This window comes from Pelobates fuscus, chromosome 5, assembly GCF_036172605.1.
Source record: "Pelobates fuscus isolate aPelFus1 chromosome 5, aPelFus1.pri, whole genome shotgun sequence".
Classification (NCBI taxonomy): Eukaryota; Metazoa; Chordata; class Amphibia; order Anura; family Pelobatidae; genus Pelobates; species Pelobates fuscus.
The window spans coordinates 384,400,968-384,473,056 of NC_086321.1; positions in this window are offsets into that span (position 1 = coordinate 384,400,968).

A 72,089-nucleotide genomic window follows, 5' to 3' on the forward strand; every position below is an offset into this window, starting at 1 on the left:
GAGTGCCTAGGGGGGTGCCCAATGAGTTTAAAGCAAGGGATGAAGTTGCCGCAGGATTTGAATAAATTTTTACCATAGTTACCGCAAACAAGAATTTAAATTGGATAAATTACATTTATTATAATCAACAGCGTTTTGTTAATTACACCAGAGACGCCCTCCAGGGGTTGGCCGAACAGCTGCAGGCCACATCCCAAATGGCTTTCCAGAATAGAATGGCCCTAGATATGATCTTAGCCGAAAAAGGAGGGGTTTGTAAAATTTTGCCCGACACCATGACATGTTGTACATATATCCCAGAAAACACAGGCCCTAATGGTAAAGTTACATTAGCCATAGAAAAACTAAATGACCTGTCTGAAGAGTTAAAAAGGAATTCTGGGATAAAAGATCCCTGGGAAAGTTGGTTTGGTTGGATGACAGGATGGCAAAAGGCTTTAATGCAGATTGGTATGGCTATACTAATTTTTCTTTTTATCTTTGCTCTTCTCTTTTGTTGTATCCTCCCATGTCTGAGAAAATCCCTCATGAAGACTGTTGACCAAGCGGCACCCACTTTCACCCATCTCGAAGTTGATGACCAAGAATCCCAAGACATCAATTCACCCTGTCTGCCGCTGCAAACATTCCCCTTTGTTGATAAAGTGCAGGAATTCTAGGAAGGGACTAGCTTAGGGACAGCATCTGTCAGTGAATGGTAAAGGCCCCGTGTTGGAGAAGTGGTGGATTAGCTGCCATGGGATACCCATGGGTGTGAAGTGTTCGAGAGCCATACTGACGGATGAGTTAGCCTATCAGGGTCAGATCTAGGGACAGACTTGCACTTTGCATTAACACCTAGCTAGCGGCCATGGGGTTTCTGTGCCTTTGGGTTAACACGTCTTCTGATACTAACATAATAAAGTTTTTATCTCTTAGAATCTAACATTTCATAGGGGGGACTGATGTGGAATTATTAAAAATTACTATTGTACTTGTATTGAATTATTGTACTAACTCCATTTTAACCTTATACTGTGACTTCCTCCTCCATTTTGTCCCCCTAACCTGACTTCTTCAATCCTCCATTTTGTCCTCATGACTTAACTTGTTCATTTTAAAACTACATTACGTGACTGAACTTCTCAACCCAATTAGTACAGTAGACAAAGACTGTGTTTTCCTACAAGGACAAATACCAGGAGGTGCTGGTTACTCCTTAAGACTTGCCGGCTACTCCTTAGAATTTGTAAGATAGTATAGTTTGAAGGCCACAGAACACAGTAGTAATGAAATGTTCTATTCATAAGAGACCTTGCACCTGGACATGAAGCCTGATATCATTGACCGTGTAAAATGACGTTTAGGACCCCCTTATCCCCACCCGTGTCCAGAATAATCCCACCTCTGATGGGTGGGCACGGGACTAGCCTTTCTTATTTTTGAACCAATAGGTAAGACACTAACACCGACACTTAACAATTAATCCAATTGATGGTGTTTATTTGCTGATATTCTAATAATCAATGATGACGCAAAATGCCTCTTAAAAGGGCCTGCGCGCCCGCTTTTTCTGGACTTGCCAATAAACTTTCTCGAAGTTATTTTAACCTGAACCTCGTGTGTCAGACTTAATTACTTCAGCGTATATACGCAATTTAATTTTATTGATTTGGACAGGAACAGATAGACATTTGAACATTTCGGTTTACTTTCAAAAAGTACCATAACAGATCGCCTGGCACCCCGACTTGGTACCTCCGTTAATGGATGCTCCTAGTGCTTCCTGAGGACTCCAAGCACTCTGGCAGACACCACAATCACCGAATCCGAGAAACCTTTTAAATTCTCCCAAGCATATGAATGCTGTAGACCATTGAATAGGAACCATACGAATAGGCTTGTACTCCTAGCAGTCAACTGGAACAGCATGCAATAAATCCTTCCCCCCAATAATGAGACGACACATCACTTTGAGGGTAAAACAGGAACTCTGGACTGGCTCATCCAGCCTGGCTTTTATTTCCAACTCACACATACAGGCCACACCCAGGGGGAGGCATAAAAGAACCAATGACATAGATGTTACCTCCCACACATCCCCTCCCCTTAGTGTGACACATAATCCCATTATGCATACAGTGTAAAATATACTTTTACACAACTTTCATAACTTGAAAACCATACATCACATTCACATAAAAATACATATCCACAATCAATCCATTCAGGGGAACAACATATTAAAAAATGGCATGAATCCGACCAGGGGTTCAAAAGTTACTAAAAGTAATATTTTGTTCCTTTCTAGCTGGCAGAAAAACATCCCCACAATGCACCCTGGTTTCCTCCCTTCTGCCCTGGAGTTAATTGGAGAAGTAATCCAATTACCCAGGACTAAAGGCAGACTCCATTAACCACATGGTTGCAAAACAACATAAAACACTTTAAAATACATAAAGTCACATTTACACATAACACACAGACATTTCACCTATCCCCAGATAGCTGGGATCTGCACGCACAAAACTACCGAATAGCGCGCAGATCCTACTCACACAGTACAATTGCCATGGAGCTAAAGTCTTTCCCATAGTCTTTCATTATATGAATAGGCTCCATGGTATGGCTATCTGGGGTATCACATTCCCATAAAGTCTGGTCCATAGTCCAAAGGCAAGAGGCGGGCAATCAGCCCCCTCCAAGGACACGTGGCGAGGTCGGTTTCGCCACACTTCTCCCCTTTACCCCCCAGACTAACAGGGTATCTGACCTCCTGCCGGTCAGTGCCCTGGTTAGTCCAGCAACCCACCCATGAAGCACAAACAGCAGTACCTCCCATCCACAATAACTGGTTACTACACCTGGGTAGAGGAGAACTTTGTCCAGGTCCAGGTGCCTCACCACGGCTGTGTGGGGGACTGGTAGTCTGCCTTGGTGGGTTGCTGAGTGGGCAGAGACCAGCGGTACTCTGCCCTGGTGCCAGCGCTACCACTGAAGTAGCCTGATTGGAGCCTGGTTGTGGGAGGGGGAGACCAACCGTCTCCCCTCTGGGTACACAGCTCTGCTGCTGGAGACAGACTGTCTCCTCTTTGGCTAAACAGCCTTGTCGTGGGGGGGGCAGGACCGACCGTCCCTACCCCCTGTGCTGGAAGTGCAGAGACCACTGTCCCATCTGCACAGGTGTGGGGCTTACAGTCTCCCCCTGGTACATTAAGCTGCAGCTGGGGAGAGGTGGTAACCAGCTCCTCTCCCATTAGAACACTCTGCCGCTGGGGAATGGAGACTGGGCTCTCTATTCCCTGTACATTAATGATCCGCCGCTGGGGAGAGGTGGTAACAATATCCTCTCCCATACATACTTCCCGTCTCTGTGGAGGGAGACCGACTGTCTCTCCTCCCAGCACAGAGTCCTGCTGAGGGGGAAAGGGGGCTGGGCTCTCCATTCCCTGCTGGATACTCTGCCGCTGGGGAATGGAGACTGGGCTCCCAATTCCCAACAAATCACACTGCCGCTGGGGAGGGAGGACGGCCCCTTCAGCTCCCTGTAACTTGGGCGCAGAGACCACGGTCCCATCTGCGCTGGTGTGGGGCTTACTGTCTCCCCTTGGTGTGCTAAGCTGCCGCTGGGGAGAGGGGGTAACAAACTCCTCTCCCTTACACACTTTCAGCCGCTGGGGAGCAGGGCTGACCCTCTGTACTCCCTGTAGGCAGGGCGCAGAGACCACGGTCCCATCTGCGCTGGTGAGGGGCTTACTTTCTCCCCTTGGTGAGCTGTGCTGCCGCTGGGGAGAGGGAATAACAAACTCCTCTCCCTTACACACCTTCAACCGCTGGGGAGAGGGGATAACAGGCTCCTCTCCCTGCACCGTAGACTGCTGCTGAGGAGCAAGAACGGCACCTTCAGCTCCCTGTAACGCACACTGCCGCTGGGGATCTGGGCCGACTGCCCAGCATCCCTGTAGGGCCGGTAGAGAGACCGCAGTCCCATCTCCACCTGCCATCTGTGGGTCTTCCCAGGACCAATCCGTGAGGCCCCTCAACATTTGTGAGTAAGGGCCACCTGCTTCCCCACCTGGCAACTCTGGCTGCTGCTGGGGATCTGGGCCGGCTGCCCAGCATCCCGGTGGAGAGACCTTGGTCCCATCTCTACCTGCCTGTTGTGGTTCCTCACAGGACCAGTCTATGAGGACCCCCACTTCGGGTTCCTCCCGCCGCCTCAGGGAAAGACGGCTAACCTCCTCGGATGCAGCCTCTACTCGGCTGCTGTAACGCTCCTGCTGCTGAGCATACTTCCTCTCTTTCGCCAACCGGAATTCTCGGTCCAGCCTTGTGTTTCGCTCGGCCATGACCTGGTTCCAGATCACTCGGCGTGTCTCCATGGGTATATCATCCCCATACTCGGCCACTCGCTGCCTCACCTCGGCCAGCCAATCATCTCCAGAGCCAGAACCTTCCATACTAGTCTGCTCCCAGGGGCACTGCACGAGTGCTAGCGTTGCCCTCAATTTGTAAATCCAAACAGTGTCTCTGAGCTGCTTTACCTCGCACTAGGACGCCATCCCACCGCTGCCACCAATGTAACGGATCGCCTGGCACCCCGACTTAGTACCTCCGTTAATGGATGCTCCTAGTGCTTCCTGAGGACTCCAAGCACTCTGGCAGACACCACAATCACCGAATCCGAGAAACCTTTTAAATTCTCCCAAGCATATGAATGCTGTAGACCATTGAATAGGAACCATACGAATAGGCTTGTACTCCTAGCAGTCAACTGGAACAGCATGCAAGAAATCCTTCCCCCCAATAATGAGACGACACATCACTTTGAGGGTAAAACAGGAACTCTGGACTGGCTCATCCAGCCTGGCTTTTATTTCCAACTCACACATACAGGCCACACCCAGGGGGAGGCATAAAAGAACCAATGACATAGATGTTACCTCCCACACATCCCCTCCCCTTAGTGTGACACATAATCCCATTATGCATACAGTGTAAAATATACTTTTACACAACTTTCATAACTTGAAAACCATACATCACATTCACATAAAAATACATATCCACAATCAATCCATTCAGGGGAACAACATATTAAAAAATGGCATAAATCCGACCAGGGGTTCAAAAGTTACTAAAAGTAATATTTTGTTCCTTTCTAGCTGGCAGAAAAACATCCCCACAATGCACCCTGGTTTCCTCCCTTCTGCCCTGGAGTTAATTGGAGAAGTAATCCAATTACCCAGGACTAAAGGCAGACTCCATTAACCACATGGTTGCAAAACAACATAAAACACTTTAAAATACATAAAGTCACATTTACACATAACACACAGACATTTCACCTATCCCCAGATAGCTGGGATCTGCACGCACAAAACTACCGAATAGCGCGCAGATCCTACTCACACAGTACAATTGCCATGGAGCTAAAGTCTTTCCCATAGTCTTTCATTATATGAATAGGCTCCATGGTATGGCTATCTGGGGTATCACATTCCCATAAAGTCTGGTCCATAGTCCAAAGGCAAGAGGCGGGCAATCAGCCCCCTCCAAGGACACGTGGCGAGGTCGGTTTCGCCACAATCTTCTTTTATATCTCTCAATGTGTGATCCTATAGTGAGATCTTTTATTATACCTCTCAATGTGTGACTCTATAGTGAGATCTTCCGTTATACCGCTCAATGTGTGATCCTATAGTGAGATCTTCCATTATATCTCTCAATATATGCAGGGCCGGACTGGCCCACCGGGATACCGGGAAATTTCCCGGTGGGCCGTCGGCACCTGGGGCCGGGGAGACATGTGAATGTCCTGCGGCCGCATGGAGAGCTTGGATGGTGGCCGCAGGGGAAGCTCTCCTTGCGGCCGCAGGGGAAGCTCTTCTTGTGGCCGCAGGGGAAGCTCTTCTGGCGGCCGCTGGGGGAGCAGGCTGTTCTGTCTCTGCTCCCCCTCCCTCGCGTGCTAGAAAGAGACCGGCGCCGGAATATGACGTCATATTCCGGCCCCGGTCTCATTAAGCTGCGCGCGAGGGAGGGGGAGCAGAGACAGAACAGCCTGCTCCCCCAGCGGCCGCCAGAAGAGCTTCCCCTGCGGCCGCAAGAAGAGCTTCAGGAAGGCTGGCTGGGCTGGAAGGTGAGCACAGGAGGGGAGGGGGTGGGGGGGGGAGTAACAAAGGTCACAGGAAGGGGAGGGTGGGGGTAACAAAGGGCACAGGAGGGGAGGGGGGGTAACAAAGGGCACAGGAGGGGAGGGGGGGTAACAAAGGGCACAGGAGGGGAGGGGGCTAAGAGGTCACAGGAAGGGGAGGGGGGTAACAAATGGCACAGGAGGGGAAGGGGCTAAGAGGTCACAGGAAGGGGAGGGGGGTAACAAAGGGCACAGGAGGGGAGGGGGCTAAGAGGTCACAGGAAGGGGAGGGGGGTAACAAAGGGCACAGGAGGGGAGGGGGGGTAACAAAGGGCACAGGAGGGGAGGGGGGGGTAACAAAGGGCACAGGAGGGGAGGGGGGTAACAAAGGGCACAGAAGGGGAGGGGCACCTATCAGTCTGCCCACCCACCCACACAGGTAGCAACAAGTATGTATGTCAGTGGGAGTGTGTCTTTCTGTGTCATGCTGTGTGTGTGTCTGTCTGTGTCACGCTGTGTGTCTGTCTGTGTCATGCTGTGTGTGTGTCTGTGTCATGCTGTGTGTGTGTCTGTGTCATGCTGTGTGTGTGTGTGTCATGCTGTGTGTGTGTGTCTGTCTGTGTCATGGTGTGGTGTGTGTGTGTGTCTGTGTCGTATGTGTGTCTCTGTGTCACTGTGTGTCTGTATCATGGTGTGTGTCTGTCTGTCTGTGTCATGGTGTGTGTATGTCTGTCATGGTGTGTGTGTGTCTGTCTGTCATGGTGTGTGTGTGTCTGTCATGGTGTGTGTGTGTCAGTCGTAGTGTCTGTGTGTGTTTGTAAAAATAGTGTTTTACTCACTTTTTTTTTTTCCAACGTCATGCTGGTCTCTGCCTCTATGACTGAGATCATCAAGCTTGATGATCTCAGCCAATCCGCACTGACACAGGAAGCGCCTCTAGTGACCGTCTGAGTGTCTGTCACTAGAGGTGTCACTAGGAAGCAATGTAAACACTGCCTTTTCTCTGAAAAGTCAGTGTTTACATTCAAAAGCCTGCAGGGACAGGCTATAGACACCAGAACCACTACATTAAGCTGTGTGTGTGTGTGCGCCTGCTAGTGAGTTTGCTTGCTTGCATGTGTGTGTGTGTCTGCTAGTGAGTGAGCTTGTGTTTTTATGTCAATGAGCTTATGTATATTAGTGAAATTGTTTGTCTATGAGGCTGTGTATCAATGAGCTTGTGTGTGTCAGTGAGATTGTCTGTGTCTGCATGTGAGTATGCTTACTGTATAATTAAATGTTTTACTCTGAAAGGACCAATATATTATATTAGAAAAAAGCAATATATATATATATACACACACACACACACACACATATATATATATATATATATATATATATATATATATATATATATATATAATTACTCAATCATCTGGGGTGGCAAGACATAGCCTTACATATTACATGCGACAATATATGGCGCAATGACTTATGGGGCTGGCATAGATTTTTTTCCCAGGGCTGCTTTGTATCCCCAGTCCGGCCCTGAATATATGACCCTACAGTGAGATCTTCCGTTATACCTCTCAATGTGTGATCCTATAGTGAGATCTTCCGTTATACCGCTCAATGTGTGATCCTATAGTGAGATCTTCCATTATACCTCTCAATGTGTGATCCTATAGTGAGATCTTCCGTTATATCTCTCAATGTGTGACCCTATAGTGAGATCTTCCATTATATTTCTCAATGTGTGACCCTATAGTGAGATCTTCCGTTATATCTCTCAATGTGTGACCCTATAGTGAGATCTTCTATTATACCTCTCAATGCCCTTCCTTATCTCAGCTGCTTGTGTAGGTCAGGACCCTTTGGTCTGTTGCCTTTTACGAGGTATCAAGTTATCCAGACCACCATTTCCAAAGTACTTTCGTCTCTGGGAAGTAGATTTAGCTTTCCGCTAGCTTTTTTCTCTGGCCGGTCTGGACTCTTGTTTTGGTGCTCACTCAGTCCGGGACACAACCGCTTTGCTGGCATTTTTGGCAGGAGCTTCTCTTACCGACATCCTACGTTCTGCGGATTGGACTTGGGGGGATACTATCTGAGTCTTTTCTTTCCACCAAACTTCTCATTCCTCTTTATATACTTGGTTTTAGAAGTAGTTTGTTTCCTATCTGTCAGTTCTATGGTTTTGCTTAATTTAATTAGTTAAATCTGTTATATATTTTATATATATATTGTGACGGTAGTCACCATCACCTGGACCTTCAGACAGACTATTTATGTAGGTTGCTGGACTTTTCTTATGTTTTAGTCACCCTGTACCCATTATAGGAGCAGGGTGTGTGTAATGTAATTGTTTATAATGTGTGAGTGTGTGTATACTGTTAAATGTTTTGCCTGCTCTCCTGTACTGCTGAGGATTGCTACCAACTAAGTGTATTTGGCGATGAAGCCTGTGTAGCTCCCTCTGTTGGTAGCAACAGCAATATGCACTACCTGAATTGCAAGACTGGTAATTTGCATATTCGGGTAGATTTTCATATTGCTAATTCTGCAGGCAGGAGAGATATTTTTTGTTAATTATTGTCTTCCCCACCTATTTATAAATATGTCATTGTGTTATATATGAGGTTGCTGTATGTTGTCTGCTATGATTTGACTGTTTGTATTTTTATCACGTTGTCACAGCAATCTTTATGTAATGTAATGTAACAACATGTCATTGCCACTGCCTATCATGTATTTTTATTTCTTTTCAATGTGATACGTCTTCGTTCCCTGTCAAGTTCGCCTGCAATTTTTTTTGTTGTTGTTTGTTATTAATTTTGTACATATGTTATGTTGTTTCGCATTAAAGAAAGAGGAGGAGCTAGAGATGCGAGGGCCTTATATGTCCTCTGTTTTCTATTGGCTGTTGCAGTCTGTTTTTCTATTGGTTGTTTTTTTCTGTTCTTATGATCTGTGCTGCTGGCTTTTATTAAAGAGAGTTTATTGCAGAATATTTACTCAAACTCCGATTATGGGTTCACTACGTTAGTATAATCTACGATTCTTTATTACATGCACAGAGACTTGCGAGCTCTATGATGAAGCAGCAATGAGTGGTTTTGGAAGGCAAGACGCCCTTATTTATGTGGATACAGAATGTATTTGCATAACAATATAAAGCGATACATGAGTGAGTGCTGTGTAATTAACTGGGAGGTTCTGCTGCTTTCTCCTTAATTGGAACTAATTAGTAAACAGCCGGTCACAGCGTTGCACGTGTCGTTTGGAAACATTTCTCATTCTCGGGGCGTGCAGCGCTTACTCAGGACTTGTTTTCATTTAAAGCAGATATTGCGGTTCATCAAAACGACTAACAATACCTTTTCTTTAAAGGACCACTCTAGGCACCCAGACCACTTCAGCTTAATAAAGTGGTTTGGGTGCCAGGTCCCTCTAGGATTAACCCTTTTTTTTTTTTTTTATAAACACAGCAGTTTCAGAGAAACTGCTATGTTTATATTAGGGTTAATCCAGCCTCCAAATCCTCTAGTGGCCGTCTCATTGACAGCCGCTAGAGGCGCTTGCGTGATTCTCACTGTGAAAATCACAGTGAGAGCACGCAAGCGTCCATAGGAAAGCATTGTAAATGCTTTCCTATGTGACCGGCTGAATGCGCGCGCAGCTCTTGCCGCGCATGCGCATTCAGCCGGAAGGGAGGATCGGAGGCGGAGAGCTCCCCGCCCGACGCTGGAATAAAGGTAAGTTTTAACCCTTTACTCTACCCAGAGCCCGGCGGGAGGGGGTCCCTGAGGGTGGGGGCACCCTCAGGGCACTATAGTGCCAGGAAAACGAGTACGAGTAAGGAAACAGGCAGTACCCTAGCTATAACCCGGCAGCTTCCTATCACTATGTTATATTGAAACCCAATTTCTAGGGCACCAAGGAAGCACACAGGGGTATATTCAATACATTATAAATAATAATAATGAATAAAAGATAAACTATGGTGAAACCAAATGGCAACATTTACACAGAAAAGACGAAATTCATGATAACTTGGCGATATTGCCCAAATGTTTCAGATCGTTTTGTTATTTCACAAGAATTCACTGTTTAGTGAAAAAAAAAAACATTGCTTGAATGATGAAAGAAAATATGCAAAGTGTCACTTGTTTCAGTGTCCTGGTGTTTTCACCCAGGGACATTTACATGTATCTGCTTCTATTTGGATAAACAAATGTCATTGAGAAAGTCAGCCCTTTTCCCATGCGGGCACCTGTCTGCCCGATAGACTTCTGGTCCACATTACAGAATGGAACGGAGCTATTATCCATACAGTAACACGGCAGAGCACCCCAAAACCCACGTATAAATCATGGACCGTGGGGGGCAATGTTTATTGGGTCAGAGCTCTGACTTCATGTATAGGACCGGACAAAGACAACAACGAGAAAGATTTCTTAAAGTTTCAAGAGTTGGGTTCTTCATCCGTTATGTCTTTTGCCCTTGACCACCATTTTACAACATTTTTTGAACCTACACTTTTTGGGGGGCAACCCAGTGGATTTATCCATCTTTCTATTACGTCTTTCACTAGGAAAGTGTTCTGTTTCAATTCTCTATTTTCTGCCACTCAAAATTTGACAGCCGTCTCTAAAATGAACATTTCTGTAAACATGGAATGCAGTTAGAATAACGCCAACAGGTTTTAGATTATTTTAGACAGCACACTTTTTGGAAGAATGCTTTGATAAATCTCTTCCATAGTATCTTGGAAATTCAATTAAACAAAATCTATATTGATTATTTTTTAAATAAATCCAAATGGTGTTTTTTTTTAAAGTTTTTATTGTTTTTCAGATAATATTACAATAATTAGTAATACGAGTATATTCTTATAGGAGTTACAGAAAGGCATGAATTATACGGACTCAGTGCTGGTAAAGTGGTACAATAAGCTATTTCGCAAGTATTAAGGCAATTTGCCTGGATTTGTGGGAGGTGCTGGTTTGCTACCCCTAGCCTACTTAAGGCACTCCCCTTACCTTGCTCCTTACCGTTCGAGGTCAGCGTTGAATGAGGATCCACTTCCGGGTTCTCTCAGACGCCATCTTGGTTTTCTTATCCACGAGTTTCTCCGCGGCAAGCTGTGTCCAGGAATCCTCTTACAGGCCTTTTCCGTCCGTCCAGCTTCTTACCCGGGTCTTCGTCGTAGATCGCGTCCCCGGGACTCCTAAACCGTAAGTCAGACCTACCTGTCACGCCAGGATGGGTTCCCACGGCGCACGGTACAGCACGGGTCCTCGCTTTACGGTTTTCTCTGCACAGTTGCATTACATAGCCTTTCTCGCGGCTTCATTTCTTACAAATTGTTCGGCTAAATGATGCGTATTAGAGAAGCGATCAATTCGCACAAACTGTTTTTCCCTTGCTTCATTTAAACGATTGTCATTTCGGTTTGTGTTTTCCGTTCGGCACTTATTCATGTTATATTCATGCACGATTGCTGTTCGCATTAAAATGCATTCGGTTAAGCTATTCATGCTAACTTCTGTTTCCCTTCATACTAAGATTCGGTTATTCTGCTATATATTCACATAGATCTTTTTCGTGAGTTACATTTCATCGTTTCATGTATTTACATTTGGTTAAGAAGTTGCTTGGTTAAATAGACAGACCATTTTCATGCTATTTTTAAGGTATCACTTATTACATCAAGGGTATGAAACCAGCTAACATTTCTGTATAGACCATTGGACTCCCACGCTTACTGGAGTTTGTTTTGTTTTTTTTATATAAATTATCCATTTCATTACAATTAAATCAGCCTACGTTACAGGCCTCATTTCTTTGTTGTTAACCATGTCACAAGGATTTAATTCCTTTTCATGCATACTCGGGTTGAATCACACGTGCTGATCCAACCAATCATACATTTCCTGCACAGTAATATACATATATATATAACTTACATTTTATGTTTCCCTTACACACCATTATTATATAACACATATGTTGTTGGTACATAGGCCACGGCCTCCCTCAGATATTAAAGCCATGCCAACATTTCTGAGTAACACATATCTATTCCCATGGTATCAACATTTTATTTGCAATCATACGCCAGCAAACCTTAAAACATTGCTGCTACAGGCTATAAGTCTGTTTTTCTTTCCAACAATCCACACTCATCATACTACTTCTTTTACCCATTTCAGGCTGTCAAGCTTATATATATTGGCTCCACACGTGTTTTTCCTGTGAATTTGTCATACTACCAGGTACGTACACCTGCTCATATGGTATTTCTACCATACATTTAATTTCATCCCCCTAGGTTAGAGTGCTGGCAATAGGGTCACAGACATCCCAATAGGTATTTACCCCTTCTTGGCAATCGCCATCAGTTAGTGGTCCCACGAGGCCAACACCCCGCCTCAAAGTTTCAGAGGCAAACATCCATCGGGCCACACGTTAGCTAGCCGCCTCGCATGTGGCATAGAGAGAGCCTCACCTACCACTCCCTTCCCCTGTATTTCTGTCTTACAGTCACCAAGAGGCCTAAATCTCCTGCCACTACGACGAGTGGCCTCAATAACCCCTCGCGTCAACGCATAGATAGAGCCTCTCAAGCCGCTTGGCAATTAGTAGGGCCTCATCTGTCACCAAACAAGTATAATGTTTTCGCCATCCGGCATAGCTAGCCTGCCAGTACAATTTGGTGGTTTCCTATACTTATTAATTGTTTTGTTTATAGTATGTCTCAGGAAGGGGTAGAGGATTTCTCCCTGCCTAGCACCCCGGCTAGAGCTGTCACTCCCACACAAGGAGGAGAGCTAGCCAGTCCAGCATCGATCAGATCCTGGACGATCCCACTTATAACCACGGAATTGAGGAGACGACAAATCCCCTACCCCGCTACAGCAAGGAAAGCAGAACTTTTCAAACTGCTACGCACATCTACAAATAACATGGATGCCGGGGAAGGACCTAGCCAGTCCAACCCAGGAGATATACATGCCATATTATCCTCACTCATGGCGTCCATGAGCAAGGTCAACTCCAGGCTGGAGAAACTTGAGTCGGTCACCACGGCCCTTACTCTAGCAGGGCCACCCGCTGCTGCTTCACAAGCACCAGCTGACTTGCCATTAGTTGCTCCAGCCATCACCCTGGATGACCAGGAAGTTAGCCCGGCTCATATGATACCTGAGCATATAAAAAGGGATATCCTGGAAGGTAAAGACGTCAACCTGGCTTCCCTGTTGATTGCCTCCCAGGATATTATGATGATGTATCTGTTGTTGTCAGGTCTAGGGATGCCCACCTAAACAGGAAACTGACTATTCCTGAATTTGTACTAGCTTTTGGTATTTACAGGGATGCCATCTGTGCGGTCTATCCCAACAGAAGAGAGGAGTTTGATCTCTATATGCACAAGCTGGTAGACCTGGGCAACAAATATGGTGGTTCAGCCTTCTATGACTACCATAGGTCTTTTTCTGCAAAAGTGTCTGGAGCCTTCTCCCACTGGGGGAAGGATTGATACCGTCATTTTTTGCAGACACTTTGCAGGTCTAAGAACTACCGGCTTGTGCATACTGCTCCTCCACAGCCCATACTAAAAACGTTTGTCCCAACACGGCGGACGAACATGCCTCCACGCAAGGAGCTAGTTCCTCTGGGGTTCCAGAGAAGTTGTCACGAGACAAACTGGGACGCCCAATCAAGTTTCTGGGCAAGTCCCAGATATGTAATAATTTTAATGTTGGGTCTTGTAATTACAGTGGATGTAGACTATTGCATGTCTGTTCAAAATGTTTTAGGGCACATGCAAAGACCATGTGTCCAAATAAAATATATATTCCAAGCCTTACCTAACGTCCATTAATATGCCAGTATTCACTGCATTTATGTCTCAGCACCCATCTAGACACCTAATAGACTTTCTTATCTCTGGTTTAACAGAAGGCTTCCATACAGGTATCCTACACTTACCAGTCGGAACTCTGGAATGCCCTAATCTACAATCTGCCCAACACAACCCCACAGCAGTTGACACCCTCATAGCTCAAGAAGTGGCTGAAGGCTTCATATTGGGGCCTTTCAAAAGTCCCCCATTCACAGAATGGCGCACTAACCCCATTGGTATTGTCACAGGGAAATCTTCCCAAAAACAGAGACTCATCATTGACTTATCGGCACCCCACTCATCGGCCAACCCCAGTCTTAATTCCCTCATCCCCTCTGAGGAATTCTCCCTGCGATACACCACCATAGATCACGCCATTACCGCTATCATACAAGCAGGGGTTGGAGCCTAGCTCAGTAAGACCGACATTACCAACGCCTTTAAATTACTACCAATCCACCCCACACTGTGGCACCTGCATGGCATCAAGTGGTCTGGGAACTACATTTTTTTCTCCCGGTTAACTTTTGGGTCCAAAAGTAGCCCAGCTATTTTTGACACATTTGCCGAAGCATTATGCTGGTTACTATTGAACATAGCCAGATGCCCTACGGTATTACATTACCTGGACGATTTCCTACTGGTCGAGGAGAATACTTCCCCTCCTACTATTCTCAAAGCTACCACTAAGCTATTTGAGCAACTAGGTGTACCTATCTCCCCTAAGAAAACAGAGGGGCCAGACACGGTTATCACTTTTCTGGGTATCCAATTAGACTCCGCCACAATGCAAGCGAGCCTACCACACGATAAGATAGAGAATATTCTCACTTACATAAACAGCTACCTTCAGCTCGGTACTTGCAACCGCAAAGAGCTACAGTCCCTGCTGGGATCACTAAATTTTGCCATGCGTATCATACCTCAAGGCCGCTCCTTTATATCACGACTATTGCATCTTTTTCCACTTTTCCTACATGACACGCACAGGTTGTCCTTAGATACCCAAGCTACGGCAGATCTAAACATGTGGAAGATATTTTTATCCACTTGGAATGGTAAAAGTATGTTCCTCCCTCAATTGACTGACTCATTTCCCACCATTTGGTTAGATGCGGCATCTACCACTGGTTTTGCAGCAATTTTTGGGAACGAATGGCTTTGGGGCAGCTGGCCTTCAGCAGTTCAGGATTTGGAAGGTTTTTCCACTACCTCAGCTCTTTTTGAGATCTATCCCATCGTGGCGGCTGCCGTAGCATGGGGTCATTTATGGGCAAACATGCCAGTTCGTTGCTACTCAGATGACCAGGCAACCTGTCACATCATCAACAAAGGTCGTTCCAAATCCCTTACGATCATGAGATTTCTGAGGAAACTCACTTGGTTGTCAGCTTGTCATAATTGTTTCCTATGTTGTTTCCATGTTCCAGGTGTATGTAACACAGCTGCTGACAATTTGTCTCGCTTTAAATTTCAGGCATTTCATCAAGCAATCCCGTCAGCGGCGCCCACAGCCACCATCACTCCAACATTTCAACAACTCATACTGGACTAGAAACCATCATGCAGCATAGCAGGACATTGTCCCAATTGGCACTTTCAAACAATACACACAAAAAATACAACAGAGCTTTCACACTATTCAAAAGATTCCTTCTGGAACATAACATCATGCAACCATTTGTTATGACATATTTTTTGGGGTTTGGTTCCTTTTGCCACCTTAAACTTAAAATGTCATATAACACCATCAAACTCTATCTCACTGGCATTCAACACCACATGCTAATCTTACACCCAAATAACAACAGTTTCATGGCCTCTCACCAAATTAAGACCATACTCAGAGGTATTCAGAAATCAGAACCCACACATACAGCCCAGAGGCTACCCATAGATAACCATATCTTTAAAGCATTATCTAACCTGCTTGACTTAAAACCGTTTGACACCAATACAAATTCTATCATCAAAACAGCAATATACATAGCTTTCTATGGATTTCTAAGACCGAGATAATTTCCTCCTCTATTCCCACTTGACAAAACATATGGATCATTACATCTTGACTTTACCTCACTCCAAAACCTGTCAGCACATACCCGTAAACATTCCGTACTATCCCACGCACAACAGATGGTGTCCAGTCAGGGTTCTTGATGCCTAAATACAGCATCATAACTTACTACCCTCACAACCATTACTACAGCTGCACTCACCACTACAACCTTCATGACCTGCGTCAGGTCTTTGCTCACACAACTGGGCCTCAACGCAGCCAACTACTCAGGGCACTCCTTTCGTATAGGAGCCGCGTCCACAGCCTCCAGTGTAAACATCCCAACTCATGTTATCAAAACACTGGGGCGCTGGAAGTCATCCGTTTACTCACGATACATACCTAACCCAGTACAAGAATTAAGGGATGCTTTCAAAAACATGTCTGGTTGATAAAATGTATATGTATTGGTTGTCTGTAAATGAATTTGTTTATTTCAATTTTGCCCTCTTCTTTCTCCGGCCTACCTCATCGTCGGTTCCGGCACACCACAACCGACTTGCTCTTTTATTATCCTACATTTATCTATGGTATTTCACACTGTACTATCATAAGCACCTAACACAAGTATTAAGGCAATTTGCCTGGATTTGTGGGAGGGGCTGGTTTGCCACGTCTAGCCTACTTAAGGCACTCCCCTTACCTTGCTCCTTACCATTCGAGGTCAGAGTTGAATGACCCTCTCACCACACCACATTTTAACATTTATTTCCTTTCTATTTCTTTTCCTGGGTAGGCCCTCTTCTTTCTCAAGCCTACCTCATCGTCGGTTCCGGCACACCACAACCAACTTGCTCTTTTTATTATCCTACATTTATCTATGGTATTTCACACTGTACTATCATAAGCACCTAACACAACTGCATGTTACAGAGTGTGGGTTAGATTCACAATAACATTGATATGTGTTGGGGAAAATATTATATATATCTGTTTAATATGTGCTTGATTAAGTCTGTGTGTATGGGAGGTCAGGAATTATCTTCAAAGGGAGTTTCTGTTTAGATAGTTGGAAAGATACAGCACCTGAAAGGCACCGATCACATTTACATATCAACTGGTCTTCAAAGGAGTCTCTATCTAGGAAATCACACCTTAGGTTATAGGCAAAGGGATGGCTGGGAGAGTTAACACTTAAATAAAATAACAGGATAGACAACACTTTGGGCCTTGGGAAAGTAAATCACATTTACATATCAATTGAGCTGAGGAGTTTGCTATTTACAACATGGGAACCAATTCCTTTAAAAATAGAAGATACTGACATCACATTAGATTAGGTTTGGTAAGACACACGCTGCACACAACATCTCACAGCACATACACAATACAGTAGATATTATTAGATAGATGGAATGTGTGAGTGTTATGAATGTATTGTAACTCTGTAATACTATAACTCTGTAACATTCTTCTTCTGTAATATTTAATTGGGCAGATTCGAAGTAAATATTTCTCTCTGGTAAGAACTATGGTGTTGGCTGTTTATTTGTAATATCGGATAGAATACCTTAGTAGTGCTAGTCATATATTTATCTGGACAAGGGGATAAAGATATATGTTAGTTCTTGGAAGAGGTGACACGGGGATATTACATTCACTATTAATACACAACGCAGAGTGGATTTCTCTCGAAAGGATACCAATTGGAAGTATTGGTGGTGAGAGAAGGATTATACAACAATATGTAGCAAGTTTTGTTACAGAAGAGTACCGGTTATACATATTTGAACAGTAGACTGTGGATATTACATGGTTCAGTAAAACGCCTTTCGCTCTGGCTTAAGCGTGAGATTGCTAAATTTCTTTCCTTCCTTCTCGTCGTAGAGCTCGCATTTGTTACAGGTGTGGGTGTTGTGAAGTTTAACGTCATTTCAGGATTTGGTTTCTGTCACTATGGGAAAGCCATCTAGTGTTGTCGGTATTGGTCTTTGAGTCCCACTGCGCGCCCGGGCATCCGGGGCCACCCCGGACATCCATCCAGCCGCATAGTTCGAACACTGGTATTGTGTGGACTACAACTGGTTGTCAAGTGTGTCATGAGTGTAATGAAGGTGTTCCACGGTGCCCAAATCTTGGTGAATTTCAAGTAGTTCCCTAATTTGGCCTGTGTTATATCCTCCATTTGTTTTGTGTCTTCTACTCTCTGGATCCATTCCCAAATTGAGGGAGGTTTTGGCTGTTTCCAGTGTTTGGGAATTAATTGAGAGGCAGCCAGACTAAGTGGTTGAATAGGGCTGCGTCTATTTTCGAGAAGCCCTGGGGGTTAGGAGGAAAATGTATTGGTCTGGAGCCAAGGAGAATTTGGTCTGGAAGATATTTTGAATGATAGCCAAATTTTGGAGCAGAATTCACACTATCTGCGGGCATTGCCACCATATGTGTGCATGATGTGCTCCTGTTTGGTTGCACCTCCAGCAGAGGTCTGTGGTCATGTGTTATGTATTGTGTGGATTTTCGCTGGTGTAAAGTGCCACCGGGTTATACGTTTAAAATTACTCTCTTGTGCTGTTAACGAGGTGGTGGAGCTATGTGCCGTTTTAAGAATGATTTGCCATTGTTGACGAGAGAAGTCTAATTTGAGTTCATCTGCCCACTTAGTCGTATATCCCGGAAGGTTTGGTTCTTGTGATTCCCTAATCAGTGTGTACATGGTAGATAGGACTTTTATAGTGGATGGATGTGAGGAGCACAGATGCTCAAACTTAGTTAGGGGCCTGTCTCCTTTAGGTAATAAGTTATGGGTTTTGATAAAGTGTGTCAATTGGTGGTGATGCATTTGTTGGATTACCGTGTGGGTATGTGTTGGTATGATTTGAGGCAGGGTTTTAATTTTACCGTCTTGGACTACATCGCGTAGTTGTAGTGAGGTGCCTTTGTGATAGAAATCAAACGATTTTCCTGAGTCCCCTTTTTGAAAGTGGGGATTTTGTGTAAGTGGGTATATCGGGGATGGGAATGGTGATAGGTCTGTTTTTTGTTGGAGTTTGTGCCAAACTTTTAGAGTTGTGTCGATTGTTGGGTGGTTGTTGTATTTTCTCGTTTGAGGTTTTGTAGGATCGTGTTGGGACCAAGTGCTGATGTGTAGGGGTGATCCTGATAAGGTATTCTCAAGGTTTACCCATTGTTGAGCTTGTGTGTTTTTGGTCCATTCATAGATCCTCTGTAAGTGAATTGCCTGGTGGTATAGCTCAATGTCTGGGAGGTTTACTCCTCCTAGTTCCTTACTCCTGGTTAGAGTGGCGTGAGCTAAACGGGAGGTTGTATGTGCCCACATAAATTTCGTGAAAATAGATCTGATCGTGTTAAAGAATGTGCGTGGGATGGCAATGGGAAGAGTTTGAAGAAGATATAGTATTCGGGGCAGAAGATTCATTTTTATTATATTAATTCGGCATAGCCACCCAAAGCAAGGTTTATGCCACGTCTGGAGGTCCTTGGTGATGGTGGCTACCAGTGGGGGGAAGTTTAATGTATAGGTCGAATCTAGTTTGTTTGGGATGTGTACTTGATGGACCTGGGCGCCAAAGTGAAGTTAAAGTTGGTCTGTAGTAGCTTATCAAGGGTTTTTGTGGTATAGATTGGTAAAAGGTCACACTTAGTTAGGTTTGCCTGAAAGTTGGAAACTTTACTATATGCTTCCATTTCTGTTAGTATGAAGGATATCGTCAAGGACGGGTTTGAAATTGTGAATAAGAGGTCATCGGCAAAAGCTGTGACCTTATATTCTTGTTTGTCGATTTTGAAACCTTGGATGTTTTTATTGTCTCTAATCCCTTGGCGGAATGGTTCTAGGACCAGTATGAAAAGGATAGGAGAGAGAGGGCACCCCTGTCTTGTTCCATTTGTAATGGTTACTGGTTGTGATAGTTGGCCGTTGATTCTCAACCTGGCTGTCGGCAGTGAGTATGTGGCGTTCAACCATTCCTGCCAACGTGGGCCAAAGCCCAGTTGCTGTATTGTATGTTTTATCAGCACCCAGCTGACCCTATCAAAGGCTTTCTCTGCATCAATGGCCAATAGGGTGCTGTAGATTTTGTGTGTTTGTGCCCAGTGGATGAGGTTGATGATTTTTGTGGTGTTATTTTTGGCTTCCCTACATGGAATGAAACCTGCCTGGTCTTGCTGAATAAGGCCTGGCAGTTGAGGCTTCAGTCTAGTGGCCATGATTTTTGTGAGAATTTTCAGATCAGAATTTATCAGTGATATTGGTCTGTAGCTGCCACATGATGTAAGGTCTTTTCCTGGCTTAGGTATTAATGTGATGGTCGCCTCTAGTGCTGATCAGGGTATGCATGATGAGAGTTTTTGAGCGTTAAATGCATTAATAAAGGGTTGCGCTAAGGTTTGGGACAGTAATTTGTAGTATTCCCCTGTGAAACCATCTGGGCCCGGGCTTTTGCCCACGGGGATAGTCTTGACTACGTGATGGAATTCGTCAATCGTAATGGGTTTGTCAAGGAATTCCGTGTCGTTGGGTGGGAGGGTGCGTTTGATCCTGGGTGTCAAGAATTCCATTATGTCTTGTGAGGTGGGTTGGGCGGTCTTCAAGTTGTATAAGTGAGTGTAGAATTTATGCAATGCCTTGATTATGTCAGGCATGTTACAGGTTAAAGTGCTTTTTTCTGATTTAATTTCGGAAATAAAGCTGGATTGTCTTTCCTTCTGCAGGGATTGTGCTAGGGGTTTTCCCGCCTTGCTGCCGTGCGTGTAGTAAGTGCTTTTTGTGAGTGATATTTTGCGTTTGGCGTTCAGGGTCAGAATCGATGTTAGTTCAGTCCTTTTAGTAAGTAGTAGGTTGTAATCCTCTAAGGAGGAGGTGCCGGAGTTGTGGATTGTTATTGTAACGGACCGTTTCACTTACAAGAGGATAAAACCCAGTTTAGGCGATAATCCCCTTTCCAGATGCACAGGCAGCTACTGCAAACACCATTCTCCCGACTGGAACCACACGAACACTGGAACAGCTGAACAAGAAAAGCAGACATCGGCTTACACTCTTGGCAGTCAGCATACAATCCCATTCCCCCAAAGACCGAGACGACACATCGCTTTGAGGGTTAAGCAAGACTCTAGACTGGGAAACCCAGTCTGGCTTTTATTACCAACAAGTACATACAGGACACTCCCAGGGGGAGGATGAAATTAACCAATCACATGGATGTACCTCCCACACATTTCCTCCCCTTAGATTAACACTTAACACAATTATACTGTACACCTTTTTCCCCAATTCCTGGATGTACCCCAAATACCTATGCTACACCTCCAAAACAGGTATCCCCTGATAGCCCTTATTCAGGGGGACAACATATCCAAGAATCAGGTCATTCGGATGAATGGTTCGGGAGATATGAAGTTCCAAAGATTTGACCGACCGCATGGGTAAAGTATCCGAAAACAGTTCCATGCATTTTGGCCCTGCGGTCGGTCACAAACAAGGGAATGAAAACAGGCGAATTGCCTGTGTTATAGAGCCTGGAGAGGGTTTGAATGAATTCCCTTGTTTGTGGGGTTCTTTCTACCGAACGGCGGGTCATTCGGTAGTTTCCATACGAATTTCTGGAACTATGGAGGTCTCAGCGGTGTTTGCCTAGTCAAGTGTCCGATTTTAGTTCCAGACACTCGACGGCAAAACACCGCTGTTCGGTAGTTTAAGATGGCCGCCGCCACGTGGTTGTTTCCTGAATGGCGGCCACCCAGAGGACAAAGACCACACTGCACTGATTGCCAATTACCTGTTTGCAACATTGTTGCAAACGGTAATTGGAGGCACACTTAATCCTGGGTGGTCTGGTTGTTCGGTAGTTTCCTCAATACAAGGAATGGAGTGATTCTACCGAACAATCAGATGAAGGCTGCATATATATATATAACCCAGGTTAACTGCATACAAAAATACATACATGACATGAAAGTATTAAAGGCAGGATTACTGTACTACGCTCCACAGTCTTAAAGGTACAGTAGTCCCAAAAGTTCCAATATGTCCATCGCTGCTTTTAAAGGGCCAGCAGCAGCAATACAAATTATTACATGCCCAAATATAGTTTCTAAAGTGCAATATGTCCAGGGGCCATAGTCAGCGGGCAGGAGGCTAGCAGCCAGGCCTCTCCAGTTCACAGTGACGAAGCTGGTTTCGCCACAGTTATGGTGGACATGGCTACTGTTTAGGGGCGGTTGTGGCGACTAGATTACCCTTGATAGTGAATTTGTGATGTTTGATAAGTTATGAAGAGGCGGTCACCAGTGACCTTTAGTGAGCTGGAGTGGCTCGCAATTATTTCCTATGTGTATGGGGTCTTGGTGTATGGGCGTAAGTCAGGAGGAATGTATGTTACCTTGCCCCTAGACGTGTCCGGGGGGGTGGGGGGGGGAGAAAGGTCCTCCAGGTCAGCACCAGACGCCTGGTCGAGCAGCGGGCCCCGTTGTCAGATTGAAGTTTCAGTCCCGGTCGTGGTAACACAAGCAGTTTGATTATGCGTTTGGTTAAAGTTTCCTGGCAGTTACAATCTGAACCTTGATGCATATATAATACAACACAAAAACATAACAATATAAATAACAGTGAAAACGTTATAGCACAATGACAGAGAATCCTTAACACTCTACTACGGGTGAGGTGTCGGTACGTAGGCAATGGAGAGAACGTATCGTAGTTGTTTGTACCTTGTGTCTATGTGGCTTGCTTACTCGCTACTTCAGGTAAGTCGTAGGTTATGGTGTTTTTCTAAATACATCAATAGCACAGTTTAAATGGACACTCCGGGCACCAATCAAACTTTAATGCATTTCGTAGGTTTGACTTAATATGCTGTATTTATGTTTTCGTGCTCAAATCTTTGTAGTTTTTGCAGAATGCGGCACTCTAAGCCGGCCTTCTTAGTCAAGCCCCCTCATGCCAGGAAATACTTCCTTATCAGTGTATGTACATAGCTCGGCTTTTAATAAACAACCTGGCTGCAGACAGAGAACCTGCAAACAGGTAGTGACATCCTTACTATAATGCAGGTTGCTGTGTAGCTAAAGGCTCACTCTGAGCTTGATTTGGTGGTTATAACCAGAGAAGGGTTAACATCCCATATTAACAGGTTACTGGTTTGCCCTGTTCTACTTCATTCTTCACATAGGGATAGTGAATTGAGCCGAGCAAAGTCATGGTTCCAGGGCCTCTGATCAGGGCTGCCATCAGAAATTTTGGGGCCCCTGACAAAGCACAAGGTCTGCCCCCCCCCCCCCCCCCCCGACCCCTCCCTCCCGGGCCCGCCCACGCCCTACCTAGTCCGCTGACAATGATGCGGGACTGAATGTGGTGTGTATAGTGTAAGTGAATTAGAATGTGTGTAATGGATGTGTTTGTGTGTATTAGATACTGTTTGTGCAGTGAATGCAGAGTGTGTTAGTGTAGCAGATGCAGTGTGTATAGTGAACGCAGAGTGTGTTTGAGTACTGGATGTAGTGTGTGTACAGTGATGTAGTGTGTGTTTGTGTAGTGGATGTAGTGTTTGTATGTACTAGATGAAATGTGTTTAGTGGATGCAGTGTCTGTAGTTGATGTAGTGTGTGTATTAGACGCAGTGTCTGTGTATAGTGAATGCAGAGTGTTTCAATTTGTGGTGGATGTAGTGTGTGTACTGTGAATACAGGATGTTTGTGTAGTGGATGCTGTGTGTACAGTTAATGCAGAGTGTGTGTCGTATAGTGAATCCAGAGTGTGTGCATAGTTTAGTGAATGCAGAGTGTATGCATAGTTTAGTGAATGCAGAGTGTGTGTTAGTGTGTAATGAATGCAGAGTGTGTGTTAGTGTGTAGTGAATGCAGAGTGTGTCAGTGTAATGAATGTAGTGTGTGTGTTAGTGCAGCGAATGCAGAGTGTTTGTAAATGTGTAGTGAATGCAGAGTGTGTGTTAATGTGTAGTGAATGCAGAGGGTGTGTTAGTGTGTAGCGGATGCAGAGTGTGTGTTAGTGTAGTGAATGCAGAGTGTTAATGTGTAGTGAATGCAGAGAGTGTTTGAGTAGTGGATGTAGTGTGTGTACAGTGATGTAGTGTGTGTTTGTGTAGTGGATGTAGTGTTTGTATGTACTAGATGAAATGTGTTTAGTGGATGCAGTGTCTGTAGTGGATGTAGTGTGTGTATTAGACACAGTGTCTGTGTATAGTGAATGCAGAATGTTTCAATTTGTGGTGGATGTAGTGTGTGTACTGTGAATACAGGATGTTTGTGTAGTGGATGCTGTGTGTACAGGTGATGCAGAGTGTATGTTAGTGTAGTGAATGCAGAGTGTGTGTCAGTATAGTGAATCCAGAGTGTGTGCATAGTTTAGTGAATGCAGAGTGTGTGTTAGTGTGTAATAAATGCAGAGTGTGTGTTAGGGTGTAGTGAATGCAGAGTGTGTCAGTGTAATGAATGTAGTGTGTGTGTAAATTTGTAGTGAATGCAGAGTGTGTGTTAATGTGTAGTGAATGCAGAGAGTGTCTTAGTGTAGTGAATGCAGAGAGTGTGTTAGTGTAGTGAATGCAGAGAGTGTGTTAGTGTAGTGAATGCAGAGAGTGTGTTAATGTGTAGTGAATGCAGAGTGTGTGTTAATGTGTAGTGAATGCAGAGGGTGTGTTAGTGTGTAGCGGATGCAGAGTGTGTGTTAGTGTAGTGAATGCAGAGTGTTAATGTGTAGTGAATGCAGAGAGTGTGTTAGTGTGTAGCGGATGCAGAGTCTGTGTTAGTGTAGTGAATGCAGAGAGTGTGTTAGTGTGTAGCGGATGCACAGTGTGTGTTAGTGTAGTGAATGCAGAGTGTGTTAGTGTGTAGCGGATGCAGAGTGTGTGTTAGTGTAGTGAATGCAGAGTGTGGTAATGTGTAGCGAATGCAGAGTGTGTGTCAGTATAGTGGATGCAGTGAGTGTGTTAGTGTGTAGTGTATGCAGAGTGTGTATTGTATTAGTGAATGCAGTGTGTGTATTGTATTAGTGTATGCACTGTGTGTGTTAGTGTATGCAGTGTGTGTTGTATTAGTGTATGCAGTGTGTGTGTTTGTGTATGCAGTGTGTGTTGTGTTAGTGTATGCAGAGTGTGTTGTGTTAGTGTATGCAGTGTGTGTTGTGTTAGTGTATGCAGTGTGTTGTGTTAGTGTATGCAGTGTGTTGTGTCAGTGTATGCTGTGTGTTGTGTCAGTGTATGCAGTGTGTGTGTTGTGTCAGTGTATGCGGTGTGTGTGTTGTGTTAGTGTATGCGGTGTGTGTGTTGTGTCAGTGTATGCGGTGTGTGTGTTGTGTCAGTGTATGCGGTGTGTGTTGTGTCAGTGTATGCGGTGTGTGTTGTGTTAGTGTATGCGGTGTGTGTGTTGTGTCAGTGTATGCAGAGTGTGTGTTGTGTTAGTGTATGCGGTGTGTGTGTTGTGTCAGTGTATGCGGTGTGTGTTGTGTCAGTGTATGCGGTGTGTGTTGTGTTAGTGTATGCGGTGTGTGTGTTGTGTCAGTGTATGCAGAGTGTGTGTTGTGTTAGTGTATGCGGTGAGTGTGTTGTGTCAATGTATGCAAAGTGTGGGTTGTGTAAGTGTATGCAGTGTGTGTTGTGTCAGTGTATGCAGAGTGTGTGTTGTGTTGGTATATGCAGTGTGTGTGTTGTGTCAGTGTATGTAGTGTGTGTTGTGTTAGTGTATGTAGTGTGTGTGTGTGTGTTGTGTCAGTGTATGCGGTGTGTGTGTTGTGTTAGTGTATGCGGTGTGTGTGTTGTGTCAGTGTATGCGGTGTGTGTTGTGTTAGTGTATGCGGTGTGTGTGTTGTGTCAGTGTATGCAGAGTGTGTGTTGTGTTAGTGTATGCGGTGAGTGTGTTGTGTCAATGTATGCAAAGTGTGGGTTGTGTAAGTGTATGCAGAGTGTGTGTTGTGTCAGTGTATGCAGAGTGTGTGTTGTGTTGGTATATGCAGTGTGTGTGTTGTGTCAGTGTATGTAGTGTGTGTTGTGTTAGTGTATGTAGTGTGTGTGTGTGTGTGTGTTGTGTCAGTGTATGTAGTGTGTGTGTTGTGTCAGTGTATGCAGTGTGTGTGTTTTGTCAGTGTATGTAGTGTGTGTGTGTGTGTGTTGTGTCAGTGTATGCAGTGTGTGTGTTTTGTCAGTGTATGTAGTGTGTGTGTGTGTGTGTTATGTCAGTGTATGTAGTGTGTGTGTGTGTTATGTCAGTGTATGTAGTGTGTGTGTGTGTTGTGTCAGTGTATGTAGTGTGTGTGTGTAAATTTGTAATGAGGAGGGGGTGGGGGGGTCATTTTAACATTATTAAAAAAAAAAAAAAAAAATAATTAATTAAATTGTTTCTCCCCCTCCCTGCTTACCTGTGTCTAGGGAGGGGGGAGATTCCATCCCCGGTGGTCCGGTGGCATGGTGGGGCCCCCCGGCTCCCTGTTACCGCAGAGGGGGCCCAGGCCTCCAGCTTCTCCTCTTCTCTCCTGCAATAACTCTCGCGAGACCCGCGGAGCGTTGCCATGGCAACCGGGTCTCGCGAGAGTTATTAGCAGGTAGGAGAAGAGAAGAGGCTGGAGGCCTGGGCCCCCTCTGCGGTAACAGGGAGCCGGGGGCCCGCGGCTGCACACATAGATCGCGATATTCGCTTTCTATGTGTGCAGAGAGGGAAAGTGGGGCCCAGGACTGCCAGAGCAGTCCGGGCCCCCCAGGGCCGCCGGGCCCGTGACAACTGTCACGGTTGTCACCCCCTGATGGCGGCCCTGCCTCTGATTACCGACTGGGCTGTACGTGGCTGCCTAGGGTCACTTTAGAGTTAATCCTGCTCTTATTATGATGCCACGAGGCTCTGTGGTGGTTTAGTGATGTGTGTGGCTGGACCGCTGCCTGTCTGTGAATTACCCTTCTTTATATTAGGTGTGTTCTCCCCATCCTTTCATATATTATGCCCTCTCCACGTTCGGTAGTGCCTCCACGAAGGGAATTAATTTGCCTTCTGAACGGGGACCCCCCCTATACCCCCATTTAGAATGTTAGTTTAGAACCGTCACACCTCGCAACATAAGTAACAAACCATAAGGGAAACAATTAATGAGTGCTTCTCTGGGCGGCCAGCCAGGAGGAGCGTTCGTGGATTGTTTGCTGACTCGTTCATTTCCCAAACGAGGACCTCCCTAGTGCCCCATTAGAATGTTCGCACCAATGTATTAGAACGTTCTCACTTGCAACCAGAGTGTGCAACCGCAAGGGAAGTAATTATTGAGTGCTCCCCTGGTTAGCCGCCATTTCGTATATGGCTACGCCATCCAGGGGGAGCATTCGTACCCCGAAAGGAGACGCTTCCTATGTTTGGGTTTCACACCAGGACCTCGCGAACAGAGATGAGCAGGTTGAGGGACAAAGGCGAGGATCCCTGAGATTGGTGTGGGCACTTCTGGGGCACTGGGGAGTTTTTGCGGGCTCTCATGAGCCTGAAGGACAAAGAGACCAGCATTTTTCCTGCGGGCGGGCTTTTCTGTGCCTGGGAGGCAGTCCCTTTTTCCCGTGCCTAGACTCCCAGGCACAGAGGCTCTTGGGGAGAAGACCCCTGGCGGTTGGTGTGGGGAACCCCAGAGATTTAGTGGCGGGCTCTGGGGACAAAGATAACGGATTCCCTTCCCACGCTGGGACCTCAGGGAGGGGGAGCATTATGGGATGGGTCTTTCTATGTGTGTGTATCCACCCCTTGCACGGGGTATGCATAAAAGCCATGTGTGGCCAATAAAATTGTGTTGTACCTCCAGAACTAGGTCTTGTCAAGATACTGGGGGGAAATGGGTCTCGTTGCAGTTTAAGTGGTTCCTGACCGGCTGAAGGAATGGAATCATCGTGAGTGACCGGTCGGGTTACCCGGAGGCCTCTGCAATGTTCAGCTCTGCAGAAGATGGAAGGTGATGCTCTCGCTTTTCATTGGCTGATAGGGTCAGCTGTCTTCTCTCAGCCAATTAATTTTTTTTTTTTTTAATTCTTGATGAGACCAAAACAAATAGAAACAAAGAGCCCAGCTAGTCTGCCCAATTTTCTAAATACTTTCATTAGTCCCTGGCCTTATCTTATAGTTAGGATAGCCTTATGCCTATCCCATGCATGCTTAAACTCCTTCACTGTGTTAACATCTACCACTTCAGCTGGAAGGCTATTCCATGCATCCACTACCCTCTCAGTAAAGTAATACTTCCTGATATTATTTTTAAACCTTTGTCCCTCTAATTTAAGACTATGTCCTCTTGTTGTGGTAGTTTTTCTTCCTTTAAATATAGTCTCCTCCTTTACTGTGTTGATTCCCTTTATGTATTTAAATGTTTCTATCATATGCCCCCTGTCTCGTCTTTCCTCCAAGCTATACATGTTAAGATCCTTTAACCTTTCCTGGTAAGTTTTATCCTGCAATCCATGAACCAGTTTAGTAGCCCTTCTCTGAACTCTCTCTAAAGTATCAATATCCTTCTGGAGATACGGTCTCCAGTACAGCGTACAAATGCATTGAAGGACCACTATAGGCACCCAGACCACTTCAGCTTAATGAAGTGGTCTGGGTGCCAGGTCCATCTAGGGTTAACACCGCCTGCTGTAAACATAGCAGTTTCAGAGAAACTGTTATGTTTATAAATGGGTTAATCCAGCCTCTAGTGGCTGTCTCATTGACAGCCACTAGAGGCGCTTCCGCGCTTCTCACTGTGATTTTCACAGTGAGAAGATGCCAGCGCCCATAGGAAAACATTGAGAATGCTTTCCTATGGACTGGCTGAATGCGCGCGGCTCTTGCCGCGCATGCGCATTCAGCTGGTGACGTCAGAAGAGGGAGGAGAGTCCCCAGCGCCGAGGGAGCCCGGCACTGGAAAAACGTGAGTGTTTAACCCCCTTCCTCCCCCTTCAGTGCTATGGGTGGGGGCACCCTCAGGGAACTATAGTGCCAGGAAAACAAATTTGTTTTACTGGCACTATAGTGGTCCTTTAAGATTGTATTGGGGGTGGAGTGTCTCTTTAATTCTGCCATACTAAATCTTGTATATTTTCTTAAAGGGACTTTGCAGGAACCTAACGTGCGACAATTCACCTGGTAGGACATCATACAAATATACCCCAAAAAAGGAAAAACTGTAAGGTGCCATAATAAAGAGGTTTTAGTTTTATGTACAATATGTGTGCGGTCTGGTATGGCTGTGATATCTCAGCTATATTCCACTCTCTGTCACAGCAGAAGAATGAGGTCTCGGGAGTTTGGTGTAAATGGCGCACATTTCACGCTGAGCAGGGCCAGATTAGGAGCCCAGTGGGCCTGGTGCTGACAATTATGATGGGCCTAATTACAGAATCGTATCGACCAAAAACACTAAAACAGTCCTACTGTGATGTAATTCCAGTAAAATACAAGTTTAGCAGGCTAAGATTGCCACAAGGCATATGTATGTATATGTGTTTGTAGTATCAGTTAGTTAATTACACGTAGCTAAGATACTGTTATCACTGTACTGACCAGGTGCAGGAATGTAAGAACTGGAATTACGCGTCCCTCTCCTTTGTATCAGATGAGCCACGTGGTTAGACCGGATGGATGAGTTTAGACTCTATTTATTAAATAGGTTAAGGGTATGTGTGGGTGTAGTTAATTGTGGGAGGAGCTACAGTGCTATATAAGGAATGTACTCTATGTATTCAGTACTCAGACTTTGCTGTATTTTGGTGACGCTAGTCCCTCTGAGTCCCGATCGGTGATCCAATAAAGAATCTCTTCCTTCCTGAAGAAACCTGTGTCCATCTCTCTGTGCTTGGCTTCCGTCAGTTTCTCCGGTATCATTTGGTGCATTGGCCGGGAAGCTCATCGTTCAACGGTAGCTGAGAGGCAGAGGCGTGAGACGGTCTATCTTTGCCCACGTTCTCTACGGCTGCACCCCTGAACTTCTGCGTGGACCTCCCTTCGTCTCGGCGCCACTGGTCTGTTGTCCAGGAGATCATCGGCCTCTACGTGAGAAGTGCTGGGGTGTCCCCGTCGATGAGTGTGAACTCAGGTTCAGGAACGAGGAGGTAAGACAACTGCTGTTTTAGACGGCAGGACCCACTAGGGGTATACCGATTGTGCGGTAGGCCCAAAGGGGTTTTGAATCTGTGTATCTGCCCCCTCTGTCGGAGGGAAGGAGCGAAGGCGCACCGCTCGATCGAACGCTCTTTAGTCAGACCGTTTGATTTGGTTAGTCAGGCGGGGTCCTGGTGTAAATAGCCCTAGCCGGACACCGGTGTCTTGTCTAGACTAGCATTCTAGGGTGTATATTACGTTCGCTAGGTCGGAGGGACCGGGAGACTAAGCGGCGCCTGTGTAAATTCGGTTCGCTAGTTCTCATCCTATCTGGGCTAAGTGGGAAGGCGTGTAAATTTGGAACCCACTAGACTTTTGATAGTGCGACTAAGAGGCGCCTGTGTAAATTCGGTTCTCTAGCTCGCTATATATGTGGTGATTGGGCAGTGTGGCTAACCAAAACGGGTGTATATAGTTTTAGGTAGTCCATTCAAGGTACTGGCCAATAGTTTAGTTGGGAATTGTAAATGTGTTAACGATTGTTTTAGTAAAGTGTATATCTTGTTAGATAGCGCGAGCTCAGCCGTCTAGCGAGAGTGTTAATAGTGTGTTGCTGTATTATAGTGCACGGTACCATAACCCTGTATATTTACTGACATTATATAATAAGTACTAATCATTGTCGTCCATTGCATGTTTAACACCATAACCACTAATAATTGTATTGTGACCTTAACTTGTGCTTTGACCTATGCTAACCGTACTGTAACCGCTATTTGTAAAAGACGATGTTACTGGGGTGTGTTATAGACGGGTAATTCGTATATAGAGAATTATAGCGTGGGTGACTGTATAGTTACGCCAAAGGGCATAATATTGATTATATAGTGACTGGTGTAACAGCTGTGTGTGTACGGGAATTCCCTGAGTGTTTATTGTTATTGTGTACGTTTCACTTGGTAACCGTACCACGTGGTGCTGTTGCCAGAGGAAACGGGTGTGACTGTTGAATAGTACGCGTGTATAGTATTCGTTGTCGACGACGTTCCATTGTTAAGTATGGGTGCGTCGCAGTCAACGATTCCGGATCCCTTAGGATGTATGGTTAAGAATTTTAAAAAGGGATTCAAAGTTTGTGATTTTGGGGTAAAGATGTCTCCTGTACGTTTGGTCACTTTGTGTACTAGGGAGTGGCCTACTTTGGTTGCGGCATGGCCGCCACGTGGCAGTTTGGATCCAACTCTGGTACAGCGCTTACACGTGGCTGTATCGGGTAGGCCTGAACTTTACGGCCAGTTTCCTTATATTGACTGTTGGAGACAGGCCGTAAATGACTCGCCAAAATGGCTCCAGACATGCCACGAGGAGCAGTGTCGCCTCATGGTAGCTAGGACTTGCTCGTCCACTAGGACTGGTGTTAGGCCCATTTTGGACACGCCCCCTGAGTCCGAGATCCCTTTGCCGCCCCCTTACTTTCCGTTAAGAAGAAGTGACGCAAACGCAGGAAGTCCTGCACCCCTCCCCTCATTACCCTCATCCACTTCCGCTTCCTCCTCCAGTACAGGATCCACCCCCCCTCGTACTAAATCTCCCCTTCCGGAACCAGAATCCACCCCCATTAGAAACGAATATCCTGATTTGGCGCCACTTCAGACTTCCGGTCAAGCTTCATCTAGCTCGGCTCGAAGTGTTTTATTTACGACCTTTTCCCAAAACCGACCTCCCACATCCCCATACCCTATCTCTCCCCGACCGGAACCCATGACTGACGCCTCTCTACGTAGCCCCATCCAAACCCGACAGTTGACTGGTGCCCAACAATTAAAGCACTATCAGATGCCTCTTCGTCTGAATCCCGGGTCAGCTTATATCGATGCCGCAGGTCAAATGGCACACGCTGACCCAGTCTTCGTATATGTCCCATTTACCACAACCGATCTTTTAAACTGGAAGACCCATAATTCCTCGTATACTGAGAAACCACAAGCTATGACTGATCTGTTCACCTCAATAGTACAGACGCATAATCCGACATGGGCTGATTGCCAGCAGTTACTAATGACTTTATTTAACAATGAGGAAAGGACAAGAATAAATCAAGCAGCCATTAAAGCATTAGAGGATAGAGCCCGTGCTTTGAACCAAGCCAATCCAGCAGCATGGGCCGCGACACACTATCCCAACACCGATCCCGATTGGAACGTAAATGGTGCTGATATGGTTCAACTCAGAGCCTATAGAGACGCTATAATTGCTGGCATGAAAGCCGGAGGAAAGAAAGCCATTAACATGTCGAAGACAGTTGAGGTGATCCAGAAAAGCGATGAAGCGCCCAGTGTCTTTTATGACCGATTATTGGAGGCATACCGCTTGTATACCCCCTTTAATCCGGAAGACGCAGACAATTCCCGAATGGTTAACTCCGCCTTTGTCAGCCAAGCATACGGAGATATTAAGCGCAAGCTACAAAAGTTAGAAGGGTTTGCAGGTATGTCCATCACCCAACTAATGGAGGTAGCAAATAAGGTCTATATGAACAGGGATACAGAAAGTAAGAAAGAGGAAGAGCGCAAGATGCGTAAAAAGGCTGATATGCTAGCGGTAGCGATCGCAGGCGTAGATAAACGGGGCCCAGATAGAGGCAATAATAGATGGAGTAGGGAGCCTTTGAGTAGGGATCAATGCGCGTATTGCAAGGAAGAAGGGCATTGGAGGAACGAATGTCCGCAAAGAGAGCAGTACGAGAGAGACCAACCCAGGGCAGGCTACGGAAACTTTAGAGGTAGAGCGAGAGGTAGAGGAGGCCCCGGAGGGAGTAATGGTTATAGAGGGAGTAATGGGAACAGAGGAAGTGTTAGGGAAGACAGGTATATTCCAGCAGCGCAAAGGTCCCGCGATAGAGAAGGTAGGGACTTTGTAGGATTGGCTGACACTGTCATGGAGGACTATTGATACCGACCGGGCTCCATCCCCCTTGGTCGAGCAGAGCCTATGGTCGATGTATCAATAGGGGGGAAAAGGAGTGCGTTCATGATCGACACTGGTGCTGAACATTCAGTGGTGACTAATCTAGTTGCTCCTCCATCTGGAAGGACTATTACTGTGATAGGAGCAACTGGAAGAAGTGCTGAAAAACCGGTTCTTAAAAGTCGACTCTGTACATTGGGAGGCCACGTAGTAAAACACCAATTCCTTTATATGCCTGAATGTCCAGTCCAATTGCTGGGACGTGATATGCTATCAAAATTACAAGCGCAGATTACGTTCCTACCAAATGGAACAACATCCTTAAAGTTTAATGGACCTTCAGGTATTATGACTTTATCCGTACCAAAGGAAGAAGAGTGGCGACTTTATACAGTGTTGACTAGCCAAAACCCTAGGAGTGATGAGACATTGTTTAACATACCAGGAGTTTGGGCAGAGAACAACCCACCAGGACTGGCCCGCAATATTCCACCAATAAAAATTGAACTGAAACATGGGGTTTATCCAGTGAGCCTAAGACAATATCACATTCCGCAGAAGGCTAAGAAGAACATCCAATCCTATCTGGATAAGTTCATACGGTATGGTATCCTAAAATTCTGTACTTCCCCCTGGAACACCCCATTGCTGCCTGTTCAAAAGCCCGGTACAGATGAGTATCGACCTGTACAGGACTTAAGAGCAGTCAATGATGCGGTTGTTAGCATACATCCAGTTGTACCCAATCCATATAACCTGCTTGCTTTAATTCCGGGCGGGGCTACTTACTTCACAGTCTTAGATCTCAAAGATGCCTTCTTTTGCCTCCGAATTGCCGCAGAAAGCCAATGTATTTTCGCTTTCCAATGGGAGAACGCTGTAACGGGCTCAAAACGCCAAATGACTTGGACAAGACTGCCCCAAGGGTTTAAAAATTCACCTACCCTATTTGGTTCAGCTCTAAGTCAAGATCTACTGGATTTCGAGTCTATCCCAGGAGAATGTGTATTGTTACAATATGTAGATGACTTGTTGATAGCAGCAGTTACAAAAGAAAAATGTCAGCAAGCAACGCACGATCTACTACATATTCTCTGGAAGGCAGGATACAAGGTGTCCAGGAAGAAGGCTCAGTTGTGTTTGCCAACTGTCAAGTATCTGGGATTCCATATCTCTGAAGGTCAAAGGATTATGGGGCCAGAGAGAAAAGAAGCTGTCTGCCAAATACCAATACCCAAGAATAGAAGACAAGTGCGAGAATTCTTGGGGGCAGCAGGCTTCTGTAGGATATGGATTCCCAGCTATGCGATACTGGCAAAACCTCTGTACGCAGCCATCAAAGGTACAGAGCACGACCCCTTCTTATGGACCCAAGAACAGCAAACGGCATTTGAAGATGTGAAGAAGGCTTTGATGAGTGCCCCAGCATTAGGTCTACCTGATCACACACGACCATTCTACTTATATGTACACGAGCAAAGAAGAATGGCTGTGGGAGTATTGACACAGTACTTGGGATCATGGCAAAGACCTGTTGCCTACATGTCTAAGCAACTGGATGCAGTGGCCAGCGGACTTCCACCTTGTCTAAGAGCCGTAGCTGCAGCCGCCCTGCTAGTAGCTGAAGCCGATAAACTCACTCTGGGTCAAGAACTTTATGTACGAGTCCCACATGCAGTACAGACGTTGTTGGATTACAAAGGAAATCATTGGTTTAGTAACAGCCGTATGACCAAGTATCAAGCAATGTTGTGTGAAAACCCAAGAGTGCATTTAGAGACTGTAAACACCTTAAATCCAGCTACCCTTTTGCCGCAACCTACTGAAAGTCAACATGATTGTTTGGAAGTAATGGATGAAGTATTTTCAAGTAGACCAGATCTTCGTGATTTTCCCATCCAGAACCCCGATGTTCAATATTACACCGACGGCAGTAGTTATGTGAAAGAAGGGATCCGCTATGCAGGATATGCAGTGACAACAATAGACAAGGTGATAGAAGCTCGGCCACTGGCGAAAGGAACATCAGCACAAAAGGCAGAATTAATAGCACTAACACGAGCGTTACAATTGGCTGAAGGTTTAAGAGTAAATATCTATACGGACTCTAAGTATGCGTTTTTAACCACTCATGCCCACGGAGCTTTGTATAAAGAAAGAGGACTACTGAATTCAGAAGGCAAAGAAATCAAGTACGCAGCTGAAATCCTACAACTATTGGAAGCAGTGTGGGAGCCGAAAGAAGTCGGTATCATACATTGTCGAGCGCATCTGAGAGGAGATGGTGATGTAACCAAGGGAAATCGGATGGCAGATAGTGCAGCTAAGCGTGCTGCTGAATCAGGAAGACAGGAGTATGTGGGGCATATAGCTGCTCTTATACCAACTCCACTGTCCCAATGGACTCCAGTTTATACAGCTCAAGAAGAGGAGTGGTTAAAGACTGAACCGGGAAAGTATTTGGAGAACAAGTGGTATCAGCTAGAAGATGGAAGAATAGTCATACCAGCATCACTAGCGGTAGAAATTGTCCAAAATTATCACAACGGGACACATTCTGGGAGAGACAGTACTGAAGAATCTCTCAGGAAACATTTCTACATACCAAGATTGTCCAACTTGACTCAGGCCATTGTACGCAGATGTGTAACGTGTGCTAAGAATAATGCAAGACAAGGACCAGTAAAGCCACCAGGAGTCCAGTTTATGGGGGGACTCCCCATGTCCGATCTACAAATAGACTTTACAGTAATGCCTAAATCGGGTGGACATCGTTACCTGTTGGTAATTGTGTGCACCTATTCAGGCTGGGTAGAAGCATGTCCTACTCGTACAGAGAAAGCAGGAGAAGTTGTAAGATTCCTGCTACGAGAAATAATACCCCGATATGGACTACCCTGTTCTATAGGATCGGACAATGGTCCAGCTTTTGTTCATCAGTGCCTACAACAACTGACTCATATGCTTGGTATAAAGTGGAGGCTTCATACTGCATATAGACCCCAGAGTTCTGGTAAGGTAGAGAGAATGAATAGAACTATAAAGAACCAGTTGGCTAAAATGTGTCAGGAAACCCAACTTAAGTGGAACGTTCTCTTACCCATAGCTTTATTGCGAATCCGCAGTACCCCTACCAGAAGGATGGGCCTCTCTCCTTTTGAAATCATGTATGGGCGACCACCTCCCGTACTTGGTAACTTAAGGGGGGACTTGAGTCAGTTGGGAGAAGGAATTACCCGGCAGCAGGTTGTAGAGTTGGGTAAGACTATGGAGGAGGTACAGAAATGGGTACAAGATAGATTACCTGTGAATATTTATCCCCCTGTTCATAGTTATCATCCAGGAGACCAAGTGTGGATTAAAGAGTGGAATAATGTACCGTTAGGGCCCAAGTGGAGAGGTCCTTATGTTGTTCTTTTGTCTACCCCTACAGCGATAAAAGTAGCCGAAGTAACTCCGTGGATACATCACTCCAGGGTTAAACCAGCAGCAGTCGATTCTTGGCAAATTACAGCAGATCCAGAGAATCCCTGCAAGATCCGGTTGAAACGCACTACTCAGTCGGAGTAACGAGGAATTATTGTGGATTACAAATTTTATTGTTACAGGTGTGAGTGAGAAGGCCATAATAAAGCCTGTCCGCTTACCAACACATAGTGTATAAGCCAGGAAAGTCTCGAAGGGACACCTGTGAAGACGAGCAGAACTCCATTCCCTGCAGCCCTCACATCCTGGAAGCTGAGGTTCCATCGCACGGACGAAGACTGAGGATGACGGCGAAAGATGTGCTTTTGATTGTGTTTATTTATATGTGTTTTTATATTCAGGAAGGTAGAGGTACCGACACTCCTAGCTGTGAGGTATGCATTAAGACTACGAGAACAGGTAACCATATTTCCCAAACCCTAATTTGGCATTCACAATACGAATGTAAAGGAGAGGTATCAAGATGTAGATACCTAAATATAGACTATAGTGTGTGCCATTTAGGAGTAGGAGAACCTAAGTGCTTCAGTCCAGAGTATCAACCTCGTACAATTTGGTTGACTCTCAGGAATGGAGATCCTCAGGGGACCCTAATTAATAAGACGGTGTTAGAATCCGTACATTCTTCGGGTGTTCTGCTATTTGATGCATGTAAGGCGATATCAAGTGGTAGAAAACCGTGGAATGTATGTGGGGATCTTAGATGGGAGAGGACGTATGGGTCTAATGATAAATATATTTGTCCCAGTAGTAAAAATAAATATGTGAGTCCTAGATGCCCAAATAAAGACTATAACTTTTGTCCATATTGGTCTTGTGTGGGGTGGGCGACTTGGGGACAGACAGTAGATAAAGACATGATAGTGACTAAGTTGCCGACTAGCCCTTATTGTAAGTCTATGGAATGCAACCCAGTCCATATACTTATTAATAACCCCGACAAGTTCCTAGATAAGTATGGAAATTTATTTGGGTTTCAGATATACGGGACGGGTTTAGATCCTGGGACATTATTGTTTATAGGAATAGAGACTGATACGGTATCCTCCCAGACTCATCAAGTATACCATTCCTTTTATGAAGAGATGAGTATAGATAATAAGATCCCCCATAACGCTAAAAACCTGTTCATTGACCTAGCTGAAAGTATTGCCGGTAGTCTTAATGTTACCAACTGCTATGTGTGTGGAGGTACTAACATGGGAGACCAATGGCCTTGGGAAGCAAAGGAGGTAATGTCCGGTTCTGAGGCAGTTGACCAACTAATATCTACACAAGCCGATTATCATTTGAGTGTTAGAGGTAAATCTGAGTGGAGATTAAAGACCTCCATCATAGGTTATGTTTGCATAGCAAGGAAAGGAATAATGTATAATACTTCTGTAGGAGAATTAACTTGTCTAGGGCAAAAAGCTTATGATGATGATACTAAAAATACAACTTGGTGGTCGGCTTCAAATGTCTCAGAACCATCTAACCCGTTTGCTAGATATGCCAGTTTAAAGGATGTGTGGTTTGATTTATCCATCACATCTACCTGGAGAGCCCCAGCAAATTTGTACTGGATCTGTGGTAAGAAAGCCTATTCGGAGTTGCCACAGGACTGGGAAGGGGCATGTGTGTTGGGTATGCTCAAACCATCCTTCTTCTTGTTACCGATTGAAACAGGTGAGACTTTAGGTGTTAAAGTGTATGATGTGAATCATAGGAAGAAAAGGGGACCCTTAGAGATAGGCACCTGGGAAGATAATGAATGGCCTCCCCAGCGTATCATAGATTATTATGGGCCAGCCACGTGGGCAGAAGATGGTACCTTTGGTTATAGAACCCCAATTTATATGCTCAACCGTATTATAAGATTACAGGCGGTGGTTGAGATTATTACTAATGAGACCTCACAAGCACTCAATCTTCTAGCGAAGCATAATACCAGGATGAGGACAGCAGTGTACCAAAATAGATTAGCCTTGGATTACCTTTTGGCAGTAGAGGGAGGTGTATGTGGGAAGTTTAACCTGAGCAATTGCTGTCTTCAAATAGATGACGAAGGGCAAGCAATAGCTGAGCTTACTAGCCATATGGTTAAACTAGTGCATGTGCCTACTCAGGTATGGAAAGGGTACAATCCAAGTAGTTGGTTTGGTAGCTGGTATGAGTGGTTTGGAGGGCTTAAGGCAGTGGTAGGTGGAGTCCTACTGATTTTACTGTTGTGTCTACTCCTACCGTGTCTTATACCCTTAGTAGTTAGGTCTGTGCAAAGCCTGATAGGAAGTATAGCAGAGAGGAAGGCTGCTGCACAGATAATGGCGATATATAAGTATAAGGCTCTAGATCAAGGAGAACCAATGCAGGAAGATGAGTGTTAAAAGATTCACATCATAAGATAAGTTTGGTCTGGTTCATGGTAACCTGAGGTATATGCAAACCAAGGTTAAGTGATGCCTCAAGTAATTGTGAAATATCAGAGGCATCAAAGGGGGGAATGTGATGTAATTCCAGTAAAATACAAGTTTAGCAGGCTAAGATTGCCACAAGGCATATGTATGTATATGTGTTTGTAGTATCAGTTAGTTAATTACACGTAGCTAAGATACTGTTATCACTGTACTGACCAGGTGCAGGAATGTAAGAACTGGAATTACGCGTCCCTCTCCTTTGTATCAGATGAGCCACGTGGTTAGACCGGATGGATGAGTTTAGACTCTATTTATTAAATAGGTTAAGGGTATGTGTGGGTGTAGTTAATTGTGGGAGGAGCTACAGTGCTATATAAGGAATGTACTCTATGTATTCAGTACTCAGACTTTGCTGTATTTTGGTGACGCTAGTCCCTCTGAGTCCCGATCGGTGATCCAATAAAGAATCTCTTCCTTCCTGAAGAAACCTGTGTCCATCTCTCTGTGCTTGGCTTCCGTCAGTTTCTCCGGTATCACTACCTCCCAAGCGTCATGTATCTGATGGAGATGGTGTTGGAGGGAAACTCAAAGGATGCAGCTATAAGAAAACACATACTCTATGCTAATTGTAACGGATCACCTGGCACCCCGACTGGGTACCTCCGTTAAAGGATGCTCCTAGCGTTTCCTGAGGACTCCAAGCACTGCAGAAGACACCACAACCACCGAATCAGAGAAGCATATGAGTACTCTCAAGCATATGAATGCTGTAGACAGTTGAATAGGAAAAACCATACAAATAGGTTTACACTCCTAGCAGTCAAACTGGAACAGCATGCAATAAATCCTCCCCCAATAATGAGACGACACTTCACTTTGAGGGTTAAGCAGGAACTCTGACTGTACTGGCACATACAGTCTCTTTTATTCCCAATCCACAAACATAGTACTGCCCACAGGGTTTTACAGAACAACCAATCAATCTGTACAATACACACAGACAATCCCACACAAAATCCTCCCCTCTGCCTGTGATATGATTACTGAACACAATGGGTAATATCATTATCACAGGCAGAGGAATACAGTTTTATAAAACATATCACAGGGACCCCAAAACATGCAATAACCCCATATAAAGTATATCCTCAGAACCAGGGGATCTGGGTGAACCACATATCCAAAATTCACCCAGATCCATTCAGTAGTTTGGAAGATACAGTTTAATGCAGATTCCGCAGAACATATACAAATTATATAAAAAATAATTACTGTATAATGTGTCCCCTGTTGTATAGTTTAAAACCACTGCACAATGTCGTTGTGTACCAAATACCGTCGAGATGGCACCGTGTAGAAAAGTCACAACAGTGTCTGTGAGTTAAAATGGCCGCCATCCATTGTTCTCACCATGTGCCTCTGATACATGAAATGGTGGTCACCCAGTAACTCCACAGTATGTCCCCAGATGGTTCTTAAAGGGCCAGCAGCAGCACCATACAAATCCAATATGCCCAAATATTGTACTTGAAGGGCCAAATAACCCAGGGGCCATAGTCAGCAGGTAGGAGGCGGGCAAACAGGCTTCTCCAATGCCCAGTGGCGAGGTTGGTTTAGCCACACTAATCTCTTTATCTAATTTATGCTTTCATCTTTCAAGTAAATCCATACCCCCTAATAGCAGTGTCCAGTGAAGCAGGAAGTCAATGTCAATGGGTGGGGTAAAAGGGTGTGCCACTGGCGCGAATCACGTTACCAGACCCGCCAAATGGGGGTGAACATGCCCAAAAAGGGGGCATGTTTGTTCAAAGAATTTGAAGGACAGCCTGGCATGAATGCATGTCAGGCTGCCCGCCAATCCTGCAGGCTGTCCAACTAAGGGCATACTATGCAGGCAGCACCATGAGCTTGACATAAATGCATCAAATGATGCGCCTACTCCACGCTTTCTAAGTACTGTCCCCTAGCGCTCACATGTCCACTTGTCTCCTTATCATCTTACTAGCAGGCAGAAGTTCCTGGTATATAGTCTGAGACAGAGAAAATGTGTATGTAGTAAGTGTAAAAGAATGGGGACATGCCACAGTGTTAGAGAGACCAACGTCTGCATTACCTAAACTAATTTTATTGTCAGTTAGTCCACACAAGTTTTGTTCCCATACATCCCTCTTAAGCTTCCAAACTTAAAGGGACACTATAGTCACCAGAACAACTACAGCTTATTGTATTTGTTCAGGTGTTCCATTCAGGCCTTTTGCAGTAAACACTATTTTCAGAGAAAATAACTCCACTGGCCACTCCTTAGATGGCTGCTAGAGGTGCTTCCTGGGGCAGCACTGCCATTTAGTGTCTCCACCCTCTGCATGCAGACACTGAACTTTCATCATAGAGATGCATTGATTCAATGTATCTTTATGAGGAGATGCTGATTGGCCAGGACTATGTTGGACTTGTGCTGGCTCTGCCCCTGACCTGCCTAGTTGACAGTCTCAGCCAATCTTATGGGGAAGTATTGTAATTTGCTCAGACCACCACTTCTGATGATGTCAGCAGACAGTCAGTTCAGATGCAGAGCCAGCAGCAGACTTGAATACAAGTTATATTTTACTATACTTAGGGAGGCAAGAAGGGGCCAGGGTGGTGGCTTTAACATAATAGGGTCAGAACTACATGATTGTGTACCTGACCCTACAATGCTCATTTAAGCAAGAGTATGTGAAGAGTAGCCTTAATCATTTGTGTAATCACAAGGAGTGACATCAGAGAAAATTCTGTAAAATCACCAACAAACTACTCACAGTTTGATTCTGCTGTATAGATGGATTGCTCCCAGTGTCTCAGTCTTGCAAGTCACCCAGTGTCTCAGTGTCCCTATGTATCACAGTGTCAGTGTCCCCATGTCGCCCAGTCCCCTAGTCTCCAAGTGTCTCAGTGTCCCCATTTATCCCAGTGTCCCAATGTCTCAGTGTGTCCCCATGTCACTAGGATTGTTTTTGATGTATGGTAATAATGCAGGTGGTAATAATGCAGGTGAAGGCTAGACTGGGTTGTTCGTTTAACATTATATATGTTTTTAGAGTAGCAATTTGAGAAATTCTGTGCAAATAAGGGTGGTTTTAAAACACTGAGTATGAATAGTGATATACTTTCAGAGTTATAAAAGGGGCACTGTAGGCAATGTAACTGCTCCACCTTATTGAAGTAGTTATAGTTTCTATATTTCTGTAATGTCTGGAGTGCCGGGTGCTGTCCTTCCAATCAGTATCCAATCATAAACTGTCCTTCCAATCATAAACTGTCCTTCCAATCATAAACCTTTTTTAATGCTAAGGGAGCTCGGCAAATGAGCAGCAATAGCTGTGATTGGCTGAGAGAGTCAGCTGACGGCTTTCAGCCTATTACAGCACCTATTGCTGGTATGAATTGGTATGGCTAGATGGAAATGTGTGTAATCTCTGCCTTAGCCACACCTCCAGTGGGGGCGGAGCTATGATAAGCCAGGAACTCTCATTCAGTGTTACACTGCTCAAACGTAATTTAACATGGAATGGAGGGACAGCATCAGGGGACTCCTGGCACTATAACCACTTCAATGAGATGGAATGGTTTAACACTGAATGGAGGGACAGCGTCAAAGGACTCCAGGCACCATAACCACTTAAATTAAACGGAATGGTTTAACACTGAATGGAGAGACAGTGCTAGGGGATTCCAGGCACTATAATCACTTCAATAAGATGGAATGGTTTAACACTGAATGGAGGGACAGCACAGGGGACTTTAGGCACTATAACCACTTCAATGAGATGGAATGGTTTAACACTGAATGGAGGGACAGCACAGGGGACTTTAGGCACTATAATCACTTCAATGAGATGGAATGGTTAAACGCTGAATGGAGGGACAGCGCCAGGGGGCTCCAGGCACTATAACCACTTCAGTGAGATTGAATGGTTAAACACTGAATGGAGGGACAGCGCCGGGGGACTCAGGGCACTATAACCACTTCAATGAGATGGAATGGTTTAACACTGAATGGAGGGACAGCGCCGGGGGACTCCAGGCACTATAACCACTTCAATGAGATGGAATGGTTTAACACTGAATGGAGCGACAGCGCCAGGGGACACCATGCACTATAACCACTTCAATGAGCTGGAAGGGCTTAACACTGAATGTAGGGACAGCGCCAGGGGACTCCAGGCACTATAACCACTTCAATTAAGTGGAATGATTTAACACTGAATGGAGGGACAGCGTCAGGGGATTCCAGGCACTAAAACCACTTCAATTAAGTGGAATGATTGAACACTGAATGGAGGGACAGCGCCAGGGGACTCCAGGAACTATAACCACTTCAATAAGATGGAATGGTTTAACACTGAATGGAGGGATAGCGTCAGGGGACTCCAGGCACTATAACCACTCCAATGAGATGGAATGATTTAACACTGAATGGAGGGACAGCACAGGGGACTCCAGGCACTATAACCACTTCAATGAGGTGGAATGGTTTAACACTGAATGGAGGGACAGCACAGGGGACTTTAGGCACTATAACCACTTCAATTAAGTGGAATGATTTAACACTGAATGGAGGGACAGCGTCAGGGGACTCCAGGCACTATAACCACTTCAATGAGATGCAATGATTTAACACTGAATGAAGGGACAGCACAGGGGACTCCAGGCACTATAACCACTTCAATGAGATGGAATGATTTAACACTGAATGAAGGGACAGCACCAGGGGACTCCAGGCACTATAACCACTTCAATGAGCTGGAATGGTTAAACACTGAATGGAGGGATAGCGTCAGGGGACTCCAGGAACTATAACCACTTCAATTAGATGGAATGGCCATAGAAAGAGCATAGTCCCTTTAACTAAAATTGCTAATGTGGACAACTGACAAAGCAAAAAATAAAATGAAATGTGGTGAGACCAGATAAGGTATAAATATCGCAGAGTTTGAGAATGTTTTATTTCAAATCTATTGGTCAACAATTTACAATTATTTGGTGAATTTCCAATAATTAATATTTTAGAGCAGGGGGTGTCAGAGTCCGGCTATCACTGAGACACACTCCCTGTATCTCAGCAGTAATTAGGGTCACTCGGCCCGCGGGATCAGCCATGCTGGGTAAAGTTTTGCCATTCTAGAATTGTTGAGAATATGATAATATATATTTGACCTTTGAAAGGCCACGTGTAATGGACAAACATAGGTCATTTTTATCCCAAGCTGGGCTATATCACTCTGTGGACGATCCTGGCTCAGAGCTAATTATAGGGTTTAACCCACCTTAACATATAATGTACAATGAAATGTGGGCGGTGGCTTTCATTTTAAGGTTAGGTCCATAAATGAATCTGATATATGTTCCCCTCCCTCTGGGAAGATAAAATCGCAACCATTCCGCTAACGATTACGTCTAAACTGCTGTCAAAAATATTGTATTAAATAAAACAGAAATAACGTCACATGGATGCCAATTTATCCAATTTATAGGGGCGTCATAGAGCACTGGAATAATGTGTTAGGAAATACAGTGATGTTTGCTATAACATGATTTCATTAATCAGGACGTGATGATTACAGTAGGCTGGGAAAGAATGTTTTAAATATTTTTTCAGTTCTTCATTTACAAACATGTTTTTCTACATTCCTCTGTCACCATCTGCATAAATACCCCGTAGAGGTTACAAGCCACAAATAATTGTTGCGCACAAGAAGAAAAGGCAGCAGACTGCGTCCCGCCAGCGCTTTCCTCCACCCCCGAGTCAGGAATACAATTCAAACTCTGGTTTTATTACACTTGCTATATTTTAACGTCCAGGTGTGTAAGATATGAGCACGGACGCACATTTTGAGGCAGTACTCTGTTATTGTCGCTCATCTGTTCCCTGTCCACAGAGACATTCGACACTAGCTGTGCTAAAAGAAACGTTGGCCGCACCCTCGGGGAATACTGAATAACTAGGCTGCCGTAAGCTATTGAATGCTAGCAGGAGGGTTAAGGCTATTGTACGCACAAGAACAGGAAATAGACAGAGCACAGTTTATACACATAAAGGTAATCAGCAGGTAGGGAAGTAGCTTCGCACAGCACTGACGTAAACCTCCAGGGCACAAAAGGGATTAATAAGGATTAATACCCTGTGCTTGTACAAAAAATAGGGCCATTAAAACCTTTTATTTAAAGAAAAAAAGAAATATTTTGCAGTTATTTTTGAATTGAGGATTTATGGCAATATGTAATTTAAATAATAAATTCTGACGAATCGAATGATGACAGAAGACAATTATGTAACGCTCACCTCCGAAAGCTGGAATTAGTTACCATTCCAAACTATTAGTAATGGAAATTGCACCGGAAGTCGATGGTCGGGAGACGTATTTGTGCCCTTCCTGTGCAGGTTATCATATATTTTATTTTTCATTGCAGAATATATACATATCAGGAAGGCAGCAATGGCCATGACTAACCCATGTATTTTATATTAAATGAATTTGAAGGGTTACGCCTAGCCGTCTCAGTGTTTTGAAGTGGTCCTGGTGCGTGGAGTTTCATTTTGAATCTCAGGACGTGCAGAGATGACGCCTTGGCTGCCGGAGTTGTAATTAGAGTTCTTATGTTAATTTTGTGGATATGTAGCATAGCATACGGGCGACAGACAGCCAACGGCAGCACTGCACCCTCTCCGTGCCACCCAAGTCCTCTCCTCAGTCTGTCCTCTCTGACATCTACTTTCCTCTAGATCTTTACCAACACTCTTATCCTCTGAACAGTCACCCACAACGATCCCACACATTCAGCCAGCCATCCTCACAAATAACAAAGATCCCACACATTCAGCCAGCCATCCCTACAGAACCCACATAGAACACACACACTCAGCCAGCCATCCCTACCGAACCCACATAGAACACACACACTCAGCCAGCCATCCTCACAAATAACAAAGATCCCACACACTCAGCCAGCCATCCCTACAGAACCCACATAGAACACACACTCAGCCAGCCATCCCTACAGAACCCACATAGAACACACACACTCAGCCAGCCATCCTTACAGAACCCACATAGAACACACACAATCAGCCAGCCATCCTCACAAATAACAAAGATCCCACACATTCAGCCAGCCATCCCTACAGAACCCACATAGAACACACACACTCAGCCAGCCATCCCTACAGAACCCACATAGAACACACACACTCAGCCAGCCATCCCTACAGAACCCACATAGAACACACACACTCAGCCATCCATCCTCACAAATAACAAAGATCCCACACACTCAGCCAGCCATCCTTACAGAACCCACATAGAACACACACACTCAGCCAGCCATCCTCACAAATAACAAAGATCCCACACATTCAGCCAGCCATCCCTACAGAACCCACATAGAACACACACACTCAGCCAGCCATCCTTACAGAACCCACATAGAACACACACACTCAGCCAGCCATCCTCACAAATAACAAAGATCCCACACATTCAGCCAGCCATCCCTACAGAACCCACATAGAACACACACACTCAGCCAGCCATCCTCACAAATAACAAAGATCCCACACATTCAGCCAGCTATCCCTACAGAACCCACATAGAACACACACACTCAGCCAGCCATCCTCACAAATAACAAAGATCCCACACATTCAGCCAGCCATCCCTACAGAACCCACATAGAACACACACACTCAGCCAGCCATCCTCACAAATAACAAAGATCCCACACATTCAGCCAGCCATCCCTACAGAACCCACATAGAACACACACATTCAGCCAGCCATCCCTACAGAACCCACATAGAACACACACACTCAGCCAGCCATCCTCACAAATAACAAAGATCCCACACATTCAGCCAGCCATCCCTACAGAACCCACATAGAACACACACATTCAGCCAGCCATCCCTACAGAACCCACATAGAACACACACACTCAGCCAGCCATCCCTACCGAACCCACATAGAACACACACACTCAGCCAGCCATCCTCACAAATAACAAAGATCCCACACACTCAGCCAGCCATCCCTACAGAACCCACATAGAACACACACTCAGCCAGCCATCCCTACAGAACCCACATAGAACACACACACTCAGCCAGCCATCCTTACAGAACCCACATAGAACACACACACTCAGCCAGCCATCCTCACAAATAACAAAGATCCCACACATTCAGCCAGCCATCCCTACAGAACCCACATAGAACACACACACTCAGCCAGCCATCCCTACAGAACCCACATAGAACACACACACTCAGCCAGCCATCCCTACAGAACCCACATAGAACACACACACTCAGCCATCCATCCTCACAAATAACAAAGATCCCACACACTCAGCCAGCCATCCTTACAGAACCCACATAGAACACACACACTCAGCCAGCCATCCTCACAAATAACAAAGATCCCACACATTCAGCCAGCCATCCCTACAGAACCCACATAGAACACACACACTCAGCCAGCCATCCTTACAGAACCCACATAGAACACACACACTCAGCCAGCCATCCTCACAAATAACAAAGATCCCACACATTCAGCCAGCCATCCCTACAGAACCCACATAGAACACACACACTCAGCCAGCCATCCTCACAAATAACAAATATCCCACACATTCAGCCAGCCATCCCTACAGAACCCACATAGAACACACACTCAGCCAGCCATCCCTACAGAACCCACATAGAACACACACACTCAGCCAGCCATTCTCACAAATAACAAAGATCCCACACATTCAGCCAGCCATCCCTACAGAACCCACATAGAACACACACACTCAGCCAGCCATCCTCACAAATAACAAAGATCCCACACATTCAGCCAGCCATCCCTACAGAACCCACATAGAACACACACACTCAGCCAGCCATCCTCACAAATAACAAAGATCCCACACATTCAGCCAGCCATCCCTACAGAACCCACATAGAACACACACACTCAGCCAGCCATCCCTACAGAACCCACATAGAACACACACACTCAGCCATCCATCCTCACAAATAACAAAGATCCCACACACTCAGCCAGCCATCCTTACAGAACCCACATAGAACACACACACTCAGCCAGCCATCCTCACAAATAACAAAGATCCCACACATTCAGCCAGCCATCCCTACAGAACCCACATAGAACACACACACTCAGCCAGCCATCCCTACAGAACCCACATAGAACACACACACTCAGCCAGCCATCCTCACAAATAACAAAGATCCCACACATTCAGCCAGCCATCCCTACAGAACCCACATAGAACACACACACTCAGCCAGCCATCCTCACAAATAACAAAGATCCCACACATTCAGCCAGCTATCCCTACAGAACCCACATAGAACACACACACTCAGCCAGCCATCCTCACAAATAACAAAGATCCCACACATTCAGCCAGCCATCCCTACAGAACCCACATAGAACACACACACTCAGCCAGCCATCCTCACAAATAACAAAGATCCCACACATTCAGCCAGCCATCCCTACAGAACCCACATAGAACACACACATTCAGCCAGCCATCCCTACAGAACCCACATAGAACACACACACTCAGCCAGCCATCCTCACAAATAACAAAGATCCCACACATTCAGCCAGCCATCCCTACAGAACCCACATAGAAAACACACTCTCAGCCAGCCATCCCTACAGAACCCACATAGAACACACACACTCAGCCAGCCATCCTCACAAATAACAAAGATCCCACACATTCAGCCAGCCATCCCTACAGAACCCACATAGAACACACACACTCAGCCAGCCATCCTCACAAATAACAAAGATCCCACACATTCAGCCAGCCATCCCTACAGAACCCACATAGAACACACACACTCAGCCAGCCATCCTCACAAATAACAAAGATCCCACACATTCAGCCAGCCATCCCTACAGAACCCACATAGAACACACACACTCAGCCAGCCATCCCTACCGAACCCACATAGAACACACACACTCAGCCAGCCATCCTCTCAAAACCCATAAAGAACACACACACTCAGCCAGCCATCCTTAACTTATCTGAATATCTCCATTCTCTTAATATGTTAATCTAGTTCAATATCTCAGTAAATGTAACATTATATTAAAATAAATCAAGGAACGTTTCATATTTGGGGCCTGATGCATTTTTATACATTGTTATTGGCTGAAAGTTGGAACATTTTGCGAATGAATTGCCGCTTCAGAAGAACCAATTTCAAGGTTTTTAAAATAATGATATTTTTCTAAAGACCAATTCTATCACTGATTTCTCAGCTTTAGCGGGAGATACAGTATACAGCGTGTAATATTTCGATTCCCCGTGGGTGACACGTGTACAGTAAGTATACAGTCTGTGAAATACAAATAATTTATTAATATGGAAAGTCAGTGGGAAAAGAATACAGAGGCTTAATCCGATTTAAAGATAAATCAGCTCTTGGTTCCATGTGCTTTGCACATCTGAGGCTTCACCAGCAAATAGGATAAAAATGATTTAGAAATAATCAACAAGATGGGATTAACGCAAGCAAGAAACATCTCATCCCTCACTCCTGCCTGAAGGATACAGAACGATAATGTCAGTGTGCGGATTGCTGATATTTAACCTCTCATACAACGCACACAATATCCAGCCGTGATGAGGCAGACACTTCACTCTTCAAGACATAATGAGTCGCTAGAGAGCTCACACTTTGTTTGACACTTTTCTAAGCTTTGTCGAGTTTCTAAAGGTGTCTCTTCAAAAACTCATGGATGGCCACTGGGACAATTCAAAGTACAAATGACAGCATCTAACTCCCAAATTGTACATCCCAATCGTTCTTCTTGTCTTAAAAAATAAATAGAATAATTAAAGAACAATCTGTATTACACGTTTGACACATTAATTCACTGCACAGAGTTACCGTGTGAGTCAGCTGTCACAAGACAAACTCCCATAACAAACTCAGTATTAGATTGCCGTTAGGAGGCCATTTCTCGCAGTTTATTAAATTGAAGTCCACTTTTGTCTCTGAGACCTCTCGCCACTTTCCTGGAGACCACAAGCCATTTGTAGACAGACCAGGTTCCCTCCACCGAAATAATCGTGACATGGGGTTACACGGGTCTCTAATCTATTTCCCTGTCTCAGGAGAGAAGCCGCGCTCACTGCGATTAGCCCCTTTAACCCCTTAAGGACCAAACTTCTGGAATAAAAGGGAATCATCACGTCACACATGTCATGTGTCCTTAAGGGGTTAACCTGGAATGCCGATGAGTGCTACCCTATGGATGTATCATAGTATGTTCTAGACTATTCTCAGTCAATTCATATAGAAATCTCACATTGTTTCTTTGTTCATAGTATTCCTCAGTGTTGGCGTTGCATTTTGGTAACTTAGGGTTGTGAAATCCAGAGCCATTATATCATTTTATAAATCCTAATTCGTGTATATAGTTGGTTATCTGCAGTCAAAGTTTAGCATTTTTGTCTTTCGGTGAGGGAGTATGGGATTTAACCCCCTAATATTTTTGAGGTTTTGATGCAAGGGAGCTCTATACCCCACCCAATAATGACACAAGCATGCCTTTCCTTAGTAGCATGTTCATGTTTAACACTATAACTATACCATAGCGTTACCCACCGGTGGCTGGCTGAGAAGGGCCTGCCGGTACATTTAAAATCACAATTATCCAAGTCTTGCGGTCCGGCTTATAACACAAGGCGCTGTGCGGGCCGTGGCCTCCCGAGCTCAAAGGGCAGTATTTAACTGTAATTCCTTCCAAACCGTGCTGGCTAGGGAAATATCCCACAGCTGTGTCAATAAATGGGAAGAAATATATATATATATATATAAAGGAAAGACAATGAAAGGGAGGGTCATTGACAAGAGAACGGCAGATCATTACAAGCAGAGTGTGGTATGCTCCTCCCAATCCATCTATTTAGAAATACAGGAGTTACAATGTTACAAACGGACTCACCAATCACTTACCTCGATATCACACGTGTTGCATTGGGCAGCTGTCATGGGGACCTTCCTGATTGATCCAGTGGGATTTCTGTCCTGCATCCAAATATACGAGATATTACTTCCAAGCCAGTATTTACACCCTGGGAACAAATACCATAGCCACTATAACAATAGCTATTTATAACCACTAAGAAAACAATACAATATAAATAAAGCCAACATTTTAATAGACGTGCACATGTGTTCTTTAGATAAACATTTATCTACTGCACCCTCCCAAACAATTACACTCTACCAAAGGAAATTTGTAGTCACAAAACTGAAATTATCAACAATAATTATTAAACTTCCCACTAATTACAGATGAGATTTCTTCTTTTGTTTATTTTTTTTTTTTGCATTTCTTTTCCCATTCCCATGTTTAAAGGTAATGAAATGATTATAATTAAAGTTGTAATCTACTAATCGTATAATCTGGCAGTTCTTTCCCTTGGCATGACTGTTTCGTCTTGTGGCTATCTTACTCCGAGCCGTAGTAGCCCATGAACCCATTGGAGACATCAGATATATGAAGCATTTATTTCAATGGCCCCATCATCAGTCGTAATGTTCCTGCCATGTTCCTGCCATGACGACAGCCCCAGGAGGGAACCACTACCATCTCCGCACTCAACCAAGAAAAGGCGGTCTGGGAGTACCTGACATTCAGACATAGGTGTTTCAGAACTTACCTCACTTCCTTCTATCCCAATGAGTAATGAATTCCTGCCGCCCAACTCCTTTAGGGACCTGATGTGACTTGCTCCCGACAAGCATCTTCACTTTATAAAGCTCTGCCTCTAACATTCGTGTACCTGACGGCGTAGACCTGCTCGAACCCCCACTTGTTTTAGTCGACCTTATTATACTATGCTTCCCTATTAGTGCTTCAGTGCCTGATCCCGGATCTCCCAGTGCGGACCTCAAGTGAGGCAGGAGTGAGCAATGAAGCACAACCATTTAATGGATACTCTGTAATAGTCTTCCCAACACTGACTTCCGCTTACAACCGACAATCCAGAACTTTATTTACTCACCTAGACTCAAAAACATAATGCAAGCCCATCAGGTCTGTCTACCAGAAGAAACCATCCTCAGTGTACTCCAAAGAATTTTCCTGGTCTCACACCAGCTGCTAAGACTCTTTGCCTTTGCTATTTGTCAATTTCCACTATACTGCACGCTAACTCACCAAGTAACATAGAGCAATAGGAGAACAATCTCCAGACAACAATTACACAAGAAGACTGGCTGATGGCAGCCACTAAGATACATTGGGAGACTGGCAGGAAGGTGCTGTTCTGCTGGTAAATGGTGCCATCATGTCTGGATCACATCTTTCCCGGCACATTCAAAATCCAAAGTAAACTATCCTACACATCTTGTGGAGCTGCCCCATACTAAAGCCCTTCTGGACATCTTATTTACACGAGTCACCAGCCTGACACCCCTGTACACACCCCAATGCCTTCTCCTAGACATTCTGCCGCCATCCCTCTACTGACCAATTAAACACCTAACTCTACACATCCGTACTGCAAAGACTGTAATTGCCAAACACCGGAAAGCAATGTCTACACCACCATTCCCAATGGCAATTAACTCCGTCTCGGCCACACACAATTTTGAGGAGGTAACAAGGCACAAGGCACAAGCTCACAGTTTCAACTGATTTGGGTACCTTGGGATGATTACATCAAACAAATACCTCCATCAACCCTGACATCATCCCTGGACTTTACCACCGCAGATTGTCTTATTTTCACGCCCTCTTGGTCCATCTGACTCATATTCCTGAATCGTTGTTTGTTAACAAAATTCAGATAAGCCAAACCGCCATATTGTATCATTACAGCTCATTGTATTATTATGACTTATTGTCTTATTTCAGCTAATTGTATTATTACAGCTTACCGTGTTATTACAACTCAATGTATTATTACAGCTTATTGTATTATTACAGCTTACCGTGTTATTACAGCTCATTGTACTAGTATGACTTATTGTATTATTACAGCTCAGTGTATTATTACAGCTTATTGTATTATTACAGATTATTGTATTATTATTATTACTAATATTTTATTATTTATATAGCGCCAGCAAATTCCGTAGCGCTGTACAATGGGTATTATTACATCTTATTGTTATTATTATTATGTCTCATTGTATTTTTACGACTTATTGTATTATCACAGCTCAGTATATTATTACAGCTCAGTGTATTATTACAGCTCATTGCATTGTTACAGCTTATTGTATTATTACAGCTTAGTGTATTATTACAGCTTATTGTATAATTACAGCTCATTGTATTTTTACGACTTATTGTATTATTACATCTCATTGTATTATTACAGCTTATTGTATTGTTACAGCTCATTGCGTTGTTACAGCTTATTGTATTATAACAGCTCTGTGTATTATTACAGCTCATTGTGTTATTACAGCTTATTGTATTATTACAGCTCATTGTATTATTACAGCTCGGTGTATTATTACAGCTCATTGAATTATTACAGCTCAGTGTATTATTACAGCTCATTGTATTATTACAGCTCATTGAATTATTACAGCTCAGTGTATTATTACAGCTCACTGTATTATTACAGCTTATTGTATTATTACAGCTCATTGTATTATTACAGCAGTGTATTATTAAAGCTCATTGCATTGTTACAGCTTATTGTATTATTACAGCTTATCGTATTATTACAGCTAATTGTATTGTTACAGCTTATTGTATTATTACAGCTCATTGCATTGTTACAGCTCATTGTATTATTACAGCTCAGTGTATTATTACGGCACATGGCAGTTGTTATGGTGCAAATATTTTTGAGATCCCATTCTCTTACTCAGGCTTTTTGTAAAACCATTTTTAAGCAATTTGACAGAAATGAGGTCTTTCTCAGCACCAAAAACCTAGCAATTACACAATGCTTGTCTTCATTTGTTCTGTGTGACACGTCACTTTAAATAGAGAGCTGCGTGTCTCATGCAATGTTTTATGCTTATGAGAAACCTGCTGTAACGGATCGACGGGCACCCGACTGGGTACCTCCGTTGAAGGATGCTCCTAGCGCTTCCTGAGGACTCCAAGCACTGCAGCAGACACCACAACCACCGAACCGGAAAAGCATACTAATGCTCTCAAGCATATGAATGCTGTAAAAGCTGAACAGGAAAAGCATTCAATCAGCTTACACTCCTGGCAATCAGCATACAATCCAATTCCCCCAATAACGAGACGACACTTCGTTTTGAGGTCAAAGCAGAATCTGACTGTACTGACACATACAGCCTCTTTTATTCCCAATCCACAAACATAGTACTGCCCACAGGGTTTTGAAATACAACCAGTCAATCCGTACAATACACACAGACACTCAGGGGCGTATTAGCCGCAAGGCAAACAAGGCATTTGCCTTGGGCGGCATTTTCCAGGGGGCGGCAAAAAAAGCCGCCCCCAAATGCCCAAGGCAAATGTCTTGTTAGCCTTGCGGCTAACAGACCTGCTGGGCGGTCGGGCGGCACTGCCTGGTGGGCGGCCGGCGAGGGAGCACTTCCCCTGAGCTGTCTGCTCAGCTCCCTTGCGCGCCGCAGAGTGAGGCGGGGGGCCGGAATATGACGTCAAGCTTGAAAAAGACCTCATTGAGGTCGAAACGTTGCAATAAACCTGCTTGAAGAACAATCACAGTGAGTGCCTGAGATTCTTTCTATTTTATGTTAGTGTGTGTGTGTCTGTTAGTGTGTCTGTGTCTGTTAGTGTGTGTGTCTGTTAGTGTCTGTTAGGGTGTGTGTGTCTGTTAGGGTGTGTGTGTCTGTTAGTGTGTGTGTCTGTGTCTGTTAGTGTGTGTGTTAGTGTGTGTGTCTGTTAGTGTGTGTCTGTTAGTGTGTGTCTGTTAGTGTGTGTCTGTTAGTGAGTGTCTGTTAGTGAGTGTCTGTTAGTGAGTGTGTTTGTCTGTTACTGAGTGTGTGTTTCTGTTAGTGAATGTGTGTGTGTGTATTTAGAATGCGGGGCGGGGGGAAAGGTTGGGTGGGGGTGGCGCGCAGGGGGGGGGGGGGCAGCACAAAACCAGGATACACCACTGCAGACACTCCCACACAAAATCCTCCCATCTGCCTGTGATATGATTACTGAACACAATGGGTAATCTCATTATCACAGACAGAGAAATACAGTTTTATAAAAAATATCACAGGGACCCCAAAACATGCAATAACCCCATATAAATCCATATAAACCCCGTATATCCTCGGAACCGGGGGATCTGGGTGAACCACATATCCAAAATTCACCCAGATCCGTTCAGTAGTTTGGAAGATACAGTTTAATGCAGATTCCGCAGAACATATACAGATTATATGAAAAATAATTACTGTATAATGTGTCCCCTGTTGTATAGTTTGAAACTACTGCACGATGTCTTTGTGCACCAAATACCGGCGAGATGGCACCGTGTAGAAAAGTCCAAACAGTGTCTGTGAGTTAAAATGGCCGCCATCCATTGTTCTCACCATGTGCTTCATCCATTGTTCTCACCATGTGCCTCTGATACATGAAATGGTGGCCACCCAGTAACTCCACAGTATGTCCCCAGATGGTTCTTAAAGGGCCAGTAGCAGCATAATACAATACAACATGCCCAAATCCTGTATTTAAAGGGTCAAATCTCCCAGGGGCCATAGTCAGCAGGCAGGAGGCGGGCAAACAGGCTTCTCGAATGCCCAGTGGCGAGGTTGGTTCCGCCACATTTATCCCCTTTCCCAAAAAGACTAACAAGGTATCTGGCCTCCTGTCGGTCAGTGCCTTGGTTAGTCCAGCAACCCACCCACAAAACATAGTCAGTAGTGCAGCCCACCCAAAATGAAAATTTACTGTACCTGGGGTAGTGGGTAGCTTGTCCATGTCCAGGGGCTCCACCACGGTACTAGCCCTCTGGATCGGTGGGTTGCTGCGTGGGCAGAGACCAGCGGCACTCTGCCATGGTGCCAGCGCTACCACGGGAGTAGCCTGGTTGGGGCTCAGCTGAGGAGAAGGGTTAGTAGGCTCCTCCCTCTGGACCTGGTGTTGCTGCTGGAGGGGAAGACAGGCTGTCTCCCCTTTGGCTAAACAGCCCTGCTGCAGGGGGACAGGACCGACCGTCCCTACCCCCTGTGATTTGGGCACAGAGACCATGGTCCCATCTGCACCGGTGTGGGGCTTATCATCTCCCCTTGGTGGGCTAGACTGCCGCTGGGGAGGGGGGACAAGGTTCTCCCCTCGCAGTAGACGACTCTGCCGCTGGGGAGCAGGACCGACTGTCCGTACTCCCTGTAGCTTGGGCGCAGAGACCATGGTCCCATCTGTGCCGGTGGGGAACTTAGTGTCTCCCCTTGGTGGGCTAAGCTGCCGCTGGGGAGAGAGGGTAACAAGATCCTCTCCCTTACACACTTTCAGCTGCTGGGGAGGGGAGACACTGCTCTCCACTCCCTGCATTTCACACTGCCGCTGGGGAAAGGAGACACTGCTCTCTATTCCCTGCAAATCACACTGCCGCTGGGGATCTGAGCTGACCGCCCAGCATCCCTGTAGCTCACCCTGCCGCTGGGGAGGGAGGACGCTGCTCTCCTCTCCCTGCAAGGTACACTGCCGCTGGGGAGGGGAGACGATGCTCTCCACTCCCTGCCCTTCACACTGCCTCTGGGGGTCTGGGCCGAGAGAGACCGCCGTCCCATCTCCACCTGCCATCTGTGGGTCTTCCCAGGACCAGTCTGTGAGGTCTCTCAACATTTGCGAGTAAGGACCACCTGCTTCCGCACCTCGCAACTCCGGCTGCTGCTGGGGATCTGGGCCGGCTGCCCAGCATCCCGGTGGGCCCGGTGGAGAGACCTCGTATGTCACATCTGTATATCCCCAGATGGTTCTTAAAGGGCCAGTAGCAGCATAATACAATACAACATGCCCAAATCCTGTATTTAAAGGGTCAAATCTCCCAGGGGCCATAGTCAGCAGGCAGCCAAACAGGCTTCTCCAATGCCCAGTGGCGAGGTTGGTTCCGCCACACCTGCAAATCTCAATGTTTTTTAGGGTGAGTCTATGACTGCTTGATAAACCAGGAGATGTGAAACCCAGAGGATAGGTGCACATAAACCAATCGCACCATAATTTATTTACTACCCCGGGAATCACACGCTCATTCTGTAGCAGAATGGGGGAACTCTAACTCTAACTATAAAATGTGCCAATTTTTACCTTTAGCACAGTGCCAGCGTAGTGAGAACAGGCCCCTCTGCAGATAGCGGGCGGCAGTATTCAGCCGCTTCGAGATCAATGCACCTGGTTTATGATACCATAATAGAACAGTTATTCCATCTGCCATGTACTGGAGTGATAGTATCATCAGATAAAGCCTCTGTAAACAATCCTGTGCTGCAGATTACTCAGGGATTTTTATATTTCATATTCCACTGTGTTTTTATTATTGTTTTATTGTAAAAGCGCCTGCGTCTCGATGCTGTTATTACGGTATGTCTTGCCTTATAGACTGTAAGCTCTTTGGATAACGACCCACCCTTTAATTCAGCTCCTTTATTTAGTTAAACCGCTGAGTAGGTCTATTGATTGCATAAACCCTGGTGTTTTCTTAACAATCAATAATTATAATGCAGAAAAAGTTCAGAGCTGTGAATTAATGTGTAAGAAATGCTTTGTTCCAATGAGGTTTATGTCTAATTATAATACTTTCCTGCAAAAGTGTTGCCACGGAAACTTACCAGCATGTTGTTAATAAGTAAACCATTTAATTGTGCATTTTTCTCCCCCCTCAAAGTTCTCTTATGTTATAAAAAAAAATGTGACAATTAATCGTTTCATTCTGCTAAGTGGCTCATTAACAGCACACAACATCTGTACCTCCTGTATTTACATAGACTTGTGATTGTAAATAGAATTGCACCAATTTCTACCCATAATCCTTCATTTTGGGGTACCACGTGTGGCCTTTTCTTCTGATAATGTCTAGAACAGAATTCAGAATTCTGAGAATAGACTAACAATGGAATTTAAATTTAAAAGCCAATATAAAAAGTCTGATAAATAATAAAATAACACTCTTACTAAAATTGTGATAGAAAAAGATATACTTTATTATTTAAAGGCACGTTATGCCATTTATTGGAGATGTTCTATGTTTGTAATATCTTACATACATTAAAGTGTACAGTTTTAGTTTTTGCTTGTTTAATTCAAATTCACATATTTAGGACAGTCTTTATGGAGCACCAAGAGTCCAGGTTTATCAGTATCTCCATTTGACTAAAAAGGGAAATCCTAGACTGTTGGTGGTCCATGAGGACTGGGTTGGAGACCACTAAATTACAGTTTTGCTGACCTGTTTTTGAATTAGGCATACATATATATAGTAAGTATGCATTTTATGGCTCACTTCTGGAGAGCAAAAAACAGGGTACAGGAGAGTACTGAGAATGAACAACAGCTCAACTAGCCTGCCCTTTGGTGGATCCCCGCTCAGATCTCAAGCTGGTTTTTTGCTTATCTTGTACCATTACAAAAAGAACCAGGGTCATTTGCATATCAGACCGATCCCGCTCAAAGGGTCAGTGCAGAACCGAAATGCAGGCCAACTCTCTCTGCTCGATCGTTTCAACCTTGTTGGGCATCGTCAGTGAGGTATAGGCGATATCCCTCTAGGTACTGTTCGCCTTCTTCAATTTGACCCGGACTGGCTTAAAGATTACTCTCTACTCCTTCCCTTTTACACTACTTGACTTCAAGGATTTGACCTGGACGTGTCTCACAGATTCCGATCATTTCACACTCCCTTTAAGAAGAGCTTCAGATTACTGCTTAACTGGAAAACGTAATCTAGAATTTTGTGATACCATAAAGGAAATTCAATTATTCTTTTTTTGTGCTGCCATTATATATCTCTATTGGCAAATAAATCAGAGAATGCACTCACCTTATCCGCTGTCCTGGGATTTCTTCTCATTCACCTTCCATAAATATTAAAGTTAAAGACATTTAACTACTTATTACTACAAAATTAATAAAAGGAATGGAACATATCAGCTATGAAGAAAGGTTAACAAATTTAAACCTATTTAGTTTAGAAAAACGTCGCCTGAGAGGGGATATGATAACATTATACAAATATATTCGGGGCCAATACAAACCATTGTGTGGAAATCTATTCACAAACCGGACTTTACATAGGACACGAGGCCATGTGTTTAGACTGGAAGAAAGAAGATTTCGTCTAAGGCAAAGGAAAGGTTTTTTTACTGTAAGAACAATCAGGATGTGGAATTCTCTGCCTGAAGAAGTGGTTTTATCAGAGTCCATACAGATGTTCAAACAGCTACTAGATGCATACTTGCAAAGACAGAATATTCAAGGATATAATCTTTCAATGTAGGGTAATAACTGCTTGATTCAAGGATAAATCTGACTGCCATTCTGGGGTCAAGAAGGAATTTTTTGTCCTAGCTTGTTGCAAAATTGTGCTTCAAACTGTTTTTTTTTTTTTTTTTTCTTTTGGATCAACAGCAAAAAACAGGTGTGAGGAAGGCTGAACTTGATGGACGCAAGTCTCTTTTCAGCTATCTAACTATGTAACTATGTAACTATGTAACTAACTACTTAGCTGATCTTCCATTGTATGACTAGGACATACATAGACGTAACGCGATGTAACTATAAAGGTTAAAAAAATAAATGATGTTTGCAAATTGATGTTGTACCCACAAGGCTCATTTCTTAGCCTCCTTATGAATGGTAGAACCAAACATACATTAAAAACACAGTATTTTCACTGGCAATTTGTCAATCGCAATGTATGGATCAAACACAGTGTCCTTTGTTAGCACTATAGTCACTCCTTGGATGGAAGGTGACTCTAGGTTGGAATCTGAAAGCATGGAGCACAGTATGTTCTCAAAAGCTTTGTAGATACAAATAGCAACGTGAGAAAACATGGAGACAAAACAAAATGAACGGGAGGTGTTACTACAGGCTAAGAAAGGAAAGGGAGATCGACAAGATGTTGTCTCCTGTTACGTTGTCCATTTGGGAAGGTAATGATCAGGTCACACAATAATTGCCTGGAGACACATGTTTACTGTGCAAGGTAGACACAGTAACATCTGGTGTTCCATGGCTGGAGTGGTTACAAATGAACATTTAAGGTAACAATGCTTTTTTTCTGATGGTTTATTTACCCGGTCGTGTTCCTCTCTAACGCTGCAATGTGTTCACACTCAGTCAGGTAAAGACATTATATTTCTCTCTAATGTGCAGAGAAGAGATTTCATAAGTCATGTCTCGTTATCATTTACAATGATTTGTTTGATCAAACGTAAGTCACAATGTTAACCAGAAATTTTAATTAACATTAAATATACCAGGAGTTTCCAACCTGGGCTGCCAACTAGAATAGCATTATAAGAAATATAGTCTCAACACTGAAAGAAAACTAAAATATATTGATCATACAAAAATCACATAAGAAATATCCCTAATGCCTAGTATACAATATTGAAAGCCCGGGCAGGATTGACATAGGGGCTGATGGAGCTGAAGCTCCGAGCCCATTGAAAAGATTCATTGTTAAAAATAAATAATATATATATTTATATATATATATATATATATATATATATATATATATATATATATATATATATAGATTTACTTCTCTTTGAATGATCTTGCTTTGTGCAGAGGGAATTAAGTACGGAGGTGAAGGGAAACAAAACCTGTGTGGACTGACTATAAATAAGATAAAGTCGAATTGTGACATCTACCGTTTCGTCTACACTAACTACATCCATGTTTTCTCAGTCCCAGACTCCTGCCTGCTAGTAATAACGGCTTCTGCCTGCTTGTAATAACGGAAGGAAAGGACAAGTAAGTGTGGGGGGACACTAGAAGGCGTAGAGCGAGCATGTGCAAAGCTCAGGGCGCTGAAACAGCTCTGTCTGCATAGTTCGCCCTCAGTTTGCCAGCCTGTGTGATTGGCGGACAGTCTGCCGTACATTCATGCCAGACTGACCTTCCAATGCTTCAGGCGGACCTGTCTCGTTTTTCCAGGCAGTCCCTCCCCTTTGGGCGCTGTCATTGACATGATTGTGTCACTGGCCCACCTTCTTTTTACAGCGCCTACCGTTGTCCTGCTTCACCGGACGCTGCTGTTTGGGGGTATGGCTTTGGTCAGGCCGGACTGGCCATCGGGAAAACCGGTCGAATGCCCTGTGGGTCCGTGATGGCCATGATCTGAGGCCGGCAGGGAAGATCATGAGATCTCCACTGCCAGCCCATGCAGCGAAGCACCAGCCCCAATATGGAGTTCTGTCCCATCATGGGCTGGAGGGGAGATCAGGCAGTGAGCCAGACACCCTCCATGCGGCAGACAGCTTCCTTCTCTCCCTCTTCCGAGCTCTGAGATAGAAACATAGACACATGGAATGTGACGGCAGATAAGAACCATTCGGCCCATCTAGTCGGCCTAATTTTATAAATACTTTCATTAGTCTCTGGCCTTATCTTATAGTTAGGATAGCCTTATGCCTATCCCACGCATGCTTAAACTCCTTTACTGTGTTAACCTCTACCACTTCAGCTGGAAGGCTATTCCATGCATCCACTACCCTCTCAGTAAAGTAATACTTCCTGATATTATTTTAAGACTATGTCCTCTTGTTGTGGTAGTTTTTCTTCTTTTAAATATATGATGATCAGAGTGTTGCCATGGTCACCAACGGCAACGCTCTGAAATACCGGCGCTCGCGAGAAGGAGAGAGACATGGTCTGTACCCTGCGGAGGAACAGAACAAATTACCTGCCGGCTGGACCACCAGGGATCGGTGTGTGACGTGGCCCCTCTCACTGGACCACCAGGTATCTGAATGCTCCTTCTCCCCCCTGCAAAGTTATAAGAGGCAGTAAATGGGATTATTTTATTTGTTTTACTTTTTTTTTGTTTAATTATTAAATTAATAATTTAAGGCTATATCCAACCAGTCTATACACACTAACACACTAACACACTAACATACACACATACTGCTCCCCTGCACTAACACACAAACATACTGCTCCCCTGCACTAACACACTAACACACAAACATACTGCTCCCCTGCACTAACACACAAACACCCTACACCCCCTGCACTAACACACAAACACTGCACACACTCTATATACCTATATATACACTACAGCCCCTGCATTAACACACAACACACACTCTAAACCCCTATATCCACACTACATCTCCTGCACTTACACACAAACACACTACACACACTCTATACCACCTAAACACACACTACACTCCATGCACTCTCATACGTTATACCCCTATAAACACACACATTACACCCCCTGCATGCACACACTAATTTATATCCCCTATAAATACATATTCTGTAGACTCTACATCACCTATGCATACATTGCCGCACCTATATACATGTGCTCTACAGCCCCTATATGCATACACACACTAGAGCCCCTAGATACACTCACAAACACACTGTACAGCTCCTTACACACTACATCCCCTAGGCCCACACACTCCACAGGCCCTATATAAACACACACACACACATAGTTTACAACCCAGAGACACACACACTACAGCCCCTAGCCACATGCAGTACGCCACAAACAGACCCCTTTACACACAATACAACACAAATAGTCTGCCCTACACACATGCAACCTCCAAACATATACAACAGCACAGGGAACATGCCCACACATGCACAACACTCTTTAACAGCCCTGTTCCTGTTTTGATCTCTGGTATTCCACTATTGAGGACACCAGAGACAAATCGCCAGCAAACGCAGCACATGATTACGCTGCACAAACTCCCCCCAAAAGAACCATGGCATTTACTTAATCCAAGAGCCAAGAGCGTTGGATGCTCTGGAGGAGCGTCACATTAACATACTCATTTGGTGGTGGGGAGGGAGTGTGCGTGTCAATGGTGGTGACATGCCCCCTTTCTGGCCCAGTCCCTAACAGTGGGCTGCTCTGTCTTTAATTGCCCGGGCTGAATTTTTGTCCCAGTCCGGCCCTGGATTTGGTTGAGTGATGAAAGCGAGAGATTAGCACAGGATGTGTGTTTTCTGATAGCTATATCCTATAAGTTTCCCTCCACCAGATACACGACCCTCGGGAGATGTGATGGCTTTAGTGTTTTCGGTCATTGTAATGTACATTTCTGTGATTAGGCCCATCATAAATGTTTCTATATTTTCATTAAATATTGTAGAATACGATGACGAGGTGGGTCCTTGATTAGATATTGCCTGGATCGTTCAATTTGCCCTTTAGGGGGAAATAGTTAAGTATCCCAAAACACTGCCACAGATATTCACTAACATAAGCATTGCAAGTAATTCAAAGAGAATTAATTTAGAATTTACTGTGAGTTTCTGGAGCCTTAGTGAACAACCATGAGAGAATGATCCTGAAATCTCCTGTATACATAGAACTGTACTTTCTAGAACGTGACAATAGAAATTGTCCATGTGTTATCGTACACTATATACCTTGTTGCTGATCTCCCCCAAAACACGCTGGTAAAAAGGTCCAGTCTCCTCAATGTCGGAGAGATAACTCGGTGATTAGAGCTCAATTTCGCCATTCTTCAGTCATCGTTTGGAATCTTGTCGAGGTCGTCTTTATAAAGTCAATAAAAACTGTTAAGTTGGGAAACAACAACATCTAGATCTTAGAACTTACTTTAAAACGTGTGGAAACAAAATTATCAGAATAAATCACCATGCTGCGATGGCCTTTTCAGCCAATGCTACTACTTAAAGGCAGCATAGAGCGGCTGTCAGAACCAACACAAGGGAAACAATGAAACACTTACTGGCACGAGCTGGTCATCGAGAATACTAACACGCTCCTCACAGTGCTGCAGCTGGCCAAAATAATCCTGGTGTAAAGATCTTCCCAATAAGAGGACAAAGGAACTGAAACTGTAACTTTAAATCCTCCTAACCCTACATTATCTTAACACTAACCCCCCAAATCCCACACCTGGTAACAATACTCAGGGGCTAGGTGACAGCTCCAATGTACATTTTATGTCTCATCTCACATATATTGACATAAACTCCTCCAAAACGGCACCCTATACCATGTCCTATGTCCAACGCTACACGGTATACCATGTCCCATGTCCAACGCTACACCCTATACCATGTCCTATGTCCAACGCTACACGGTATACCATGTCTCATGTCCAACGCTACACCGTATACCATGTCCCATGTCCAATGCTACACCGTATACCATGTCCTATGTCCAACGCTACACCGTATACCATGTCCCATGTCCAATGCTACACCGTATACCATGTTTCATGTCCAACGCTACACCGTATACCATGTCTCATGTCCAACGCTACACCGTATACCATGTCCCATGCTACACCGTATACCATGTCCCATGTCCAACGCTACACCGTATACCATGTTTCATGTCCAACGCTACACCGTATACCATGTCCCATGCTACACCCTATACCATGTCCCATGTCCAACGCTACACCGTATACCATGTTTCATGTCCAACGCTACACCGTATACCATGTCTCATGTCCAACGCTACACCGTATACCATGTCCCATGTCCAATGCTACACCGTATACCATGTCCCATGTCCAATGCTACACCGTATACCATGTCCTATGTCCAACGCTACACCGTATATCATGTTTCATGTCCAACGCTATACCCTATAACATGTTCCATGTCCAACGCTACACCGTATACCATGTCCCATGTCCAACGCTACACCCTATACCATGTTTCATGTCCAACGCTACACCGTATACCATGTCCTATGTCCAACGCTATACCCTATACCATGTTCCATGTCCAACGCTACACCGTATACCATGTCCTATGTCCAACGCTATACCCTATACCATGTCCCATGTCCAACGCTATACCCTATACCATGTTCCATGTCCAACACTACACCCTATACCATGTCCCATGTCCAACGCTACACCCTATACCATGTCCCATGTCCAACGCTACACCGTATACCATGTTCCATGTCCAACGCTACACCGTATACCATGTCCCATGTCCAACGCTACACCCTATACCATGTCCCATGTCCAACGCTACACCCTATACCATGTCCCATGTCCAACGCTACACCGTATACCATGTTCCATGTCCAACGCTATACCCTATAACAGGGGTAGGCAACCTTCGGCTCTACAGATGTTTTGGACTACATCTCCCATAATGCTTTTACAGCCATATTGCTGGCAAAGCATCAAGGGAGATGTAGTCCACAACATCTGTAGAGCCGAAGGTTGCCTACCCCTGCCCTATAACATGTCACATGTCCAACGCTATACCCTATAACATGTTCCATGTCCAACGCTACACCCTAACCCTGTTCTATAAATGACACTGTGACTCCAAATCTTAAAATGAATTCAGGGCGTTATACACCTCCAGTAATAGCCTCCAGCCATGGCTTATTAGCCCTGCACCCACAGCAATACCCCCTCTATGCTGTATAATGAATCCCAAATATGCTGCGTTAAAATGCTACTTTTACAAATGATGCTATTCGAGGTGTTATTTCTCTCTTAGTATTACAAGGCTAACTATTAAATGGGGCCTGAGTTAGATCTGGGGCATTGACATTGAATTAACAAGAGGGGATAAGCCACATGTCACTTTTTTCCTTTTCTTTAGAAATAGTAAATTCTTTATATTAATTTTATGTCATAGGCCACAAAATGTGGCGTTCTCCAGTTCCTTCGTGCTGACTCATGCTCAACGGCAAATCCGCTTTTTACATACAATTAGAAAATCATTGATTTTACCTTCCCTGTCTCTCAGTAAACATTGCTGGCCAGTGTCTTCCGTTTAACAAACAAAACAGCTCAGAATAGACTCAGCCTTACAAGCCTCCGTTGGGAAGAATTTTATTCCGTATTTTGTCTGATAAACGAACTTTATACAAACTTTTGGCTTTAATGGTTTTGTCTTTTTGTCACTTTGTCACATACCGTATTTCTTTGCTAAAATGTAATGTGTCTAGGCCAATTCTCCAGGCTCACTTAACATGACCTTCGTTTTTTATTTTCAAACCGTTTTAACTCCAGTTAAATTGAGATTAGAGTCCTAATCTCTTCTCTTATGGCATTTTTAGACGTGTCTTGACCAATTTTTGACCAAACTGCAGAGCCCACCTTCCTGTAATTATTATTTTACAGTATTTTCTAGCAATGCCTTAATTACCAAGTTTTTTCTTGATGCTCTCCATGAGATAATGGCGATCTCACGTATAGGTTATATTACTGTTCAGAGAAATATATGCATTAAAGAAACACTCCAAGCAAAAGCACTGTGATAATTTCCTCTCAATGAAGTTGTTATAGTGTTTGGAGTTGCTTGGCACTGTCTTACCTTAAAGAGTTGTTTCATTTCCAAATTATTTAACCCCCCAAAGTGCCCCAGATGGCCCTTTTCTCCAGGTCCCTGTGTCACCTCCCCTGGCACCCAGCTTTAATTCGGAAGCCTTGTACTCGACACCAGTGATAGGCTGAGAATGTCTCATTAAGATGAAGTTGTTATGGTGTCTGGTGTGCTCTTTAAATAAAAATAAATAACATTTTTGTCTCATACTGTATATTATGATAAAATGACAGCCTGCAAGAAGCCATGGAATCCAAGTTCTCCTGGAGTCCTCTCTCCTCTCTTTGGGGGTCATGGGACATGTGTTGGGTGCTTTGTTTAGCTTTGGTGGAGAATTTTCTGTGCTGGGACAGCAAAGGAAAAGGTAAGTGCTCCTTTCAGGGTAGATTTATCTTGTCATTGCTTTGTACAGTTGTGAGAGGGAAGGAAGAAACCCAGTGCCATTTTGTTTTGGAAACCCAGTTATTTTAATACAGGAAAGGCCAAGCTAGACGGAGCCGTCTTTAATGTAAACGGAATTGTCAAGAATCACAACAGCGACCAAGATTTCAAAGTGGACCTCTCAGAAATAAAATAGCTACTCCAGCAAAAAGAAATACCATGTATATAAGGCCGCCCTCCGTTTTAATGCATTATTCAAACAATTCAATAAAATAAAAGATAAAAAAAGATGCTTTTAAAGTTTTTAAAATAGCTGGAGCCCCACAATATCTGCAGCTTCTGCCGTTAGCTCTTCCTAGGGAGTAACTGGAAAGCCTTAGCAAATCCTGGAGGTCTCAGAGCATCATAGTGAATAGCTGTGTGAGATGGTAAACCCTAGAAACCGGCAGAAGCAGCGATCCAATATCTCCCCAAATGAACACGCTGCCCCTCTTCCAATGCATCCCTGTATGACCATCCTCTGCCGTTACTGGGCTCCAGATAGATTTCATTGTCCTGGCCTCCAATAACAAATCTATCAATCATGTAATAATACATCTCTTTGCTCAGGCAACCAGTGACGTCACTTCTTGCATGCGGAGATTACAGATCATTAAATCGAACATGTGCTTTTAAAAATAGCTCTTTAATAACTGTAACCATTTCTTTAAATACTACATCGGTGATAACCTGATTAAAAGCCGATTTGTGATCTGTTGCACAGGCAGCGACTTTGGAAACAGAAGTTTAACTGGGTTACGGAGCCAGCGCAGGCAGATGGAAACCGCAAGGTGAGTTACACGACTGACACTTTCTATAAATGTTTCAGTTTATCAGGCTCAGACAAGGACTATACCCATACACGTGTGTTCCAGGATGGCACAGTTATGTCATGTTACATTATTTTATTCTGTAACATACAACATGGAAACCCTCCTCCTGACTACCCGAGACAGCATCTAAGTCACACAAGAAAAGGGACAGAGGGCAGTGCGAGCACATGTTTAAATGCAATCACATTGTGATCAGTTACAGGACATCTCAGTCCATACGTGTGCAAATCAGCACCCATTGCACAGGCTGCCTCCCAGTGTCCTGAAACACGTCTGCCCTTTTTATGGGTAGACTCATCGCCAGTGACTCTAATGAATTACTGTCAATTGTAGCTGTAAACCTTGTCCCCACTCGAACACCCTAACCCAGCCATGTCCTCACTCGCCCACCCTGACCCAGCCGTATCCCCACTCGCCCACCCTGACCCAGCCGTGTCTCCACTCACCCACCCTAACACAGCCTTGTCCTCATTCGCCTAACTTCACCCTGCCGTTTCCCCACTCACCAACTCTGACCCAGCTGTGTCCCCACTCGCCCACCCTGACCCAGCCATGTCCCCATTCGCCTAACCTGACCCAGCCAGGTCCTCACTCGGCCAACCTCACCCAGCCGTGTCCCCACTTGCCCACCCATGTCTCCACTCGCCCACCCTAACTCAGCCTTGTCCTCACTCACCTAACCTCACCCAGCCGTGTCCCCACTCACCAACTCTGACCCAGCTGTGTCCCCACTCGCCCACCCTGACCCAGCCATGTCCCTATTCGCCTAACCTGACCCAGCCAGGTCCTCACTCGGCCAACCTCACCCAGCCATGTCTCCACTCGCCCACCCTAACTCAGCCTTGTCCTCACTCACCTAACCTCACCCAGCCATGTCCCCACTCACCAACCCTGATCCAGCCATGTCCTCACTCGCCTAACTTCACACAGCCGTGTGCCCACTCACCAACCCTGACCCAGCCATGTCCCAACTCACCGCACCCTGACCCAGCCGTGTCTCCACTCACCCAACCTGACCCAGCCGTGTCCCCACTCGCCCAACCTGACCCAGCCATGTCTCCACTCCCCCACCCTGACCCAGCCGTGTCTCCACTCGCCCACCCTGACCCAGCCGTGTCTCCACTCGCCCACCCTGACCCAGCCGTGTCCCCATTCGCCCAACCTGACCCAGCCATGTCTCCACTCGCCCACCCTGACCCAGCCGTGTCTCCACTCGCCCACCCTGACCCAGCCGTGTCTCCACTCGCCCACCCTGACCCAGCCGTGTCTCCACTCGCCCACCCTGACCCAGCCGTGTCCCCATTCGCCCAACCTGACCCAGCCATGTCTCCACTCGCCCACCCTGACCCAGCCGTGTCTCCACTCGCCCACCCTGACCCAGCCGTGTCTCCACTCACCCACCCTGACCCAGCCGTGTCCCCATTCGCCCAACCTGACCCAGCTATGTCCCCACTCGTCCACCCTGACTCGCCCACCACCGCTTGCAGGCCGCTGTGAGTGTAGTTATGTAGATAAGGAGATGATATGTCGGTTTCAGGTGTTGGGTATTTTGCCAATCACCCCAGTTCCAAATGTGGAGGAATGAGTGGGAACATTAATTTAGTTTCCATGGTAACTGCAGCAGTTTTAGCAGCGTGTAGCCATGTTTATATCCTATGTCTATCCTCACATAGATTCAACACCGTGTCCTATCCAGAAAGTGCCATGTGACATCTGGGTTAGTTATAAAATCTATTTATTATAGCATTGGATATGCCAAGGTTACAGGTCTTGGATGGGAACATGGAGCCAAGAGCTTGCCAAAATTCACACGTCTCTTCTTCATGTGTACGTGAAAATAGTCATGTGTAAATGGCAATGTTTTAAACACAACCTGATTTCCAACTTTAATGGAGAACTGTCAGTCCCAGGATTTCTAATATCCCGTTTATTAATCCAGATATTTAACAAACATCTTATCTCCTATTAATCAGAAGAGGAAAATAAACGTAATTGTAGAAATTCCCAGCTCTTTATCCTGCAACTGGGCGCCTCCATCTTAGCTCCCTGTCAATCATTGTTATAAGCTCCGCCCTTTACACCTGGCAGTCAGTATAGAGAGAGCCACCTCCATCTTAGCTCCCTGTCAATCATTGTTATAAGCTCCGCCCTTTACACCTGGCAGTCAGTATAGAGAGAGCCACCTCCATCTTAGCTCCCTGTCAATCATTGTTATAAGCTCCGCCCTTTACACCTGGCAGTCAGTATAGAGAGAGCCGCCTCCATCTTAGCTCCCTGTCAATCATTGTTATAAGCTCCACCCTTTACACCTGGCAGTCAGTATAGAGAGAGCCACCTCCATCTTAGCTCCCTGTCAATCATTGTTATAAGCTCCGCCCTTTACACCTGGCAGTCTGTATAGAGAGAGCCACCTCCATCTTAGCTCCCTGTCAATCATTGTTATAAGCTCCACCCTTTACACCTGGCAGTCAGCATAGAGAGAGCCACCTCCATCTTAGCTCCCTGTCAATCATTGTTATAAGCTCCGCCCTTTACACCTGGCAGTCAGTATAGAGAGAGCCACCTCCATCTTAGCTCCCTGTCAATCATTGTTATAAGCTCCACCCTTTACACCTGGCAGTCAGCATAGAGAGAGCCGCCTCCATCTTAGCTCCCTGTCAATCATTGTTATAAGCTCCACCCTTTACACCTGGCAGTCAGCATAGAGAGAGCCACCTCCATCTTAGCTCCCTGTCAATCATTGTTATAAGCTCCACCCTTTACACCTGGCAGTCAGCATAGAGAGAGCCACCTCCATCTTAGCTCCCTGTCAATCATTGTTATAAGCTCCGCCCTTTACACCTGGCAGTCAGTATAGAGAGAGCCACCTCCATCTTAGCTCCCTGTCAATCATTGTTATAAGCTCCACCCTTTACACCTGGCAGTCAGCATAGAGAGAGCCGCCTCCATCTTAGCTCCCTGTCAATCATTGTTATAAGCTCCACCCTTTACACCTGGCAGTCAGCATAGAGAGAGCCACCTCCATCTTAGCTCCCTATCAATCATTGTTATAAGCTCCGCCCTTTACACCTGGCAGTCAGTATAGAGAGAGCCACCTCCATCTTAGCTCCCTATCAATCATTGTTATAAGCTCCACCCTTTACACCTGGCAGTCAGCATAGAGAGAGCCGCCTCCATCTTAGCTCCCTGTCAATCATTGTTATAAGCTCCACCCTTTACACCTGGCAGTCAGCATAGAGAGAGCCACCTCCATCTTAGCTCCCTATCAATCATTGTTATAAGCTCCGCCCTTTACACCTGGCAGTCAGTATAGAGAGAGCCACCTCCATCTTAGCTCCCTGTCAATCATTGTTATAAGCTCCACCCTTTACACCTGGCAGTCAGTATAGAGAGAGCCGCCTCCATCTTAGCTCCCTGTCAATCATTGTTATAAGCTCCGCCCTTTACACCTGGCAGTCAGTATAGACAGAGACACCTCCATCTTAGCTCCCTGTCAATCATTGTTATAAGCTCCACCCTTTACACCTGGCAGTCAGCATATAGAGAGACACCTCCATCTTAGCTCCCTGTCAATCATTGTTATAAGCTCCGCCCTTTACACCTAGCAGTCAGTATAGAGAGAGCCACCTCCATCTTAGCTCCCTGTCAATCATTGTTATAAGCTCCACCCTTTACACCTGGCAGTCAGCATAGAGAGAGCCACCTCCATCTTAGCTCCCTGTCAATCATTGTTATAAGCTCCACCCTTTACACCTGGCAGTCAGTATAGAGAGAGCCACCTCCATCTTAGCTCCCTGTCAATCATTGTTATAAGCTCCGCCCTTTACACCTGGCAGTCAGTATAGAGAGAGCCACCTCCATCTTAGCTCCCTGTCAATCATTGTTATAAGCTCCGCCCATTACCCCTGGCAGTCAGTTTAGAGAGAGCCACCTCCATCTTAGCTCCCTGTCAATCATTGTTATAAGCTCCGCCCTTTACACCTGGCAGTCAGTATAGAGAGAGCCACCTCCATCTTAGCTCCCTGTCAATCATTGTTATAAGCTCCGCCCATTACACCTGGCAGTCAGTATAGAGAGAGCCACCTCCATCTTAGCTCCCTGTCAGTCATTGTTATAAGCTCCGCCCATTACCCCTGGCAGTCAGTTTAGAGAGAGCCACCTCCATCTTAGCTCCCTGTCAATCATTGTTATAAGCTCCGCCCATTACACCTGGCAGTCAGTATAGAGAGAGCCACCTCCATCTTAGCTCCCTGTCAATCATTGTTATAAGCTCCGCCCATTACCCCTGGCAGTCAGTTTAGAGAGAGCCACCTCCATCTTAGCTCCCTGTCAATCATTGTTATAAGCTCCGCCCATTACACCTGGCAGTCAGTATAGAGAGAGCCACCTCCATC